The 70,652-nt window shown below is 52.1% G+C and overlaps 2 protein-coding genes and 1 pseudogene across 2 annotated transcripts; 2 read left to right on the forward strand and 1 right to left on the reverse strand.

Annotated features, from left to right (window-relative positions):
* Window positions 1–21,597: 21,597 nt before the first annotated feature.
* On the forward strand, window positions 21,598–32,794 carry CAV3 (caveolin 3). The gene is made up of 2 exons (XM_012646686.1): window positions 21,598–21,779; window positions 32,286–32,794. The coding sequence occupies exons 1-2, from the start codon at window positions 21,666–21,668 to the stop codon at window positions 32,625–32,627; spliced, it is 456 nt and encodes a 151-aa protein (XP_012502140.1). The 5' UTR covers window positions 21,598–21,665; the 3' UTR covers window positions 32,628–32,794.
* Window positions 32,795–39,443: 6,649 nt separating this feature from the next.
* On the reverse strand, window positions 39,444–56,529 carry OXTR (oxytocin receptor). Its single transcript, XM_012646708.1, has 2 exons — window positions 55,479–56,529; window positions 39,444–39,812 (listed from the first exon to the last, which is right to left on the reverse strand). Exons 1-2 carry the CDS (start codon window positions 56,395–56,397, stop codon window positions 39,565–39,567), a joined length of 1,167 nt encoding a protein of 388 aa, XP_012502162.1. The 5' UTR covers window positions 56,398–56,529; the 3' UTR covers window positions 39,444–39,564.
* Window positions 56,530–59,717: 3,188 nt separating this feature from the next.
* Window positions 59,718–60,316, forward strand: LOC105812263 (annotated as a pseudogene).
* Window positions 60,317–70,652: the final 10,336 nt, after the last annotated feature.

Genomic DNA, 70,652 nt, shown 5'->3' on the forward strand with positions numbered 1-70,652 from the left:
GTCCCAATCCCCTGAGGTTAGCGTCATTCATTTTTTTCTTTAATTATAGAAATTCCATGTATTAATTGTATAAAACCGGAAAATTATTAAAGCTATAATAAAGAATAATTAAATTTTCCAGGAAGCACACTCCTCAGAGACACAGCTGTCAACGCTTTAGTGTATTTTAAAGGTGGTAGATTGGTGGACCAAAGGCCAAAGCTAAATCACGAAAATTTTTATTTGGCCAATATGGTGCTTTGAAAAGTATTAATTAGTTACCAACATGTAGGAGATTTCACATAAATACCACAATTTCCAACTCCCATTAAAAAAATCTGAAGAGCTAGCAATATACGGCAGTTATCGGCTAGGAGCCCCCTTTCCAGAAGGCATGTTCTCTCCAATTTGCCTCAGTCCCCACCACCCCCTATTGCCTCACAGCTGGTCTGAGTCACTAATCACTGGCTCCTGTAGTCATCAGTCATAGTTACTGGCTGTATATTTCCTGTTCTTTGTCTACGAAAATGGTTTCTCACATTTGAGATCATCCTATATTAACAATTTTTCAGTTGCATTTCTCACTTGATTTTATATCATTGGCAGTTTCCCACAATGTTAGAAATCCTTTTTAAATATTATAATTGTTTTATAGCATTCCATTTCAGATACACGTGTACCTCAATTTCTGACTTTTTGCCATTATAAATAACTGTGATGATCTTTTCTAGATTTTTAGATTTGGATTTTTTTAATGTGTGTGAGCCCTGAATGATTAGAACTCGCTTTCAAAGTCCCCAGTCCTAAGATTAATCACACTGATCCCCTTTCAATTCCATCCGTGACCTGTGCCCTTGGCTACAGTGGCTATTGCTTAATAGCCCACCACTAAGTGACCAAGTGCCAGCTGTCCAAGTCCAGGGCCTGAAGCGGTATCCATGGAGTCAGGGCATTTACCTGTGTGTGGATGTGAAAGGAGGCACCACCCGGGCCTGGTGCTGCGTGAAAGGGGGTCGGGATGGGCCTTCAGGCTGCCCTTCTCCCCCCAGCACACTGCCCCTGGCACAGGGCAGCCTGCCAGGCCCCATGCCATCTGCCATTTCTTCCACCCTCGGAGCTACACGTCTACACTTACCCACCACAGCCAAATTCACTTAATCTGGGAATTTCATCCTTCAGAACATGACCCGGAATGCAGAAAAAAGCCAAAAGAGCCGACAAAGTTACTCTCATCACCACGTACAAGCACCAAAGCCTTCGTTCACAGCCATGACTCAAATTGGAGACGGAACTTAGCAAGATTATTTATCTGATATTCTAGATCATAGCAATTAGAAATAATGAATTGGGAGGGGGTAGAAATTTGGGAGGTGGCTGATAGTAACAAGATATGTGTGACAGCTGACAGCGAGAGAAGAAAAGGGGATGCTATATACAGCAGCTAAAAGACACAGAAGATACAGCAACCCGGGGCCAATTCTAACAGAGACATCATCTGGAAAAAGAAAGAGCAGGAAAAAACGCCATAAAAGGTGAGGGCCGTGAGTGATTCGGGACACAACTTCATCATCGTGCCAGACCTCGACTGCCCACGGCTCTGAGGAGTACGATGACCTGCTGGAGGACACACAGCAAAGTAGCACAGGGGCAGGATGAGGAGGTCATCTCTAAGTTCCCAGCCACTTTCCTCACTTCTCTGCTTCCTGAGTTCAGAGGTGCAAATGGCCTGGGGCAGCCCAGAGGGAGCACATGTGAGCTGGAGCTAACTGATCAAATGCCCCCATGGCCCCGGGGCTTTGGGAGCTCTGCAGGGGCAGGATGTCACCAGGCAATGGTGAGCCAGCCAGGACCTCTGGCTCCTCAGCCCGGCTTGGGCTCCACCTGCAGCCTGATTTGGATGAGTTTCTTCACCCCTAAACCCCAGCCTACTCAGCTATCAAGTGAGGACTATAGACCCTGTCCTCTCTGGCCGTGGGCAATCTCAATGATTACATTTTTCCGGGTGAGAGATCTTCAGAAATTGCCGTGTGGGCAGCGAGCACGACAGAGGGGAAAGACTGGACCGGCTGGCTCACGAAGACGAGATCCAGCTCCACACGGCACTTCGTCATGCAGCCCGCCCACGGGATTAGCCGCCAAGTTGGCTCACTGACAGATCGATGCTTTGTTCTACAGCAGAGCAAAAGGAAAACTTGGCTGCAAAATAGATGCTAGCAGGTTACTCCATCAAAATCGGAAGCCTGGAGTTATGTTTTTTGCCAGGCAATTTTTGCAATATGATATAGTATTTTTATACTTTTGGATTTTTTTCCCCAAGAGTTTAGTCCTCATAAACACCGGGTGTGATTTTCACTTAGTTTATGTTAAATTCAACGTGACCTGTTGGGATGACTCTTGCTGTGATCCCGATGGAGGTCACTCAGGAACGCCACCCCCTCTCTGCTACAAAGGGGCAACTGAAAACCAACTGGGTGAGAAAACTGAGATCCCAAAGGGAAGCGGGACTGGCCACCCGAGGCAAGTGAGTGGCAAAGATGAACTTCAGACGGAACCCTCTTCACTTCAAAGGCTTGGTAAGCACGACGGGGGCTCCAGGGAAGAAAAGGCGGCTCTGAGCAGGCAGGCGGGACCGGAGAGACTCGGGCGTTTTGATTGACGTTGTTCACCCAGAGTGGGGTGAACATTTCATCCTCATAGTGAGGAGCCTTTCTTTATTTGATGAGTCGCTGGGGAGTGAGGACATACAGCAAAGGAAGGGGACACGGAAACTGCCATTCACTGGAGTTGTCCGAGAATGCGGGGACGAAGGGAGGAAGGAAAGAGAGAATGGAGACGAGATGGCCCAGAACGGGGGCTCTTGAAGAGCTACGTAAAATCCCTGGAGTGGGGGGGCGGGTCACACAGAGACGTCCCCTGCCCGACTCACAGTCGTCATGTGGCGATCCAACCTTTTCTCTCGCTCCTTCCAGATCTCCACAAGGGAGCACCTACCACATTCTGCCGCACGCACAAAGGATTTTGACCACGAGAGGAATTCAGGTTTTACGTCTGGATGGATCAAGTGAAAGCTAGAGAAACCAGGATGACCTGTAAGTTAAAGAAGCAGGAGCTCAGAGTCAGAAGGCGCCGTGAGAAAGGAATCCCTCCTAGGAACTCACTGAGATTTGGGGGAGGGGTTTAGATTTCCTAGGGAATGGAGACAGGGCTCCAAGCTAATATCATCTCCATGACAAGGGACAGGGGACTCCACCTCACACCTGGGCACAAGGCATTCTGCAAAGAATATGATAGTCAAATCCCTACACGATCTGAACATGCAGTGGAGGAAGCAAACATGTGAACGACCGAGTCAGAAGATCTTTCTAAGCCTCCGAAACTCACACCAGCCTCCCCAGTAAACCCGGCCCTCCTCAGCAGCGCACACATCGTCCAGCGGGGAGTTCCCCACCCTTGATCCTACCATGGAACTTGACATGGATAGATGTGTATGTCAGGAGCCTAATTTAAAGCTAATTCTATATAAATGTCACATCTGCAGGAAAGACAGAGATTTGAGGGGTAGCTCTGAAAGTCGAGCATTACCTGCTGGGTCTTTTGGGGAGTGACAGGACGGATGGTCTCTCCAAGGAGGCTAGATAGGAGCAGGGCTTCTGAAGCAGAGAGGAGACAGTGACTTAGGAGAATCCGCGTGCCTTGCAGAAGGGCATCCGGCCAGGTAGCAGCCACCTGGGCTCCGGTTCCACGTCTGCCTCACCCTTGCTGAGCGACCCAGGGGAAATCACTTTGAACCTCAGTTTTCTCTTCTTTGAAATAGGTGCAATGACATCTGTCTTCCCTTCCCTATTTCAAAGTAAATTCAAAAGTGAAGTCAGGATGTAGAATGGTGGCATTTTAAGTAGTATCAAGCAGGCAGACTTGAAAAGTGTGCCCGGCCTGCTTACCTGGGCAGCTAGAACAGAGGAAAGAGTTGGAGAAAGTTCTGGGCCTTTGTTCTAAGCATGCCCCATGGTGCATGATGTGCAACAGCAGGACACAAGGCTAATAGTGGGGCCTTTAAAGGAATAATGGTGATGGTGGTGGGGATGGTGGTGATAACAGCAAGTGAATATGTACATGTGCCACTCACTCTTAAAAGCATGTCGCATGTATTATCTCATGTGAGCCTCCCAATGATCCTAAGAGGTTGGCATTATAATTATTATTCCCATTTTGCAGATGAGGAAACTGAGGAACTTACTCAAGGTCATGCAGCTAGTAGGTATCAGACTAGAACCCAAGACCAGAACCCAGAAGTTTGGTTCCAAAGTTCATGTTTTTTTAGTTATTATGCTATAATTATTATTATTACAAGTAATAATATTGCTATCAGGGTTAAATAAAATTATATGATCATGGTAAAACAATAAGGATTATTATCACCCATTGCATTTGATTCTTTCCACAGCCCATTAAGGAAGGCATTGTATCCCTGTCTATTGACGGGAAAACTGAGGCTCAAGGAATCACTCTGAGTCTAAGGGGAAAAGTCAAGACGTGGCCTCCTAAACAGACACACTTCAGGAGGCGTGGCCAGAAGACACAAGCTCATGGAAGATTTAAAAATAATAATAAAAGTTATTTATCAAGCTTGAGATACCACACAGCTCCGGGTGGCCCACCCTCAGCTGAGACATGTCATGCAGACTTGAAATCCAAACATGGAAAGGCAGGTTTCTCCTATTTTTCGTGGCACGACATTTCCTAGTGACAGGAAGCACAAAATAGGATTCCCTGGCCCTCCGGGCCCCCGCGTTTCTCCGGCTCCCAGTGGAGATGAAAGGGTTGAGATGAAGTTTACAAAGCACGAGTGACTGGTGAGAATAAAGAGGTTTTAGTCCAGTGGGAAAAAGTTAATAAGATTTGAATGGTGAGAAGGGAAGAATAAAGAAGATCTTCAGTTGTAAACACTGTTTTTAGTTTGCTTTAAAATAAAAAGATGCTAGCCAATTGTTTTCTGCAGGTACCCACAGAGGTGAACAAACGGAAAAGATTTCGGCTGGGAGACAGGAAGAAATTCCTGTACGTGAGTTGATAAACTAGTGCAGAAGCAACCGACACTAGACAGATTTAAGCAGAGAAGTGATAGGGGAAAGGTTATTTGGAAGCTCACGGAATCTCTAGGAGGGCCATCAGGTCTGCCCAGCCAGGACCAGTGTTTATAATCATGTCACAGCTAACGAAGGTGCCGCTGGGCACGGGCACTCCTGCTGCACCCCAAATTTCCCACACAGGATGGGGGACGCTACCCCAGGAATCACTGCCACTGGAAACTGCATGCGGCCACCACGGCTGTCCGCCCCTCTCCTCCAAGCAGCAGCCTCTGAATCAAAGGTGTGGCTGTGCCTGATTGGAGGATCCCAGGTCACGTGCCCACCCTTAGCTAGAGGGCATGCTGGGAAATAAGTAGCTGACATTTTTAGCATGGGGTGACCAACTTGTCCTGATGTGCCTGGGATAATCTCAGTTTTAAAACCGTATGTCCCATGTCCTGGAAACTCCCTCAGTCCCAGCCATGCTGGGACAATTGGTCACCTTATGGGTGGGAGATGGAGGTAGGGGATGATGCCCTAAACACAGGAAGCAAGTTCAGATTCTGAGTGGCCGAGAAAGAATTACAAATGCCCATTATATTCACCAAAAGAGGCCAGAAAGATGCCAGTCCTAACAAATTTCCAGGAGAAAAGAGAAAACCGCACAAAGGCAAGGAACTGGGCTAAGTGAGCACTTGAGCGTTCTCTCAGCTGTAGAGTTTTAGAATCCAGAGCACCAGGAGTTTTTAATGCTGAAAGGCCATTGGGATTCTTTCTAATGATCTATCAATTTTTGCAAGCATTCGAAGTATCATACAGAATTTTTATTAATATAAATGAATTCCCTCACTGCTAGGGGGTGAGCCAAAATAAATGTAATAAAAACAAAAAATCCAACACTATTTTTCAGTTCATTGGGATAAATGGGATGAATCACAAGGATAAAAAGCCCCTCCCCCAAAGTAAGCCTCACCCAGCAAAAGTCCTCCTGGAATCTACCATTGCCACTCCAAGATGGCATTGGCACATGCACAAGGAGTGCACTGTGGGTATGTTACTTGGTCTCCCCAACACGCTTCCCTCTTGTTCTACTAAGGGAGTCCTACCCCATGCTTGGCCCCCATGGTAAGGTACTCAAGCACGTGAGCCTAATCTGGCCAATCACAGACCCCACTGCCAAGACCCAACTCTGGTGACCAAAGCCAGACCAATCAGGCCTTCCCTTGGGATTCTGCCCAGTTTGGAGCTGGGACAGAAGGAGCCTCCCCTTGGTGCCAGAAGAACTTGAAGCTAAGGCCTGAGTTGTCATCTTCTCTGCTCGACGGACAAAGCCTAGGGCAGAAGGAGGAAATGGAGCCCTTTGGAGGTTAGCAGAGACCTGGGCAAGATGGGCAGTGAGACAAAGGGAGCATCCTGGTGCAGCAAACCCAGGGCCTGCTCCAGGCCCTGGCTCCTGCAAGTACTCCGTGTCCCTTCTTGGCCATGTGAGCCCACAAAGCCCCCTTGCTTCTGATTAAAGTCCTTGACTAACATGTAAACTAAAGTATAGGAGTTATAAGGTTGCCAGTAATCAATGGCTGGAACGGTTGTGCTCTAGGAATTGCTCTGGGAGTATTGACGAAAATGTTCAGCCAGTTTGCACTAACACTCCTGTTCAGATTGCTTTTCTTAACCTTGCTGAAACTGAGTCACCTCACTGTAAATGGGGATAATAATTAGAACCAGTTTTTGAGTGTTTTTATGTGACTTCAGTCGGGTGGTGCGTGGGAAGTCCTTCCAGCTCAAACATCTCTTCAGGGAGGTGGCTGAGGGCCAGAGAAGTCAGTGGTCCTCTGAGCTTACACAGCTAGAAAGGACAGGTAGAACTTGCACCTAGGCCAATGGACTCGAAGTCCAGTGCTCCCTCTACTCTAGCACAATCTCAAAGAAGGAAAAAGGTGCCCAGGTGATCTTTGGCACCACTGGAAGAGGAAATAGATGAACTGACAAAAGGTGAAAATTAGTGAATGGTTATTTTGAAAGCCACATGCTAAGAGTAGTGGTTCCTTGGCCAAACAGGCAGCGGTGAGTAGACAGAGACTGACTTACCTGCGGCCCAGGGAACCCTGAAGAATATTCTGGGGACGTATGGGGGGGGCGGTGTCCCACAGGTTGTGAAGGGAATCAGATCTCAAAGGTCGTTTCTTTTGCGGTGACTAATGGTGGCCACAGAGCTTGCTGCTTACTTGAAAAAATGCCTGTTTGGTTCATCTTCAGCTAAAGGAATTAGAAGAGTGGAGAAGAGAAGGGGAAATGAGAGCGAAGGAGGGGAGAATGGCAAACTTCACGGCTGGCACTGAACTGGAGACATCTCGCACTCAGAAATCCATCCCTGCCTAGACTGCAGACTGACTCTTAAGCCAGTTCATTTCATTGCAAATGAAACTTCCAATATTTCAAGTGTTCAGCCTCTGGCAATGCCATGAATTTATCAAGCATCATAAGTTAGAAGTACACAAAATGATGTGATTACAGCTCTCAGTTTACAAACCAGGTTCATCTGGGGGAATAATATTACCGTAAGTAAGCAACAAACCTATCAGAGTAATATCCATATAAAGAGTTTATACAAATAATCATAACGTTAGGACAATGTACAAAAGACAAGAGGAGAAAATTCCTCCAGGAGGGAATAAAAATAATAGAACAGAAAAAATGTTTGGCATCAGCAAGTACCAAAGAAATGCACGTAGAGACTACAATGTGCCACAGGATAGCTACTAAATTGGCAAAAATAGTAACAACAATTCCTAATGCTCACGAAGTTTCAGGGAAACTGGTAAGTTCAAATATTGCTCGTGGCAGAGTGTTTCGGAAAGTAATTTGGAAAGTAAGTTTCTTGAGCCAGAAAGTGGTTGATACGCTAATGACCCAACAATGATCACGCACTCCGCAGTATTTTTTCTAAAGGAATCCAAAAGCCAAATCTCCAAAGATGTTGGCACTGCCACACAATTTAATGGCACCTCAAAAAAGTTTAGAAACAATTTCAATGTCCACAGTATGGAAACAGTTCAACAAATTGTACTACGTACACTTAATGAAACATTTAGGAGCCATTTAATATGATTATTTTGAAGATTATGTAATAACTTAGAAAATTTTTAATAAGTGTAGTACAAAAAAGAAAAATGTATAGAGGTTGGGATTAAAATTATGGAAAATTTATATTTGCAGAAGTGCAACAAGATAAGGAGCCCAGGATAATGAAAAGTGCTGTAACTTGGTAGCATAGCAGAGAATGGGTGGTTCCAGCCTCAGCTTCCTCACCAAGGAATCATCTGGAACAGTGTGGTCTCTCTCTCCCCCCACCCAACGCTGCCCCCACCGTCCTGCTCTCGTGCGCGTGCTGTCTCTTTCTCTCTCTGTGTAATTGGAGGGTATGGATGAGATGATATCTGGGCAGAGTCCTGCACGGTGTCGGCTCAGCCCATGTTCTTCTCTTCTCCCTTCGGCTCAGGGTTCTAAGAGGGTGTGACCTGCAGGGCAGGCAGCTGCCTGCGGAGTCTGAGTTGGGGGTGACAAATGTCTCATCCCAGGTCAGATGTGGAGGGTGCCCTCTGCCCAGCCCTGCCCGTGCCCAGCCTACTCCTGCCTTCAAACCCAGTGTCCCAGCAGGCTGCGTCCCCATGCACCTGCCCCCGTTCTAGTCATCAGGAGACCCAGCTTTCAGCACCCAGAGATTTTAGAGACCCCAGGAGCCCCCACCTGGGAGAATGCCCGAGAGTCATGAGGTAAGCCCACACTCCCCCGTTCACAGTTCGTAAAGGGCCCCCATGTCTTTGATCTCTTCTGAGACTCACAAGAATCCTGGGAGATGGCAGAATGGAGAAAACCATTTGAGGAAGAAACTGCGGCTCAGAGAGGTAAATACCCTCCCCAGGGTTGCACAGCCTGTACAGGGAAGAGGCGAGACCAGAACCCAAGCCTGCTCACTCCAGAATTTACGTTCTGTTGACTAAACAGGAAGAAGCTGTGCTGCCTGCCCCAAAGCCCAACTCCCCTGAAATCTTCATAACAGAGAGAAGACGTTGTGATTTGCCAGAAATCTCCCGAGGGAAAGAGCACTGGCCATCTAGACCAGAGCTTCTCAACTTGGGGTGCGTCGGACTCACCTGGGGGGCGTTAAAACAGATGCCAGGCCCACGCCAGAGCCCCCGTCAGCGCGTCTGAGGGGAGGCCCAAGAGTCTGCACGTGTGACCGGCCGCCAGGGGACGCTCGTGCTACTGGCCTGGGGACCCCGCTTCCAGGCGCTCTGGTCGGGAAGTCTGCTAAGGGCTTGAAGTTAAAGATGTACTTGGGGCGAAGGGAAGAGAGAGATGGCTATGCATGAAAACCGAGGAGAAAGATGCGCCTTTTGCTCCCCAGAGGGGAGGGGAATGAGGAAAGAGGATGGGGCGGGTGGAGCAAGGCGGCGGGCGGGGAGAAGGAACCCCTCTTGCAACTCCACCCGCGACTCCGTGAAAGCGATTCGCAGGTTAGTGCTCGGTGTTCGCAGACCGGAGGGTGTGACAGTTGGGGGAGTGAGGGATTGAGTGTCACGTGGGAACAGAGGGGACGCACGGCCAACGATGGCAGCCGGGCCATCTGGATTTCAGCCACCCGGAAGTTAGCGGACGGGCTTGGGATGCGTGGCCTGTGGTACCAGGGAACTGAGGATGCAGGCGGGGCAGGCGGCCTGTGCCCGAGGAAGCAGGTGCTTCCGCAGAAGCTGTCGGGGCCCAGCACGGTGCTCTGTGCTTTGGCTCATTACCCCATCCAAGGGCTGCCTCACCCCGCAAGGTGGGAGAGGTGCCTGGGGCGGACGGGGCACCGCATGGGGTCAATTCCTCCAGGGAAGGCTGTAGCATCTTCCAGAATCCTCTGTTCAAATGTCTGTGGGAAGTTCATTTGCCCACTGCCTCCACAGATATTTACAGAGCATCTGCCAGGGGCGATGTAACCCCTTTAGACAGTCAGGAGCTGCTGCTGTAGTGGGTTGAAACTGGCAATCAGCCCGTTTCATTTTCATTTAAAATGATCAACAGAGCAGAGAAGCCAGGGGCTGAATTACCAATCTGGTGAACTGGGATTCTGACTCCAGTTGTTAGCAGCTGGTGTTATTACCAGTGGGGTGCTTGTCACAGAGGACAGCGTGGTGCAGAGTTGTCCAAGGGGTCCCTGTGCCAAGGGCCAAGTCTGAGGACAGAAGGGCATGGGTACCGGGGCTGGGGGTGTGGGCAGGCAGTAGGGGCACAGGAGGGACGGGGACTCAGGTGGCCTGGGTGCTCCAGGCTTCTGAACACGCCCACTCTGTTGAGAGCTCCAGAGTAGCGTATGTAGGACGAATCCCTGCTTGTCCTTGTTCTAGGACACCGAGGGGGTGGAGAGCTGGGGGCCGGCTCCTCTGGAAGCCTGCCCAAGGAATTCATTTCCAGATACCCGAGACCTCCATCCTGAGGAGAGCAAGTTTACAGTCCGTTTGAGAGTATTCTGTTCTCCAACTGTGCTTAAATGTTTCAAAAGTCCCAAGGGCGGGGGACATAGGTGAGGACGAGCCCTTTAACAGCAGCCCACGCCGCGACCCTGGGGAGAGCGCCAGACTTGGTGTCCTGAGCCCCAAGCTAGACCCGGGCTCTGCCACTCAGGGGCTATGTGAACTCAGCAATATCACCCCCCTCGAGCCTCATTTTCCTCCCGCATGACAGAGGCGCCAACGCCTGCAGCCCCGCCCGTGAGAGGCTGTGGAAGGCAGTAGCTCAGCCACATACAAGCTGTGTCACTTCCAGCAAGCTACCTAACTTCTCTGAGCCCTGGTTTCCTCATCTGTAAAACGCTAACAATCATGGCTCTCTGACAGTACTGTGAGAATCACATACATACATGTAAAGCATCCAGAACAACTGCTGGCATTCAGCAAGTGCTGGTAACATATGTGTTTCACATATGGTCAAATAGGATATTGAACTGTCAGACTCATCACCCAGCACTACCTATGTAAGGGAAGGCTGGAACATTTGGGGAGGGGGGTTTGCTGCAGGAGCAGGTACTAAAGCATTTCCCTATGGGTGAGAGAAGAGGGGTGCTTCCTCTGCCTCCCAGGCCAAGTGAGGGGAACCCGGAGAGCCGTTGGGAGGCTGGGGAGGGCTTGCAGGATGAGGATATAGGCATCCTCTCCCTGCCTGGGTTTCTACTGAGCTGCAGAACCTCAAAGCCCACCTGAGTGTTAATGGAGTTCGTGGAGTTCTTGGCAGTACCTAGCAGGAGTGCCCAGGACTGTGGGGGCTGCAAGGCATGCCGGAGGCTGGTGGTTGGCAGGGGCTGCCAGCAACGGTGGGGCAAGGAGAGCAGCCGGCTAGTGCGGTGGGCCTAGGGGCGTGGACTGAAGTGTGTCCCTCCTAAATTCTTACGCTGAAGCCCTAACTCCCAATGTGACTGGATGTGGACTAAGGAAATCACTAAGGTTACCTGAGGCCACGAAAGTGGGAACCTGATCCAATAGAACTAGTGTCCTTATAAGAGGCTCACTCACTCTCTCTGCCGTGTGAGGACACAGTGAGAAGGGGGCCATTTGCAAGCCAGGCAGAGAGCCCTCCCCTGACAACAGCACCCTGATCTCGGACTTCTCGCCTCCAGAACAATGCAGAATAGATTCCTGCTGTTTAAGCTGCCCTGTCTGGGGCATTTTGTTACTGCAGCCCAAGCAAAATAAGACGCCCAGGTGCCTGCGTGTCCCCAGACCCCAAGGCTCTGTGGAGGACTACCAGGCTCTGGGGGTGCCAGGGGTGTGCACCCCAGGGCAGGACCCCAGATCAGGCTGAGAGTGTGTCCGGGGAGCTGGACAGAGGGCCCTGTGGAACTAGGGTTGATGCGTCAGCCATTCGTCCTCCCAGAAAGGACAGCCCCAGACAGCACTGGCTCCATGAAAAGGCCTTTGAGCGTTTCTCTGACAGCCCACATCCCTTTCCAGGATGGTGGTGGCAGGTCAGAGCAGAGCTGCAGCCTGGACGACCAGAAGCACCACGGCCCTCCTCACTCTGGGCCCCAGCCCTGAGGACAGGGGAGAAGCTTGGCGCTGAAAATGAAATTGAAGCTGTAATAGGCTGGGCTTTCTTTCCTTTTTTTTGAAAAAATGAAGTGTGATACTTTGTCATCCAAAGTGTGGCAGAGGAAGAGGAAAGGAAAGAGGAAGAGGCAGAGGAAAGTGTCATCCAAAGTGTGGTCCCCAGATGGAGCATCCGCGTCCCTGGGAGCTTGTCAGAGATGCAGAGTCTCGGGCCCGCCTCCGGACCCGCTGAGGCAGAGTCTGCATTTTAACAAGAACCTGGGTGAGCCACGTGCCCACAGAAGCCTGAGAAGCGCTGGTACGATGGACACTCACGCAGCTCGAGGCACATTCACGTCGGGACACGCCCAGGTAGCTGCCACCGGGCCCTTGGGGACCCTTCCTCGGGGATACCCTGGAGTGGGCTTTCTTAATTAGGCCTGAAGGTGGATCTGTTCTAATTCCACGAAGAGAACGGAAGGCTGGAGCCTCTGCCCAGGATGTCAGCAGGGGCGGAGAGGGATGCGAAGGCAGCGGTGGGAGAGAAAATAAAGCCAGCCCGAGTGCCCACAGGGAGCCCAGCTCCGCGGAAAACATTACCCTCCCCTGTGGCTCCGCAGGCTCTGACCGCGCCCGTGCCCAGGTCACTCGAACTCCAGATTCATAAAAATGCAAATGGTGGGGGCCCCTGCTGGGGCCACGCCTGTCACAGCTGCACAGCTCCGTCGCCAGCTCCCGCATTTCCGTGACAGATGGGAACATGCTGCTTCCTTTGCGGAACTTGTAATCTCCCGAGTTGGCCACTCACACCCGTGCAATCAGGCAGCCGAGACTTATCTGGCTCTGAGGCTGCTTCTCTGAGGTTCCTTCCAGCTCATTCATTGACACCTCAAAGGTGCTGGTACGTTCTCAACAACAAACGGGTCTCCTCTGTCCCCAGCTGCCTTGCCAGGTGCCATCGGTGAGTCTCTAGGGCTGCTTCTGCTCTTGACGGTCTGCCCTGGGGCTTGGGACTCCGCCAGCCAGCCAAGAATCCTGCCGGGGTGACGGCCTCCCACTGTCTAGAACAGTCCAGAACAGTCTCTGAACTTCAGCAGCACCAGCTGTGTGGCTGGCGAGCGCTTTGCTGTGGGGCTGCCCGTGTGCAGGAGGATGCTCAGCAGCACCCGGCCGCTGTCTACCAGATGTCAAGAGCACGCCCACCACAATCGAGTGTCTCCAGACTTTGCCAAATGTCCCCAAATTGCTCCTGGTGAAGAGCCACTCCTCTAGATGAACAGTTGGTGCCCTGCGTGCTGGGCTGCCCGAGGGAACTGGAGCGGCCCGGTGGCAAGGCTGTCCAGGAAGAAATAATCCACGCCCCCAAGCCCACAGTGAGGGAATGCTCCAACACACCCACTGTCCCAAAGAAGGACAAAAGTGCCAACGGGGCATTTAAAGGTGGATGGGTGGCCAGATGCTGGAATAGAAAGGTTCTCAGTTTGGGTGCCCCAGGAGAAGACTCCGAGACAAGGATTCCAGAACAAGTAGCTTACGTGGTGCAAGGAAGACTGACGGGGATAGGAAATTGGCCTAGGAAAAGGCAGTGCCGATAAAGGCTGACCGGCGTGTGATCCTACTGGGGGCCTCTAGGAGGCAGTGTCAATACACCTCAGAGACCCCCCGGGCTGCCAGGGGTGTGGGAGCTGGGGTATTTATACACCAACTCCTGCCAGTCAGGGGCTGCTGCTGCCACGGGGCCCAGGGAAAGCCCTCCGCAGGGAAACACGAGTACCAGCAGCGAGGAGTCAGGCTGCTGGGGCACCCCAACATGGTCAGGGCGAGGGGAGGTGGGCAGGGCACCCACGGTGTCCGCTATGTCCACTCACCATGCCTGTCGGATTCAGCCACTAGGGACCTTGTGCACCTCTAGGTCTCGCCTCCCAGGGACAGTGTGTTTTGCCACCTTGGTCTTTAAACTGTTTGAAGTTGGAACTCTTTCTTCAAACACTCTTAAAAGAAAGCGCAGTGTCTGATGCAGCATAGAGGAAGGCCACTGTGGTTGACTGCAGGGCAGGAGGTGGGCAAGCAGCAGGGGCGAAGGGCCAGAGAACCCCAGGATGCTCCCTTCCCTCAGCCCAGCCTCCACCCCAGGCAGTCTCGGCACTTCCCAGGCTCCCCAGAGGGGCTCTCCCAACAGAGAGGCCAGGCCTCCGAGAGGGAGCCACGTCCACTCCCACTCTCAGGGAGGCAGGGAGGGTGGCAGGTGCAGACTCCCCCATCCAGAGTCCAGTTCCCTGCCCCTGCTGAAGCCCAGGGTGCCTTGCTGAAGAGGCAATCAGACCACACCAGGGTACAGCATTTCAATCCTACATCTGTTTACCCCCACTCCCTACCCTGCTGGGATCCACACATTAGTCTGAGCCTGCGATCCTGCTGAATGGATTAACGACCAAGTCGAAAGATGGAAAGAACACGGGGCTTGAGTTGAATGAAACAAGTTCTTCCACTTTCTACCAGATCAACCTTGGGCAGGGTGCTTTAATTCTCAGGGCCTTTATTTCCTGATCTGTGAAATGGGATAATAATACCTACCATGTTTCTCTGGCATTGCCTAGTTTTGCTGGATGTCAGCCCTCCCTCCACCCTGACCTCCATCCCACATTTCCAGGACTCCCCACAAGGGATCTCACCTAGGTTCAAAAAATATATATTACCATCAATCAACACTTGGGGTCTGCAGGGTTTGGTTGTTGTGATTGTTTAAAATTTGACTCCAGACACTGGTGGCCACCGCTACAGCTTCCACCACCATACCCTTCTCCTGGCCCGAGTCTCATGCACTGGAGCTTCTATGCAATGGGCTGATGCACACATAGCTCAGACACAGCTCCCAGCCTCCCACGCTCCTGCCCACCTGGCCCTCTCCCTAGCACCTTCCCTCCTGGCTGCAGCCTGAAGGTTCCCCCCACCCCCACCAAGAGGGACTGATGTATCAAAGTGACAGTCTGGAGACTGCTGCCATGATTAGACCAAGGATCCGAAATCTCACACTCCAAGGGAGGCCCCTGCAACCCAGATCCCCTGAGTAGCATCTCTGCACGGGCTCATTCCCACTCCCTACCCAAAGACCGCCTTCAGTTGCAAACCATAGGTTATCCCCATACCTTTCAGAACCACCCTGAGGCCCAGGGGAAAGATCTGGCATCTCTGAGATGGAACCCCAGCACCGTTGAGCAGCTGTGTTGTCTCATAGCGCCCGCCTCCTTCCGAGAGTCATGGTGGAGCTCCAGTGGGAGTGGACACACTGCGCGTAGCACAACGCCTTGCATCTAGTTCTCAGAGCCCACCCATTCAACGAGCGTACAACTAACAAATGTTACCTCTCCCTCTGTTTAAAAATGAAATTACTACCACTGATTAACCACAACAGCAACGACTAACATGGAGCTCTCGCCATGTGCCAGGCGCTGTTGTAAGTGCTCTACGTACACTGACTCACATGTTCACTCACGCAACCCTATGAGGTAGCAAACATAGTCGCCCCATTTTACAGAAGAGGAACCTGAGACATGGTGACATTAAGAAACTTGCCTAAAGTCACACCGAGTACTTAGCAGAGCCAGGATAAACCCGAATTTATACAACCCAACTTATATCCAGTCTTTTCAAAAGCACAAATGTCAAGATTTTCTGCATTAAATTTAAAGAAAATGACCTTGACCATCAATTCAAAAGTACTCAGAGTCCAGCTGAAAGCTGCTGGCGTTTCTTGACTCAGCTGTGACATGTTACAGTGCAGAGAAACAGGCAGCCCCGACGGCTTCCGAAGAGCCAAGGGCTGGCACACGCAGAGCCCTGAGTGGCGGTCAGTGCCCCCTCCTCGCGGAGCGGATGTCCAACTTGATTGCAGCGGGACCCGCACTCGCAATCTTCGCATTCCCTCCGCGAGAAACCAGCGCAGAGATGCCAGGGCCCCAAACCTGAATCGCTCAAATGAACACATACAACAAGACACGATTTATTTCCAACATCCTTCATTCACAGAATTTTCTGGGTGGACATTTCTGCTCTGATTTCTCAGCTATGACTCGATGTGATGTTATCTCTGCTTATTCCCTCAACAAGTATCCGCAGAGTCCCCACTGGGTGCCAGGCACTGTTCTCCCAGAAGCTGAACTCCCAGCAAAAACTTATTCCCAGTTCTTCGTTTCCCACGAGTCAGTTTCTTCCAGAAGTTCCTTTTGATCTCTGAAGGGGCCGGTACAGTTAAGTCCTCAAAACATATGGTCAGAAATCTTGAAAATCCCATGTGCTCAGTTATTCCCAGTTAACCTAACTTTATTAAAGGAAAGAGTGTCCCCTCCCAACCCTTCTGCTAAATCTGAGCACTGCACCAAGCCTGCCCTGGGAGCAGCTAATGCGGCCGGCCCTGTTCCCCTCCCCCTCCAGGCTTCTCCCAGGGGCTGGGCTCCACCCTCTCCGCTGGCAAGCTTGCCTCACACCCACTGGCCTTCCCGCCCCAACACAAAGCCACCGTCTCCTCCACCTCTCCCCAGTGAGATGCCTAAACCCTGCTCCTCTCCCCAATCCCGCCACCTCCTTCCCCACCCTCCTTGGCTCCAGGGAGCCAACCAGCTGGACCACTCTTTGCCTGGTCCACTAAATAAGGATAAAATGACATCACATTGCCCCTCATCAAATAAATGCCTCCTACACTAGCACTCGCAAATCAGTAGTGGAGGTAAACGTGCGTGTTGGCAAAATTTAAAACTTCTCCCGACAGCCCCACGCCAGCTCTACAGCAGATTGAAATGAAATATTACAGGCGTGTTCTCTGGACAAAACAAAATAAAGACCATTAGCAAACCACCACAGATCTATTCGAATAAGAGGGATTTTTATTTATCTGGCAGAGGTGCCAAGCTCATCAGATAAACGCAACCTAATGAACAATTCTCCTTCACCGCCTCGGTTTAATGATCCTATTCAACAGCTCAGTGTTTTTTCTCGTGGTGATCAAGGTTACATTTGTTTAAATATTCTGCTGAACTTCCGACAGTCACCTCATACACATCCTATGATCTTTGTCTCCTTTGAGGCAAGGTTAAATTTTAAGCTAGAGTTTACCAAGCTCGCGGAGGGTTGGGTCACGCTATTTCCTCTTGAGTCCTGGGCAGCAGACCCTGACATCTAATCCTAACATCGGCTGGTTACTCTGTAACTCCCAAAGACTCCGTCTTCCTGATTTCCCATCCATCAGGATTTCTTCCGAGCATAAATATAGACTTTGTAAATTTTCCTGCCTGAGTTCGGGTAAGTGTCGCGCTGTTCACCATTAAAGACCAACCACAGCTACGCAATGTCACAAGGTTACCGGACCTTTCCTGCCGCTCTTCTTATTCAGGTAGCTGTTCCGACGCCCTGTCACTTGATGCTCAACTCGGCCCCTCCCCCATCCAATGACAACAGGCACATTGGACTTGTGAAGCTTCAGGAAGAGGGGAGGGGTCACGAGAGGGGTCGCACTGCAGCGCAGAGGGCGCTCCACCCCCAATCCCCAAGACCAACGCCTTCTCTCCCTTCCTTAGCCTCTCCCTGGCCCCACCACTAGGGGGCGCCAGGCCCTGACCACCTCCTCCCCGCTGCCAGACGCTGGTTTTAAATCCAGGAAGCTTTAAAGACCCCCAATGCCTGGGTTCTAACTCGGAGATTGTGCTGTAACTGGTCCGGGGTGTGGTCTGGGGACTGGGATTCTTCACATCACAGGAGGCCACAGCCCAGGCTATGTGTCCTCTCCCAGGCCAGGCCATTCAGCTCCAGCCCCGAGCTTGCACACTCCTCTCCTCTCTGAGTCATCCGGGCACCGGATCTCTAATTTTCCGCACTCCCCACCTCGCCTTGCTGCCTTGCTCCCTTGCCGCACTGGGGCTGAGCACCCCTTGCTCTCACCATTATGGTTGTCCTGTCAGTTTCCCTACAGCTGAAGGAAAGGGGAGTGTTTCTTGCCCCCCGGGCCCACGGAAGCCGTGTTTCTTCCACCTGGCCGGCTTCACTCCCTCACCTGGAGGGCATTTCAGCTTTTGACGCTGGCATGGTCCTCACTTCATCTTGTTATTATCATTCCTATTTTACAGGTCAGGGAACTGAGGCTCAAGGTCATGCACCTTGTGCCGAGTGTATTCTCTCACATCAGTTGACTCAGAAGCCCAAGCTCTTAAGTTCTTCCACAGACTGGATGGCTTAAAACTGCAGTCCCCAACCCGGGGGCAGCAGACCAGTACGGGGCTGCACAGCAGGAGGTGAGTGGCAGGGTCATCAAGCGAAGCTTCGTCTGTATTTACAGCCGCTCCCCATCACTCACATCACTGCATAAGCTCCGCCTCCTGTCAGATCAGCGGTGGCATTAGATTCTCATAGGAGCAAGAACCCTTCTGTAAACTGCGCGTGCGAGGGATCTAGGCTGTGCTCCTTATGAGAATCTAATGCCTGATGATCTGAGGTGGAGCTGAGGCGGTGATGCTAGCGCTGGGGAGCAGCTGCAAATACAGATCATCATTAGCAGAGAGGTCTGACTGCACAATAAATGTGATACGCTTGAATCATCCTGAAACCATCGCCCCCATGCTGGTCCGTGGAAAAATTGCCTTCCATGAAACTGGCCCCTGGTACCAAAAGGCTTGGGGACTGCTGTCTTAAAAGCCAGAACTCCCACAGTTCTGGAGGCCGGGTGTCTGAGATCAACGTGCGGGCAGAGTCACACTCTCTGAAGGCCCTGGGGAAGCTTCTGGTAGTGCCTTGGGTTGGGGAAGCATAACTTCAGTCTTCAGTGTTCTCCTTCTGTGCATGTCTGTGTCCAAATTTCCCCTTTTTATAAAATCATATTGGATTCAGGCCCATCTTAATGACTTCTTAACTTGATCATATGCTGAACCCTGTTTCTAAATAAGGTCACATTCACAGGTCCTGGGGCTTAAGACTTCCACATACGTTGAGGGAACACAGTTCAACCCCTAACACACCATTACTACTCAGAGTCACTCTCCTTTGCAAATCCCAGGGAGGGAGGACAATAATTCCTTCCCTGCAAGCAAGTGCTCCTCCGACGTCCTCTCTGCTCTCTCCTGGCTCACTGCAATGGGCCCAAGAAGCCAATGCCCGCTGCTCGGGGACAGTGTCCACCCAGCTGCTCAAGGGAACTTCAGCACTGTCTGCAGGGATCTGCAGGAGCCTGAGTGCCTCTGTCACTCCCCACAGGACGGGGAAGTCCTTCCAGCGTTGGCCGCCCGCCCACACATGCAGGCTTGCAAGGCCCCCGTTTGCCACTGGTTTTTCTTGTCTGCCTCCCCAGCAGAACTGTGCGACCCGCCAGGTTGGGGTCCAAGTCTTTGTCACTGTTTTATCCTCAGCACCTGCTACACGCCACGTGCCCAGTGTTTGCTGAAATAATGCATTATTCATCTTGGTTTCCCACCCGCCCAGCCCAGCAAAACACCAGCAGGAAGTCAATGTGTGTTGAATGAAAATATGGCCCCAGGAAGGCTGCCCCTTGACACAGAAGAGTTGAGCTCAGCCTGCTTTATGACAAGGCAGTGTGCGGATGAGGTGGGGCGTGCACCGTGTCGCCGGGACTCCATGCACAGCTCACGTCTGCAGCTCAGGCTGAATGGGACCGGAGCCGGTTCTTTTAGCAGCAGACAGAGGTCTGATGGGGGACTAGGTAGACAGAGACAAGGAGGAGCGGTGACTTCTCTCCCATCCTTGCCCCCGTGAATTCGGCAGAATGGGGTCTCAGACAGAAGCAGGAGCTCATCTTCAGGGCACCCAGTCTCTGCAGCATCAGCTGGGTCTGAGTTGGCCGCCATGCCGCCCGAGGAGAGATGCAGAAATCCCAGCCTGCGGAGCACCCCCACCCCGCCCCAGACGTCAGGTCTCTGTGAATTCATTAAGAGGTTCCGAATGCCAAAGCGCCTGCTGCTCTCAGAGACCAAGGCCTGCCCTGGGCCTTGCTAAAAGAACGGGCCAACGCTATTCCCACCACATGCGTGCACACCCCTTCCCCGGAGCCTGCTCCAGCGTGATGTCTGAGCAGGGTGTTCTCACTGTGGCTCCTGGAGGCTGGAAAAGCCTCCATCTCTTTTCTCTCACCTGGGAGGCAAAGTGGGTCCCACCTGACTGGCAAGGGCCAGTCCCCCCTGTCCTGCCATCTGCGCTCGGAGGGGATGCGGTGGCTTGGGGCTCCTGTGCCCATGCTCATTCTCTGACGGAAAGACGAGGCAAAGACTGAAGGAAGCCAGTGAGGTGCGGTGCTCAAGGCAGAGCTATTGTCGCCAGGAGATCGAACCTGCGCTGGCTCAAACGCGACCTGAGGCTGGCCAGACGTGGCTCAGGGCAGCGCCCTCCGGAGGTGGCTCTGCTGACCAGGACTCTACACAGGGTCCGCACACTACAGCCCATAGGCCAAAATCTTATTTTGGTGTTCTGGCGGCCACTTATTTTTGTAAATAAAGTTTTATTGGAACACAACCATGCCCCCTTGTTTGTTTACGTATTGCCTGTGGCTGCTTTTGTGCTCAGAACTGAGTGGTCATGACAGAGGTGACATGGCCCTCAGAGCCTGAAACCAGGGCCAGCTTCAGGAACATGCAACCCATGGGGCCTGGGGCCTGGTTCCAACATCTCAAAATTTTTAATCACTTTTTAACAAGGGCCCTGCATTTTGTTTCACTCTGGACCCCTCAACTTACATAACCAGGGCTGCCTAAAATATTCACTATATTTTTACATGTGTTTACTATACATGGCCCTACTGTTTGCCCATCCCTCTGCTTTGCCAGTCCTTGGCTCCCTCTCACTCCTCTGGCCCCAGAGCCCACCCACACCCCCGCCCACACCGCAAGCCCCAGAAGGGGGAGACCTCAGACCTGCTCCAGGCCACCAAACAGCAGGGCCAGGTACCCACAGTCCAGCCAGAACCCGGCCAGACAGCATTTGCAGCTCCCGAGGCTGTTCCCGCACACCAGCCTGTCTCCTCCTCTCCACAAAGGTAGGAGCCCCAACAGTTATCACGTCCCCATTTTTATAGATGGAGACATAGTGGCCCAGAGAGGCAAAGTGTGCCCAAGGTCACACAGCCGGCCAGAAGCAGAGCTGGAGCCAACCGCACCGCTCTCCTCGGACAGCTGCTCCACAGCGGAGCCCAAGCGCTGACAGCGGTGGGGCAAATCGCAGGGGCCCCACAGGACAGCCTGGCCACCTTGGTGACACGCAGGGACCGCCAGGCCCTCTGCTCCCTCTCCTGAGGCCCGGCACCCGCGGCAGCCCCCTTTAAGGCGTGCTCAGCCTTCCAGAAGAGCTCCAGTCTTAATTTTAGCTTGGAGGCCTGCCACGGGAGGCTTTAGCCAGAGGCAGGCTGAAGTTATGTGGGACAGCTGTCAGCCGGCATGCTGGGTGGGGCCTATTTAGCTGCAGGGACACAAGTCTGGGGACACTGAACTGGTCTCTCTGCCCCAAGCACTCTCAGCCCCGGCCGGCCACACCGCTCGATCTCCTCCCACGGGTCCCCAGCTCCGCGATGATGGCCGAAGAGCACACGGACCTGGAGGCCCAGATCGTCAAGGACATTCACTTCAAGGAGATCGATCTGGTGAACCGAGACCCCAAGAACATTAACGAGGACATAGTCAAGGTAGGCTCTGCGGGCCTGCCTCGCAGCCCGAGGAGGTCAGGTTTGGGCGCTGGGCAGGGGAGGGTTTCCGCGCAGACACAGGCGGTTTCCCTGAAAAGAGACCTGTTGCTGTCTTCTCCAAATCTCCCATAACCAAGAGCAAAAACTTAGCCACGTATACACGGCTCGAGCGTTGATCGGGACAGGGAAGGCAAGTCACAAAGAAAATTCCTCCTTACTACTCTGGGGCCCTTGCCATCCACGCCTGGCCCTCGTCCTGGGAGGAATAGGAACAGGTGGCCAAGCTGGGCTCGTTTCTGTGCCAGGGGGCCTTTCTGCCATCTCCTCGGTGAGTGTGGGGCCAACCCCCAGAGGCTGGCAGCCCCTGGAGGTGCACCCACTCCCCCAGACCACTGCCCAACATCTGTCCCCCGAGGCTGGGGCTGTGTTGGGCCCTTCCCTCAGGTCCCCTCTCACCCCATGTCCTGCGGCCAGGCCGGGGCAGAGGCCACTCGGAGGGCACCCGGGGCCCTGGAAGGGAATGCTGAGAGTCGTCCAGCCTTCGGGGAGTCTCCCCATGGCCACTGCCTGAAGTTGGGCCTCTTTCTGTATCTTCCACGTCGGCAGCCCGGCTGCCCCGAGGCCCGCACTTCAATGCGACCTCCACCTGGTACCCAGAGGGATCTTTTTAAAGCAGAACTCCTCAGAGCAGGTCCCAGTCACGGACGTCAGAGTCGCTGGAGGGGCTGCTAAGGGGCAGGCGCTGGGGCCTCCCGGGCCCTGCTGGACACGCCAGAATCTCAGCCCAGTGCCGTCCAACAGGGATACAGTTACCCCACGGAATTTTAAATTTTCTAGTAGCTGCATTTAAAAAAGTAAACAACAAACAGGTGAAATTAATTTTCATGATTTTTTTATTTAACCATACATATCTAAAATAGTATCATTTCAACATATTGATATAGATCAATTATCGATGAACTATTGCACAGTTTTTCTTCATCTTCAAAACCCAATGTGTATCTTCAGCGTGCAGTACATCCCCATTTGGATGCCAAATTTTCATCAGAAATACTCGTTCTGTGCTGTATTTAGAATTCACACAGTTTACGGTTGAAAATCGATTCACATGCCCAAATTGTTCCAAACATTCTTAAAAGTTTTCCAATAATGGAATCGAGTACAAGTTTTTTATATTTTAATTAAAATTAAACAAACTTTAGAATTCTTCAGTTGCATTGGCCACATTTCAAATGCTCAACGCTCAGAGCCACGGGAGTAGCCTGTGTGGCTGAGGACTGTTCTGTCCTGTCCTGTCCCTGCAGGGGACACCTCCCCAGCCGGATAAGCCTAACCTCTCCTCGTGACTTTCCAAACCTAACACAGCTCGGTCCCAACCTGTTGCTTCTGCCTGTCTGCTCCCACCTGCCGGCACACCCACCAAAACACACCTCTGTGCTTGTGCCAGGTGTGCCCACCTCCTGTTCAGCCTTCAGGGCCCAACTCAAATGGTACCTCCTCCAGGAAGCCTTCCCCGACTCCTCCAGGCAATCAGTTGCTCCCTCCTCTGGGCCCCCTCAGAGGGGGGGCATTCCTTGGGCACTCCTCTGTAACAGCTCATGTTATGCTATATGTGCTATTTCTAGAAATCATTAGTGACTGAGACAGGGTATGTATCACGGCACAGTGTGAAAGCTGCAATGGGGAAATTAGGGAGCAAATCTCGCAAGCTGTAAAGCACTATATAAATATGAGATGTAATTAGTCAAGGTTTCTACACTGTGATCTAGCAGGAATAGTTGATTTCAAATCCAGGCTCTTTTGCCTAAAAATAATAACACTACACAAGATACCTAGGTTTTCTGAGCCTCAGTTTCCCCCTGTAAAATGGGGATAAGATCATTTACCTCCACCGGGAAACTGAATCTCAGAGCAAAGATACGCAACAGAAACATGATGTAAGGATTAAATGAGACGAGGGGTTTGCAAGTGCCTCACACAGTCCCCAGCGAGAGTGTGGCAAATGTGAGCTGAAGAGGGGCTTGCAGTCTGGGGGACAAGAGAACTAAGCCAGGAGCAGGTGTTAGGCCCAGGTGACCCTCTGGCGGGCCCTGGCGGGCTGCAGGGGGATGGAGAAGGGGACCCCACACCAGGTGAGGAGTGCAGAGGGGGTCTCGGGAGGCTCAGATCATGACGCAGGGGGACAGGCGGGACGGTGGTGGCTCTATGCAGCCGCCCCTGGGGCTGCGAGCTGTGCTCTCCTGGAGGCCTGAGCCCCAGAAAAACAGCACTCAAAGGCCAAAGAGGACACAAATAATTCTGACCAGGGGAGACCGTTATTTGGTATATTTTGGACATTCTCTGGTTTGGGGAGTTGACTTTTTCTTTCTTTTGTTTTCAACGAGTGAGAGATGAACAAGTTTAGAACTACAGGACGAGGATCATAAAACAGTCAGATAAGTACCACATACAGGTTCAAGTAGACGTCAGGTCCATGTCGCGGTCTGTTAAAGAATGAAGAAGGGGAGGAAAGAGAGGTGACCGTGGCTGGGAGGGACGGGGTGGCCTGTCTGAACAGGGCAGCCCCTGCATCCCCTGGATTTTGTCCTCAACTGGGGAAAAGACCAGCAAGAGGGACAGGAAGGCAGAGGGAGTGAGGGAGGCCCAGAGGAAGACTCAGAAGGCCCTGGCAGTGCCCTGCGTGGCACCTGTTGGGTGGCCTCACGGGTGGCAGAGCTCCTTATGGGTGAGGAGCAATGATGTGGAAAGAATGCTGGGGTAGGACCCTGCCACAGAGACCCCAGTCCTGGTCCCAGCCTCGACACTAGCTTGCTGTGTAACTCTGGAAAAATCCCTCTCCCTCTCTGGGCCTGAGTCCCGGGTATAGATAAAGGTTGAGTGGAGAAAAGGGAGACCCTGTCCCCTTCACCACCAGCCGCTCAGGCTTCACACACAGAAAGCTGAGGACGAACAGCAGGAGACAGCCCCGCTGCGTCTATGGGTTTGACCCCAGCAGAGCGGAGGCACTCGCTTTCGGTGCTGCCCTTAAACCTCGGCTAGAAAGTGAGAGCCAAAGGCAGAGGGAGAACCCTGTACGCTCCACCCAACCCGCTGCGGTCTCCAAGGTTCGGGGTGCACCCAGGGCCGTGTGGAAGGTCACGGAGGTCAGAGCTGAGGGAGTGGGCAGGGCACACCCCACTCCCTTTGCCACCCGCCGTCCTTGCCGACGTCGATTCCACAAACCATGTCCGAGTACCTGCCATGTGCCAGGCACCGTGCTGTCCCAGAGGACACAGTGACGACAGGACAGACCCGCTGTGTGCAAGTCCCGCCAGGCTGGGGCGATGGGAATGTCTGCCGAGGGTCCCCGGGGCTCCCATGAGCCAGCGGGTGCACCTGAGGACACTGCTCCCTTCACTCCCAAGCTGGGAAGGCTCGAGCCCCGCCCCATGGGTGCCTCAGGACCCAGCCCCACCCCAGAGTCCTCCCCAGTTATTTCTGAGAGTGCTCAGGGCTGACTCATCGACAGCCCTCTCTCCCCTCAACTCGCACTGAGGCACCTGGGCCCTGACACACTGACGGTTGAGCCGGAGCGTCACACAGGTCCTCTGGCTTTTGGATTCAACGCCTGTCACCTCAGGTGCTCCACGTCGGCCCTTCTGACAGGCGGGCAGACACACAGCATCCCAGCTTCTCCAGCACACCTCCGATGCACTGGTTCCACCTGCACCCGCGTCTGCACTTTCAGAAAAACAAACACCCTCCTGCTTCAGCTCAGGCTAGTACAGAGGGGTCAGCAGCCCCCAGTTCTGCCAACTCCTGCTCCCAGTTTGGGCCCATCTGGGACACCCAGTTGCACAAAGACGAAACTGATATGGTACCTCCCCCCCGAAAAAGAATCCAACCTAACGGGGAAGACTAGAATAATGAAAATACACAGAATACAGTGCTAAATGCCATAAGTTAATGCCAGATGAGGTGTCATGGGAAGTTAGGGGAGGAAGAAATTACTTTCATCTGGGAAAATCAGGATCCAGCGTTATGAGGAGGTGCAAGATGCATAATAAAAATGAGAAAAATTAAAAATGTGAGATGGAGGAACAAGGCTTTCCAAGAAGAAGAAACAGAATGAGCAAAGGTGTGGAAGCTTTTCACAACACTGGGAAGGATGTGGGACAGAGTCGCAAATGCGGGGAGTGGATACTGCCACAGCCCCTGCCTGTGTTCACAGCAGACATTACTAATGGATCATGGCACTGTCCGAGGAAGCCATGCCCCATCAGTTAGTCAAACCTGGCACGGCAGATGAAACCTCTTTTCCACTCTGTCTGTAGATGAATGAACTGTCGGGTGGGATTAGGACAGAGCATCTGAAAGGGGATTTGTGGGAGAGAAGGCAGGAAAGACAGGTTAAGGCTGGATCATGGAGGGCCGTCCAACCCACCAGTCATTCCACATTGTCAATTCCTTCCTTTTGGAAATGTTTTGCCTTCTGTCAGTGACCTCTAAGAAGGGCCATATCAGATTAATACACAGGACAGTATTATGACTTGGTGTCATGGGGACTTCTGAGTATCAAGTGGTCTAGAGGCTCTCAAAACATGGTCCGCTTTCTTGGGGAGCTTGTTAAAATGCGGATTCCTGGTCTCTGCCACCGTTAAGTTCTTATCTGGCTGAGCTGCTGAATATTTTGCACTTCCATGTTTGAGCACGAACGTCCCACATTCAAACACGTCAGATTGCCTGCAGACAAGTCCCTCTCATCCTATAGAAGACAGAGCTGGAGTCCAGAGTTATCACTTATTTTCCCTAAAGACACACTGTGTCAGTTATAAATTGCTGTGTAACAAATCATCCCAAAACTCGATGACTTAAAGCAACAACCATTTTATGATCTCTCATAGTTCTGTGGGTTGACAGGGCTCAGCTGGGCAATTCTACTGGTATCACTAGGGGCCTCCCATGCACCTGCAGTCAGATGGCAGCTGGGGCTGCAATCACCTGGGGGCTCTACTGAGCTGGGACACCCAGGATGGCTCACTCACATGCCTGGGGTATTGGCAGAGGTAGCTGGAAGGCAGGGCTCAGCTGGGATGACGATCTGCGTGTAGTTTCAGGCCTCCCCATTCACATGGCCTCTCCACCAGTCTCTAGAGCACGTACAGCAGTGGACTTCTAACTTCACTGGTCTCTAGAGCAGGGTATAAAAGTGGACTTCTCACATGGGGTCTCAGGGCCCCCAAAAGCAGAAGCTGCCAGGTCTTTTTAAGTTTAGTTCTGGAACTGGCACAGCATCCTTTCTGCCACATTCTGATGGTGAAAGTGAGTCACAGGGTAAGCCCAGACTCAAAATGGGATGAGCCTACCCAAGGACATAGACGCTGAGACTAATCAAGGGTCATCTTTGGAGACTAGCTAACCACCCACTGGAAGCTGGTGCACAGCCAAGCCTAGCCTTCACCAAGGGTATTTCTACCACGCCCATTCCGAACTGCACCAGCCTTCCTGAGGGCAGAGTCTGAGCGGGCAGGAGAGAAGGTGGGGAGGGTCAGGCAGGAGGGCAAGGGGAGCTCACAGATGCTGAGGGGCTCTTCTGGCAGGTCCTCTCTCTTCCCTTGCAGCCCTCTGTTACCTCGGTCTCTTCCCAGCTCCTTCACGTGAACCTAAGTCCTTTTGTGTTCCAGCCCAGGTGCCCTAGGTCCCCTCTTTAGGATGCTCTCGACCCCAGGCTCCAGATAACGCCCGGCCAGCTCCTCCCCCCATCAGAACTGGCCCATGCTGTGCTCTGCACCTCAGCCCCTGCTGGGGTGCATGACCCCCGATGACCCTGCGTAAGGAGATTGCAGAGGGGATTCAGACAGGCGTTTGACATCAGGCTGACTTACTTGCCACATGAAATAACAGATATAAGATACATGGCCCGGAACTGACACCCACAAGGGCCAAATGCATTGTGGGTATTACTATGGCAATCCTCAATTGTATAGAATTCTATTATGGTTATTACCAATTATTAAAAAAGAAGCAAAACTTTGCCATTTTTAAGCTGTTTTTGCAGCTATCACCTCATTTTACCTTCCTATTTTATAGGCCAATGCATCTCAAACTACCTGGGTAAAGGCCCAGTTTTATTATTATTATGCCAGGCTGTTGTACACCAATGCTGTTACAAAATACAATAAAAATTAATTACTAGAGAAATAAATTGAAAAATAGGCATGCAGAGCTAAGCTCCAATTTTTATTATTGGATTCAACAGACATAAAATCACTGCATCAAATTTCTACGAATGTTTCTAAGAATGTTTCTCAACTTCTGTAATTACTTTGTTGGGGTGGGGATGGGGGCCGCTGACTGTGGACCACCCATATGTAGCAAAGCAGCAGGCAAGGAAACTGGGACCCAGCAAAGCTAAGCCACTTGCTTGGGTCTTCCAACTCCAAAGCTAAGTCCGTGTCACTAGGGATCTTAGCCCAATCCTCTCCATGTAGAGTTGGGCAGGGGGGAAAAAAAAGCCAACTGGAAGCCCAGAGACGGACAGCACCAAGCCCCAAATCACACAGTAATGCAGTGGCCAAGTGGAGACTGGAACCATATGCCTAGCCCCTGCCAGAGCTATTTCCCGCCCACAGACATCCTATCTCGATCGGCCAGGGCCCTGGAGGCCCACGGACTGAGTCATGCAGGACTCTGGGAGGTATTTCTGACAGGCAGTGGCCACTGGCCCCCACGCATCCTCAGGCACTGCCCAGCCCTGCCGTCCGGCACCATCCCCGCCCTCTCAGACACTGCGGGGGCTGTGCTGGCTGGTTCCAGTTAATCAACTGGCTCTCTTACTGTTCCAAAAATAAATATGCCAGAGAAGGGGACGCCAGTGAATGAGCAGCCATCGTCTCCCCCTCCCCACCCTCCAGCCCCTTTCTCCAGCTGCACACGGCGCCCTGGGGCTCAGCCAATGGGAACAGCCCCCAGCCCACCACCCTGCAAGGAAAAGCCACGTCCCCTCCACTTCTGGAAAGGAATGAAGAAATGAAATCACTGTGTGTTTCTGATACACTGGCACAGCTAACCAGAGCTGCCTGAGCCGGGTCTTATAAATATCTCCCTCAAGCAGCACACAGTGGCCAAAGCTCTCTCGATGCTCAAATCCGAGTTAGGGGAACAGCTGCCTCCCCGGCCCTGCCCAGCCCTCTGATAGCACGTTTCCTGACTCAGAGAACAGAGCAGTGGCCCCACGCACAGTGCCCGAAGGCAATCCCTGGAAATAATTCAAATATTCAAATATCAGCACCAATGGCTTCCTCAAAAAAAATAATCATAATAATAATTAAAAGACACAACAGAGAGATGGTTGGGGCTGGGATTATTACGGTAAGCAGAAAGCGGGGGGAAGGAGGACTCCATCCATCTTATCAGCGTAGACTGAGACCTGCACTCGCACATTTATAACTAGGTAGGCTGGAGAATGACCTGGTGTCAACAGGATTTCTGAGACCGATTTTCATAGGAACTTCAGAGCATGTGAACAAGTGACTGCCATCGCTGAGCACCTACCACGTGCCACGCATTGTGCTAAGCATTGCCCAAGAGCTGGTGTGCCCAGCACAGAGTGAGCGCTCGATGAGTATTTGTTTGGATGGGTGGATGGGTGATGGATGGACGGGAGGACGGATGGGTCAGTGGACTGATGGATAGATGGCAGGGCATGGATGGATGGATGAATAAATGGAAGAAAAATTAACCCTATTCCTCAAAGCAACCCCATTTCACAGATGAGTAAATGAAGCTCAAAGAGGTTGAGTGATCTGCAAAGTCACTCACCCGGTCAGCAACTGCACTGGCCCATGCAGACCCAGCTTCCTGTTGAAAGAAAGCACTCTGTAGAAGCTACCAGCAGCAGCTGGCAGGTATTAGCCAGGCACTCTGAGCCAGACAGTGTTCTGAATATTTCCATCTTAATTTACTTAATCCTCTGACAACCTGGGAGGATGAAATAAATTAAGGAGACAAAGCCAGGAAAATGAGGCACAGAAAAGCTAAGTTACTTGCTCAAGTTCAGCCCTGATAAGGAGCCACACTGGACTCGAACCTCAGTCGTGTGACTTCGGAGCCAGGGCTGTCCTCTACTCTGCTGCCTCTGAGAGGACAGCCACAAATAATTAAAGAATGGAGGAATATTCTAGGATAAAGGGACAAAGCAGTGGGGCTGCCACGGGGCTGGAGAAATAGCTGGCTCTTGGAACTGGCTGGGTGGCCCTGCCCTGGGGCAGGTCTCCGGCTGACAAGGGCCAGACCTGGGAGGGGACAGCCACAGCACAGCCGGCATCTACCGTGGGGTCTGACCCCAGCTGGGGCAGCAGGAAGAGCACTGGATTAAAGACAGGATGCCTAGATTCAGTCTGGACCCCGTGAGGGCCCCGGCCAGGTTCTCCGCCCACCTGCAAGGTGAGCAGGCAGGACTGGGTGATCTGTGCGTGGGGAGGCCCCACCCTAAAGAACGGCTGCAAGAAAGAGGAGCCGCCAGGCCCTGAGCAGGAGAGGAAGAAGGGAGAGGGTCTGCTGGGACAAAGGCAGGGAGGCCACCCTCTGTCCAAACGCCTCCCCGTGCCAGCAACAGTTCCTGAGGCCACACGGTGTCTCCAGGAGCCAGGCTGTGAGGCGGCAGGGACAGGCTGGGCATTGGCCTGACAGGGGTGGGCAGGCCAGACAGGTCAGGACACCTCGACCTGCAGGCCCCAGGCCCCGAGGTTGACTGAAAGCTCCAGAGGGAAAGAAACGCACCCACGCGGTATCCTGAGTATTAGGGAAATACAATCTGGAGACCTTTCTGTTTTCTTTTTTCTATTAATTTTCTGTGATGTGGCTATGTTTTCTATAATGAAAAGTAATTTTAATAATAACTATGCACACAGAGGAGCGGACGCCATCCCCACAACCGAAGTGGGAAAGGGACCCCCGGGAGACTGATGTTTGGGCTCCGGCCCCTGTGGCCCCCGCGCCGGCCCCTCCCGTGGGTCTGATTCGTCCCTGCCGTCATCCAACCACCTTTATTTAAATGGCCTAGGAGCTCGGCTAGAAGGGAGACATCTCGGAACGGTTCAGGCATTTCTACATTTGCCGAGCACAGCAAAGAGCTCGGCGCCCTCCTGCGCCACAGGCCCCGCTGGGGATGACCCTGGGGAGCCCAGTCACTGCGCCCCGGCGTTTGTTCGGTGCTTTTCAATTGTCCAGTTGATTTCCAAGCCTTCCGTCCTTTCATCCTCGCAACCCCGCTGGAAGGTGTCACTGCGTCCATTTCACAGATGAGACCGCTCAGGCTGAGCGACGCCAAGTGGCGCTGCCTGTGAGCGGGCAGCCATGGCGACGCTTGCTGCACAGCAGGGACTCCAGGAAGGTTCCATATGTGACGTGGCCAAAAGTAGCCTCTTTTTAAAAGTCCACTGATGATTTTTTCCCACTTTCCGAATGGGGCTTCGGTGCCTTCATCCGTGGGATGTGTGAACTCGAGTGTGAACTGGGCGCCCAAAGGAGGGACAGGCTGGGTGGGGTCGGTTGGGAGGGGAGAGGAAGGTCACCATGGGACTCCGGTGAAACAAATTCGGCCTCGTCCACCGGGTCCTCCGGGCCGGCTCAGCCACACTCGGACACCAGATACCCTTATTGGCCAGGGAGGCTCACCCCGGGGACTGCATGGCCCTCTTTGCCAAGTGCCAGAATAGCTCATGCACCTCTCCCCATCCCGCCACCACCACCCTGGACCAGGCGCCACCCACAACGGCTCCCAGCTGGTCCCCCACACCCGTCCTCACTCCCAGCCCTGCCACGACCCCAACTGCAACAGCCGGAACGAGTTGCTCAAAACCCAGATTTAACTGAGCCGCCACCCATGCAAAAGCTTCCAAGGGCCCATCGCACTGAGGCCGGCCAGCCTCCCCTCTCCAGCCTCAGCCTGGCCACTCTGGGCTAGCACTCGGCCTTCCGGAAGCACCTGCATGTCCCTGAGCCCACGCTGTGTCTCCCCTCAGCTCTTGGCAGTCACTGCTTCTGCCCTGATCCCTTTCCCGGCCCACAACTCGCACCACCTGGCCGCCTTCAGGTACCCGTAAACTGTGGGGGTAGGGACTGTGCTGACCACTGGCCTACCCACGGGTGCTCAGCAAGTCTTCGCAGGACAGGTGTGACCGTCCGACACCCTTAGGATCAGAAAGAGAATTTGAAAGCGGTGGCTCTGGCACCGCCTCTAACTTACTGCTGGCTTTAAGCAAGTCGCTCGACTTCTGGGGCCTGTGTGTCCATCCGTAAGGTGAGGGGTTGGACGGGTCTCTGTTGTGCTGACCAGCATGGCCCAGGGACCAGTGGCATCACTGGGGAACGCATCAGAAATGCAGGGCCTCGGGCCCCACTCCAGACCCGCAGGGCCAGAGTCCCGGGGATGGGGTCCAGCTGCCAGGATGTAACAAGCCGTCCAGCAGGTTCTGGGAAGTGGGTAGACGCGTGAGTTGAGGATTCCCCATCCCGCCCCTGCAGGTGGATTTCGAAGACGTGATCGCGGAGCCCGTGGGCACCTACAGCTTCGACGGCGTGTGGAAGGTGAGCTACACCACCTTCACCGTGTCCAAGTACTGGTGCTACCGCCTGTTGTCCACGCTGCTGGGTGTCCCGCTGGCCCTGCTCTGGGGCTTCCTGTTCGCCTGCATCTCCTTCTGCCACATCTGGGCGGTGGTGCCCTGCATCAAGAGCTACCTGATCGAGATCCAGTGCATCAGCCACATCTACTCGCTCTGCATCCGCACCTTCTGCAACCCGCTCTTTGCCGCCCTGGGCCAGATGTGCAGCAGCATCAAGGTCATGCTGCGGAAGGAGGTCTAAGGCCAGGGGACGATGAGGGTGATGGGGCAGGGACGTCAGGCCAGGCTAGCCCCCGCTACTGCTCCACAGGGCCAGCGAAGAGCTCAATCTCTTTAGGGACTGCTCAATTTTCCCCCACGATGGGAGCACACGGCGTAGGAAAGCCAGAAAGAACACACAGCCCAGCCAGAGGCCCGGCCCCACCGCGGTGCCCCACGAGCGGCGTGAGGGCGGGCCGTTTGCTAAGAGGCAGCTATTGCAAGTCTTTGCGCTCACTTGTACTGTGACAGCATCAGCCAGCACTCAGTCCCCGCCCCAGGGTCGACCCGTCCACGTCCACCCAGGAAGTGGCCAGTGACTGTTGTCATTAGGTGGGTGGCTGCAATAAAGGGTTTCGGCTGCATTTGGGGAACGCTGTGTTTTGTTTGTGTCTGGAAGGTTGGTGTGTGTCCTCACCAGCTCCGAAAATGTCTCACTGTCCTGAGAAACAGAAACCTGGAAAGCTGGTTGCCTCTTCACTTGGTCAAATCCAAGGACCAGGACACAGATGGTTTTTCCTTGAGACTCAACTTGTTTTGGGAATCTGCCCGCCACGTTCCTTGGGAGATTACGTCCCAACGACTTCTGTTGCCTCCGAGCCCACTAATGGGCCCCAAGGGAGGAAAACGGCCCTTGTGCTGGCAGAGGCGGTGACCCTCCCCGGGTACCACAGAGGGCAGGGCCTGGGTTCAAACCTCCCTGAACCTCCCCTTTGGCTCACCAGACACTGAGCCCCTGCCATGCCCAGCACTGCCACTTGGCACGTGTATACTTTCAGCCCTAAGGTCTGATGTGTGCACGTGTGGACTGGCTGTGGGAATAAAAAGCACTAGAAAGCGGCATGTGCCACCTCCTCCCTCCTCCGACAAATACACACACACACACACACACACACACACACACACACACACACACACACACAACAACCCAGCAAGCACTCTTACATTGGGAAAGGGCTGCCTTTCCCAAGTGTGTTATCCAGAATTTAGTCCTCAATAAAAAGGGGGGCAGGTTAGCATCTGTGGTCAAATTCATTTAGAAATACTGTATATTTCTCTCAGAGATTTTCAATATACATTGGCATATTAAAGGCTCTGACAAGTCCTGCAGCAGAGAAACCTGTTTAGACCAGTACTCCCAATCCTATCTAACCTTTTCTTGTTTTCTTTTCATGCAACACCCGTTTAAGTCCCTTATAATTAAGGGTCCACAGCACTTTTCAGGTTTTCAGAAGCACCATCTCAATCAAGGCCACAGCCCAGTGGTCTTGAGGGGCAGTGCGGTGGACAGACCACACATGCATTGCGAGCAGGACACAGGCAGCTTTGGTCCTAGTCCTGCTTCTGCCCCTTCTCTGCCACAATTTATGCTCATCCATAAAATGACCTCTAATGTCTATTTCAGCTGTAAAATTTTACCTGTTCGGGTTTTTTCTAACGTCTTATGTAAATTTCAAACAGAGAAAAGTTGAATAGGTTTTCAGTGAACAACTATATTTACATCTGGGCTCTACAGTTAACATTTTGCTACTCTTGCCTTCTCGCATCTTCATCACTCTATCCATCCCTCTGTCCTCCAATCTCATCTTTCTTTATTCATTTTAAATTACATTGCAGGCATCAGTACGTTTTACCCCTAAACGCTTCATCGCTCATCCCTTGTTTCTGCAGATGAGAAAGTTACAGCCCAGAGAGGTCAGCAGACTGGACAAAGGGCACCCAGCAGGCCAGCACTAGCCCTGTGGCCTGAGCCCACTGCCTGTGATCTCCCCAGGCTCTTCCACGTTCTCGAGTGGGCTCGCGGGGCACAGGCTCCTCCTGCTGACAAGGGTCAAAGCTGGCGTTACTCACATCCCCCTCGAAGGGGCTGCCTTTTCAAACATCTCTTGAAATCATGAGGCCATCGTTCCAGACTTGGAATCTTGGGCTATACAGAGATGTTCGCCCTCTCGGCATCTGCTACAAGCGGATTTGACTACCGCTCCCATTTTCCAAGCTCGCTCTCTCTCCCTAAGGGCAGACCACGGCAGGTGCTCAGGTACCCGTGAAGTTCACAGAACTGGAGACAGGACACACATTTGAGATGCCCGGACGTCCGAGGACTTCTGCTCCCTCCAGGAGTCCCCTGACAAGCACATTGGGGGTGTAACAAGCACGGGCCCAGGGCAGGAGGGTGGAACCCACTTGCTCTCACACACCCCACACGGATCACCAGGGACTCCCGGTTAAAAGGAGGTTCTGGGGCTCCAGCTCCCAAGGCCGCCTCAATAGTAGAGCCCAGGAATCTGCATTTTAACACAAGCTCATTTGTGATTCTGCAGGTGGCCCCCAAGTGCCCCTTCACGGTAACAGTCTAGAATCCTGTTATCCACAGAGTTGGACCACGGCACACAGAGGGTTCCAGGATATCACACAAAAAGGTTGTTGCTGGGCCTTAGAGCATCTTCCCACAGAACTCTGACAAATGAGCGCACCTGTGACTACAGAGCAGGGGACCAGGTCGCCCTCTTGCCCCCGCCATAGTTCATGTGCCTCTGTCATAACCAAGCAGACAGCTCTGAAGCCCCGCAGGGCAACGGGAGGACTCTACGAGCCACCAGATACAGTCGCTGTTGTTGGGAGGGAGAACAAGGGCAAAGCGACGTGTGGAAAACATGGTTCTTAGGTGCACCTTGTATCAGGCAGCTAACGAAGCGACACCTCACGATGCCACATCAGTCACCAACGGGCACAGTGCACAGGGGCGCCACAGTCGCCACCGTAGAGCAAAATCAAGGCGTTCACATTTTGTGTTGGGCAGTGTTTCATTGCAACTGAATACAAAAAAGGTGAAGCACTTTCAAACCCCGATCTTCATAAAAGGCAGCCTGCATTGCCTCTTGTGTTTCCTGCAGTGGCAACACACAGACTCATTCCGAAAGGAGACCAAGTACGTGACAGACCTTTTTCCCAGGCCCTAAAGAAACAAGGCTCAGAGGCTACAGTCACTTTTGATGATCAGAACAATGAGACATTCCAGAAGAACATCTGCATGTTCCAATATGGGCACCTCCAGCCACGTGCATGGCTTGTAAACAGGTCTGGAACTGTAGGGAAGGTCGGCTGGCGTGGGGTCCGGGGGAGGAGGCCAGGAGCCACTGAGCTCTAGGTAGCGTTGTGGACCCTGCACTCATTCATTCTACTAGGCTGTGGTTGGGCAGAGTCTAGGGGACAGTGAAAATATTCTCAAGGAGCAGCTGGAGAGGTGAGGGGCATATATCCATGGTGCTGTTGAAGTCAAATGCCACGTATTTGCCATAAAACACAGACTCCTGTGCCATAATGGGACCCAAAGTACCAGCCAGAGCTTTCACGTGAAGAGAATGACAAAAGTGTCCCAGTCAGTTCTGATGGCCCAAGAACCTCACAACCCCAGGGTTCCCAGGAAGGCTGTGTCCCAGTCAGAAAACCTAATGTGAGTTGCTGTCCCCTTCATCCCTAGTGGCCTCCGTCGGCTGCTAGGAGAGCAACTTCCCTGAGAGCAGCAGCGACCCGGGCATCTCTGGCTGGTAAGCGGCTTAGCACAGATGCCTACAGACCCCAGCGTTTCCACCCACAGGGCCCTGGCGGTCCAGTACTTGGGCATAGAGGCCGCAAAGCAGCATCCTGTTAGCTTCCCAGACAGCAAAGACTGGCTGGTGCTGATGCTCTAGTGCATGTCCCAGCAGCACCGTGCAAAGCCTCCAAGTCCAGAAATGATACCGTCTTCAGTCTCCAGTTAACGCTGAAGACCTTCACTAAATTCAGTGCACATCTCTCTTCTCCCAGAACATCGAGACCACGCTAGCTCATTCTAGTGTGTGTGTGTCTGCTGTAGCATGGAGGAAGAAGGAGGCGTACTCTAAAGAGAGAAAGTGGACCCATGGCTTTTGACAAGTGCTCCTGCTGTATCTCAGGAAGTCCAAAAATGTGTCTGGAAATTTAAAAGGTGCCCCAGAGTGTACTAAGCTGGCCAGTCCCTGACAGAAAACCTCTGATCAATAGTGCCCTGTATTTAATGACTAAAGATATTTCTTAGACACGGTTGTGTCCTACCCTCAAGGCTGAGAGGACGTTTGGGAGCAGGTTTACCAGGTAAGAAAAAGCTCCAAGCCCCTTGCTGAATGCTACTCTAAACAAAAGGTAACAGTCTGCCGCTCCAGGGGAGCACTGTGCCTTTGCTGAAGCAAGACGGGGGCAGCATCACTGCTGTTACTTTTGCCCAAAATGGAAACACCACCTCTTGCAGAAAAACTGAGTAAGAAAACCACAGGACCCCTCTGAAGTGGTGAATCGGAGAGAAACTAAAGCTCCGAGAGGTAAGAGATTCCAAGGAATTCATCCACCAAACCAATATTCTCTGAATGCACCTGTTAAACATTTTTTATTTTTCATTTTTTAAGTGTACAATTCAGTGTTTCTTAGTATTCTCAAAATTGTGTGCCATCACCACTGATTCCAGAACATTTTCATCACCCAAAAAAGAAACCCCATACCCTTAGCAGTCATTCCCATTTCCAACAGCCCCCAGCCCCTGGCAAACACTAATCTATATTCTGTCTCTAAAGATTTGTCTGTACTGGACATTTCATATAAATGGGATCAGACAGTATGTGGCCTTTTGCAACTGGCTTCCTTCGCTTAGCATGTTTTCAAGGTTCATCCATGTAGTAGCTTCATTTCTTCTTACAGCTGAATAATGTTCCACTGCCTGGTCATAACACATTTTGTTTCCCACTCATCAGCTGATCGACATTTGGGCTGTTTCCACTCTGGGGCCATTATAACTCACGGTGCTATGGACATCAGCACACGTTTTTGTGTATATGTATGTTTTCATTTATCTTGAGTAAATACCCAGCAGTGGCATTTCTGGGTCACATGGTAATTCCATATTTAATGTTTTGAGGAACTGTCGAACTGTTTTCCGAAAGGCCGTACCATTTACCTTCCCACCAGCAGTTTGTGAGGGCCTCCAGTTTCTCTGCCTCCTCACCGCACTTGCTATTCCCATCTGTTTGATTTCAGCCATCCTAGTGGGTGTGCAGTGGACTCTCATCGTGATTTCAATTTGCATTTCCTAGAGAATTATAATACCGAGCATCTCTTCTGTGCTTCTTGGCCATTTGTATATCTTCTTTGGAAAAATGTCTACTTAAATCTTTTGCCCATTTTTAATTGGTTTATTTTTCTTTTTATCATTGTGTTGTAAGAGTTATTTACATATTCTAGAGACAAGTCTCTTATTAGGTATAAGATTTGCAAACATCTTTTCCCATTCTGTCGGTTGGCGTTTCATTTTCCTGATAGCATCCTTTGAATCACAAAAGCTTTATATTTTGATTACGTCCAGCTGATCTATTTTTCCTTCGGTTGTTTGTGTCTGTGGTGTCATATCTAAGAAGCCACTGCCTAACCTAAGGTTACAAAGATTTATGCCTATGTTTCCTTCTCAGAATTTTAGTTTTAGCTCTTACATGTAGGTCTTTGATGCACTTTGAGTTAGTTTTTGTATATGGTGTGAGGGAAGTGAAGTTTAACGCCACTCTCTGGCATGTGCATATCCAGTTGTCCCAGCACCGTTTGTGGAAAAGACTGTTCTTTCCCCAGTGACTCATCTTGGTGCCCACGTCAAAAATCAACTGATCATAAATGTAGGTGTTCATATCTGACTTTATTCTATTCCATTGCTCTAGATGTCTATCCTTGACATCATGTTTTGATTATCGTAGCCTTATAGTAAGTTCTGAAATCAGGAAGTATGAATCCACCAACCTTGTTCTTCTTTTTCAAGGTTTATTGACTATTCTGGATCCCTCGCATTTCCTCACAAATTTTAGGACCAGCTTATCCATTTCTGCAAAGAAGCTGGCTAGGATTCTAACAAGGATTGCACTGACTGTGTATCAGGACAGTATTGACCTCTGAACAATATTAAGTCTCTGATCCATGAACACAGGATGTCTTCCTATTTATTTAAGTCTTCTTTAATTTCTTTCAATAATATGTTGTAGTTCTCAGGGTACAAGTCTTGTACTTCTTTTGTTATATTTTTTTCTTATCTATCCTTTCTGATGCTATTATGAATGGAATTATTCCTTAATTTCATTCTCATATTGTTCGTTACTAGTGTAAAGAAATACAATTGATTTTTGTATATTGATCTTGCATCCTGCAACCTTGCTGATCTTGTTTATTAGTTCTAATGAGGGTGTGTGTGTGTGTGTGTGTGTGTGTGTGTGTGAATTCCTAGGATTTTCCATATACAAAACGACATTGTCATCACAAATAGTTTTACTTCTTCCTTTCCAATCTGGATGTTTTTCATTTCTTTTTCTTTGCTTCTTAAACAATAGCTTCTTAACTGGTTCCCTGTGCCAGATGGTCTTATAGGATAATCTGCAGCTCCTAGGGCTACCCTCCGACAAGCTGGTCCCCAAGGGCACTAGGATTTGCCCACTCAAAGGCAAAGGCACCATCCTCCCCAGCGGAGATCCCATTCCCGCTCCTTACCCCAAGCCCAGAATACTGGGATTCCTGACCCAATTGGTCACCGATCTTATTTTACCACCTTTCACAAGATCCTAGAATAAAGGAGTAAAAAGATAGTGGAGTGACATTACAGGTCCAAGGGGAAAAAATAACCCACCCATTGCCCAGGGTAGCAGTGGGGTCACAGGCAGAAATATGTGGGAGCCCAGGGGACCCCGGGGGACTGTGTGCTGGCTGAGTCTTCTACATCTTCCACCATGGAGACCACTTCCCGCTCTACTTAAGCCACCCCCAGGTGTGGAGGGATACAAACCGACAGGTACCTTGCACACCTACACCGCCACCAAGGGGCGGACCATCCAAGTCAGCACAACCTGCGCCTCGGGGGGCTGCCCTGGCCCAGGCCGCTGTCACGCCATGGTTGGCTGGGAGCAGCTCCTCTGGCTGGAGCTGCGACGGCTCAGGACAAAGGAGGACGAGTTGCTCTTTTTGCTGAAGCTGGTCTCCCCCGGCCGGCTGCCCTTCAGGTAGCTGGAGGAGCAGCAGAGGAAACGCTGCACGAGTTCATGGAAGAGGTGGCCCGTGAAGAGCATGTAGATCCAGGGGTTGCAGCAGCTGTTGAGGCTGGCCAGGAGCATGGCGATGATGAAGGCCGAAGCTGAGGGGGCGGGGAGGGGCGGGAGAGACAGGCAATAGGGCATCAATACCAGACCAGCTCCCAGACCTGTCTGACCCAGCCCCGGTGTCCTGAGCAACAGCTTTATCCAAGTACCACATCCCCGTCACAAGACGAGGTACTAAGCAGGCAGAGCGTGCCTTCCTTCCCCACCCTGGGGTGCCCTCAGCCTGCCCCCAAGCCCTTCCAGGCTCAGCCCAGCCCTGCAACTGCCCCTGCCTTTGTCTCGTCAGAAGCCTACCTGCGGCTGCCCCCCTCAGCCGGAGCCGTGCACATCACGGCCACCTGCTCACGCATCACTCGCCCAGCAAGCGTTGGGCGCCTACGACTTCAAGTGTCTAGCAGCCCGGCACCTGGAAGCCGCCACACCTAGCTTGCATTCTAGCCCCACCAGCAGCTACTACTTTAAGTCCCAAGAAGCTTGGGTTTCCTAATCCTTAAATGGGGATAATGAGAGTGCTCAGACGTCCCGGAATGCCACAAGGACTAAACAGCGCCTGGTACATAGTAATTGCCCAATAAATGGTGGCTGTGAGAGGTGCCGGGCTAGACACTGAGAACACAAAAATAAACACAGCGAGAAACACCGCGATGCAGGGGTTGGGTGGGAACACACGGAGGTACCACCCTGAGAGAGAATCACGGCCAGCCCCACAGAAAGGGGCTCAGAGCTGGTTCCTGAGGCTGCTGGTGATTTCCTAGGCAGGGAAGGAAGAAGGATGCTCCAGGCAGAAGGGATGGCCCAGGCAAAGGCTCGATGGAACGAAAGTGGATAGTGTCTTCACAGCTGAGCAAACTGAAAGCGCTTCTGTGAAGATGCTCCTAAGAGCACTGCTTCAGTGTGGCAGTAAGACTTATACAGAAAAAAAAGTGACACTGAAATTAGCTGAGGCACTGAGTAAAAGCTACTGAGGACTCATGGAGTTTCAGGCAAAATTAATGGTCGGAAATCAACTTCAAGATACTGCTTGTCACAAATTTAAGCTTCAAGGGGGGAATAAAAAAGTCTGAATCTTAGGTATCTCCAAGCAGAGGGGAAACAGTCTGGGTTTCTTTCGGTGGCCTTGAATCTGCACAACCAGACATCTCCTGCCCACAGGTAAGGCCAGGCCACCTCCCCAGAAACCCACAAGGAAAACAACATAACCGAGAATTCTGTTCAGCCGCATCCTTACAAGTGAAGGCTGGGCAAACCCGCCAGTCTTCTGTCTTTCCTGCAGAATTTTTCAAAAAAAGAATTCCAGAATTCAAGAGGTAAATCCAGGGAGGGACTCTTCACCAGGCATGCTAGAGAGTTATAAGACCCAGAAGCAGCCATCGATGAAGAGAACAAAGATGTTTGTCCGCAAAGTCTCCAAGCACCAGGTGCAAAAGGGCAGTTGTTGGTAAGTCTAAGGGAGCGGGTCTCAAGGTGGGGCCCCCAGAGCAGCAGTATCACTTGGAATTTGCAAATGCAAATTCTCAGGCCCCACCCAGAACTGCTGAATCAGACCCTCTGAAGGTGGGGTCAGCAATCTGCTGAAATCCTGACGCACTCTCAAGTTCAAGAACCACGGGTCTAATTAACTGGTGCACCTGTTGGAACAAAAGCAAGTTACAGCCGACAAAAAACAAAATTCTTGCGAAAGAAAATTTTTAGAAAGCAAAGGAAAGGAATCTAATCTTAGAACTAAAATAATAAAGAAGGGAAAAGAGGAAAAGCAAAAAAAAAAAAAAGCCAATACTACTGAATCCCTTGCTTTGATTTTAATGGATAAGAAGATGAACTTAAGTTTAGAAATTCTGTTGAAATATTTCACCAACAAAATTAAAAATCACCCACAAGACTAAAATAGAATGTCTTCAAAATCATAAGAGGCAAAATGAACATATAAAAGTCAAAATTTAAAAAGGCATCAAGCAGTGAACAATCAGCCACAAAGGGGAGTTAGCGGGTATGCAGATCTACGAAATGGGACAGGAAGAAATGCCAGCAATGACGTTCACACTTGGACAGAAAGGCGCCCCATTTGCTCTCATGTGGACAGTTATATGGTAAAATCTTTCTCTGTTCATTTAAGCTGTGTGTCTCACATTTGGATCTTTTAACGTTTTTATCCTACCTTAAATAAAATTTTTTTTAAAAACCTACGGAAATGTCAACAACAAATAAAGAAATAGCTAATGAATTCTTAAGTAACCACACAAGGCTTTCTGCCTCCAGGAGGCCAGTCGGGTGGGAGGGGTCTGGCCAGCGCCTCTGCTCCCACCTGGCGGCCACAGACATGAATGACCAGCCTGGCCCGGCTCCTGGGGGAGCTACCAGCACTAAGGGCACATTTAGCTTTTTTTGATTTGGCGACACCCTGGTCATCCAAAGACTAGGGATTTCAAGGCTTTCCCATCAGCAGGGAGGAGAAATATTTGGGCATAAAGAGCAGGGACTATGGAGGATGTTTCAAAGGGCAGAAGCAGCAGGAATAAGGCCCATGGTGGAGAATATCTAAGATCATTCGGGGACTGCCAGGAGCACAAAAGGTGGGAAGGAGATTTTCATGAGAGAAGAGACTGGAAAGACGGTGTAGAACCAGGCTGGGGAGAATCTGGAATCCAGGCCGAGTCTGCACTTTATGGGCGATGGGGAGCCATTGATGGTTTCTGAGCAGGTGAGTGACTGATTCCACTTCAACCTTTCTGCACTGACTGTATCTCTTTTAGGCCACAACATTGCCCCTTTTGGTGACTAGAAAGGCCTCACAGGATTACAGAGGAGCCAGAACAGAACAAAGCCTGGGAAACATTGTTCTTGCATTTCACAATGCCATTTCTAAGGGAGCGTGTGATGATGCCAACAATGTTGACCATTGTTATCACCATGCAAGCCTGCACAGAACAGTTTTCAAAGCAGCCTTATCTTCATTTTATAGATGAGGAAAGTGAAGCTCAGAGAAGGAGAGCGACTTCCTGAGGGGCACACAGCAAGTCAGCCCGTGTTCCTATCTAAAAGCAATGAGCCTGATTCCTGTTAAAAATAAGTTAGCATTCTCACATCAGGTTGGTTCCAATTAGTGAATCCTCTTAGCCCTAAAGCAAAAACACAGGCTAGCTGGGCAATCGCCCTCATGGTATGATTTGAGAAACAGAGAGCAACTCTGTGTTCCCAAAGCAAATGTAGTCCCCCACTGAGAGTAGGCACTGCCCACTCCCTGGTGGTGGTCTTCTGCAATCCAAGCATACCTGGGAGGGGAAACACAGCACCTCCTATGAGATTACCATCCTTCCTGGCACAAGTGTCTCCTGGTCTAGACCAGGGATGAGCAAACGACAGCCCACCAGCCAAACATTGCCAGCTGCCTGTTTTTGTTAATAAAGTTTTATTGGGACACAGCCCTGACCGCTCATTCACATATTGTCTATGGCTGCTTTTGCACTACAAGGGCAGAGTTGAGAAGTTGTGACAGAGACCTTATACTCCACAAGCCTAAAATATTACTGCCAGGCCCTTTACAGAATAAGTTAGCCAATCCTTGATCTAGACGGCTATAGGATGCACAGACATTAAAAAGCAAGTGGTCTTCCCTCTGAAGTAGGCTGGGGTAAATAAGAAAATAAAGAAACTTGTTTTAATGATATAAATAATAATAATTTTAAAAGCAAGTGGGAAAGGGCCCAGAAAGGGGAGGGCAGATCCCAGGGCAAGCTCAGATCGGTTCGCCCCCTACCACAGTCAGCAGAGTTGTGTGGTGCCCTTGCTTTCGAGTCACGCAGACCCAGACACAAACCCTGACTCTGCCACTTTGCAGCTGTGTTCTTGCACAAGTCACCTAACCTCTCCTACCTTGTTTCTCCACCTGTGAAATGGGAATAATACAAGAGCTTCTTCGCAGAATTGTCGCAAAGCTTACTTACCTTGATAGGACACCAAGTGCTGCCCACGACTCCAGGCACTCGATAACAGTGAACACTTAACACAGTTTGGCTACTGTCATTACCACAATGACGTGTAAATGTGGAATATTATTTTTCTAATCAGTAAGAGAGTTGGTAGCACATGTGTGAAGCAAAGGGGAGATGCCGCTCCCTGGGCTGGGGTGCATCTTAGAGTCTGAAGCAGCCCAGGGTGCGGCACAAAACACAGGTCCTGCTGGTCGCACTTCCGGGAGCTTCGCTGCCATGTGGCGGCGTCTGTCCAGCACGGCTCCTAGGCCAGACTGCAGAGCCGAGAAGGCCAATTTATTTGTAGCTTCTTGTGCTGGCTCAAAAGGCCCCACTACCAGGGCAGCCTTCAGAGCAATCTGCCCTTCTCAGCCAGCTTATAATTTTCTGATGGGTTTAAACAGACTGAAAGTCGGGCCATCTTTGGGGAGGGCAGGATGAGGGTGTCTGGGCTCCACAAAGTCAATGGGGACCTGAGACAATGGACTAGCCTTAGAGAAGAACGCCCCTGTCTCATTCTCTCTTGCTTGGGGTCCTGGATACATCCGCCCTTACCCTGGAGATTTTAGGTGCTGGGCCAGTGGCCAAGCGCTAGGGTCTGTGGCAGGTCCCACACCAGCCTGGACCCCCGGCTGGGTGCCGCCGCTGGCTCCCAGCACCCGTGAAGTCATCCTGTCTCCTTCCTGCTCACCCACGTTCCAGCTTGGAGGTCTAGAGCCTGGCCACGTTCCTGGTGTTCCTCCACACTGAAAGCCTGACCGTGTTGCTGTCTTCTTTCGAAACATACTTGCCTACCGGGCAGGCAGTCCTCGAGGGGCACAGAGTGAAAAGGGCAATTAGACACGGTCGCTGCCTTCCAGTTGGTCCAGCAGGTTCACAGTGGGCGCTGTGGTGCCCCCAGCCCCGCAGGACCGGGCACTCCTTTGCCAGCTGCCAGAGGGCTGGCCGCGGAGTGCTGCAGCAGTTCCTCTCGGGGCATTGCCCCGGCCAGAGGGAGCTGCCACACCCAGCGGCCACTCAGCGGAAACGCACAAAGCCCAGGCCCCCGCCTTCATTCAGGCTCCTCTGAAGGGCCATGGCAGCTCCCAAGCTCCCTGGAAGACTGGCCTCCCATCGGCTTCTCCAGGAAGTGGAGCCACGATGAAGTCGGTGCAAAGGAGAGGAAGACCCCAAAGCCAGCACGGACCCGGCCTAGAAAGGCTGAGTCTGCAGCCAGCACCTTCTCTGGGGTCAGGAGGACAGGACGCTGTTCGCAGAGGGAGCCCTGGCCGTGAGAATCGCTGGCTCCAGAGTGGGAAGGAGGGGCAGGAACTCGGGACCCGGCCACGGACTTCCGGGGCCCAGATCCCTCAGTCACTCTCTGAACCACATCTACTGGCTGAGCCTGTTTCCTGCTATGTAAAATGGAGGTGACACTTACGAGGACATTGAGAAAATGGAGATTATGTAAAAAGCTAGTGTAAAAGGGACTTGTGAAAGGCAAAGTGTCTATTCAAGTGATTATCATTAGTATTAATAAATATGAGATATGATCAACTACAGTAATTTTCTGAAGTCCAAGGATGGGGACACCTGATCTCAGGTCAATTAAAGAAATTTTCCTTCGTCCTTTTCTCCAACATTTCTCAAAAAGTAAAAAAAAAAAAAAAAAAAAAATCAGGGCCAGGTACGGTAGCTCATAGCTATAATCCCTGCATTTTGGGAGGCCGAGGTGGGAGGATTGTTTGAGGCCAGGAGTTCGAGACCGGCCTGGGTGATGTTGCAAGACCCCGTGTCTACAAAAAATGTTAAAAATTAGCTGGGTGTAGTGGCGTGTGCCTGTAGTCCCAGCTACTCAGAAGGAGGCTGAGGCAGGAGGATCGCTTAAGCCCAGGAGTGTGAGGTTGCAGTGAGCTGTGATGACACCACTGCACTCCAGCCTGCACAACAGAGCAGGACCTTGTCTTTTATGTTTTTACAATAAAATAAAATAAAATAAAAATCCAGAGGCCTGAGGTTGCATTACATAACAAGAAAGGAATCCATCCAAAAGAAAGATAGTACATTTTAGGAAAACCTATTCTGCCAGTGACTTAAGAAATCCAAACCAGAAGGTTGCTTCCACCGTGGGCAAGAGGAGGATTTTAGGGTCCTCCCTGGAAGAGCCAGTTCTAATCAGTCTCTTCCACTTACCTGCCTTAACAATCACACACACCTCCCTGTGACTGAGCCTCGAGTGTGTGCCCGGGCTGCAAACCTGCTCCCTCCCTCCAATCCTGGGAGGGAGGGAGAAAGGGAGCAGCTGGTCCGCCCTGGGGCTGCCAGCCTCACACTTAGGGCACTCCTTGGAGGAGCACGAGCCAGACCTTCCTCCATCCTTTCCCTGCGACTCCATCAAGTAGGTGCTGGGGACCTCCGTGGACCAATCGAGTCCCTGCCCGTGAGGGATTTCCAAACTCGCAGTGAGAAAGCGAGACGAACGATCGGGGCAATATTGACCGGGTGCAGCATTTGGGGAGGGGCTGGTGGGCACGGGCTGGGGACTGGAGGTGATCTTCAGGAGGGGGCTCCTATGTACCGAGCAGCGGACACAAGCGGAAATGGCCACACACCAAAAGCAAACTCCTGCTGGTGGTTCTGCCCCCGGGAGGCAGAGTGAACTCTGTATCTCCCCTGGGCACCACGATTCACGAGGCGGGTGGCCAAGGGCCGCAGGCACCAAGCGCTCCACCCTTCCCAGCCTGGCCTTCCTCTGGCCCCCCCGACTCCCCCCGTGCGGGCTCCCGGCACTGCCCCGCCCGCGCCGAAGGCCTAGATCAGCCCCGCACAGCTGGTGGCCGGGCGGTGGGCCGCGGCCTCTCATGTCTGCGTTGATCGAAGCAACTGACACGTTTCACGTACGACTCAAAGATGTGTGGCTGGTCTCATCCGGGTCAAATCAAGCCTATGAACTTGGCAAGAGGCCCTCACTCAAAAAATCAATCTCTTGGTCCAAGGCTTCCCCCTGGAGTACCAGGAACCCAGGGGTGACTCCCTTATTCCTCCAGGACTGAGTGGGCATTTGGCAGCCAGGTATGGAAAGCCTTTTTTTTAAAAAAAAAAAAAAAAGAAAGAAAGAAAAGGAATGACTTTTGAATGCACGCTTATAGAAAGACTGAGTCCCAACGTATACTGCAGGTGCCTTCTTTGAGGTGTGGTCACCCCACGCATCGTGAGGTCTGGACGGAGAGGACATTTGTGGCCACAGAACCGAAAAGGGGCTTCTGCCGTGGCACTGCTCCGACCTGGTGGGCGTGCTGGACGCCCCGGGCCGGGCCTGAGGAACAGACACGCTCTGCAAGAACACAGGCCAGGCTTCCTGCGAATGCCCAGCCCTTCCCCTCCCTTCAAGGAACAACAGAGCCCTTCAGCCAATGTGGGCCACGTGTAAAGGAGAAACAGCGGGGCTCGGTAAGAGAGGTCACATGCTGAAGCCTTACTGCCCAAAGTGCAGGTAACGGGCAGGCCGCACGGGCACCGCGAGAGCATCTCCTGCACGTGTGTCAACGCACACTGCGTACGCCCCACTCCAGACCTGCTAGATCAGAATCTGCATTTTAACAAGGTCCCCAGGCGATTCATGTGCACACCGAAGTTTAAGAAGCATCTTTGCAACAGGCTCAAATCGTACAGATGGAGAATAAGGGGAAGATAATAAAGTAACTGGCAATGATCTCAACATGGAATGTGCATCTGCTTCTTTGCACAGCGAGCTCCTACTCATCCTTCAAAACCCTTTTCAAAGATTACTTCCTCTCTGAAAGCCTTCTGGGTTTTTCCCAGAGTGACAGAATCAACCAATGCCTCCTCACGGCACTCACAGCACTTGTAAATAAATACCTCTGTGATAGCATTACTGCGTCATATTATCATTATTGTTTCTATACTCCTTGGCTGGGGACTGTCTCTCATTTGTAGCTCTGTCCCTGGCTGCCAGCAGAGAGACTAGAAAATAGGAAGAGTTCAATAAGGGTCTGAGTTGAACCGAAGCATGAAATTAGCAGGCGGGAAGTCCTGATAAATCGGCCACCATCACCGACACGCTGGAAAGGCAGAAAGGCAATTTCCCCGCTTGGCAACAGGATACGGCCTCCGAACAAGGTGACTGGACTCAGATGCGATTCCCTCTAGGAAAATTAAGTTCACACTCAGATATCGAGGTCAGGTGGAGAGAAAGGGAGAGAAACAGGATGAGCAAGAGTGACCATGAAGGCCTGCGCGTGGGCAAGGAGGGCAGAGGCTCCCGGCCCCGAGGCAGCTGGCGAAAAGGCAGGAAGCGCCCGCTCCGGCCGAGCACAAAAGGAGGCGCTGGCAGAGGCTGCCCCTCAGTGGCCAGGAACCAGGAGCACAGGAATAAGGCATCAGGACATTGAAGACCACCTAGCCACACCTCCTCCACCCCTCTCAAGCAAGGGCCCAATGCGGGGCACCTCCAAACCAGAGCTAGAACCTCCCCCCTCGCCTCCCACTGCCTCCTCCCGTTTGTTTCTCTTCTCCTCTTAACACTCCTGTCCCCAGCATTCCTGGCCTGGCACCGCCCCCCGCTACACCTGCAGCCCCTTTGCTACACGCTAGTCCTGTGCTCACAGCAACTCCTGCCCACCCCCAACTGCACTGCCTCGCCCCAGGACCCTGATACGCGCTGAAATTTCTCTCTTTTTTTAAAAGCAAACATCTCATTGGGCTCTCGCTATGTGCCGGCACCGCACCAGTGGCACGTTCCACGCTCCACCCTACCTAATCCCTGTTCTGAACCCCAAAAACTGAGCTGCAGGCAGGGTCAGCCGCCTGCCCAGAGTCAGTGCTGCTGCTCCACCTGGACACACCTGCAACATAAGGCCCTGACACTGGCCCAGCAGTAACTAGGGGTGTCTCTCCCAGATGTCTGCGGGTGTACCCAGAACTCTGTGACCAAGCTTGGCTGGCCCATCCCGTGTTGATGCATGCCAGCGGCTGGCCACAGGAGGATGAGGGACTGGGGAGGGCTCCCTGCCAACTCTCCTCACTGGAGGATTGACAGAGCAAAGCAGAGGTTGTGTGGACAGGACCCCCTAGAGGCGCTCAATAGCTGTGTGTAGAATGAATGCATTCAGAGGAGGACGGAGACCCCCAAACTGGGGAAACAGGGAGGGCTTCATGAAAGAGGCACTGGATGAGGCTGCCATGTCCAGGTGTTTGTGCTGTGCACTGCACAGCTCCTAGGAGCACCATTCTCACAGACCATGAGGTAAAAGGCATCCCCTGGAGTTGTGTCACAAAGCAGCCCACGCACTGAACTTGGGCTCCAAAGGAAGACTCTGCACAGAAGAGACGGCGGGGGCGGGGGGCGCATTCCTGAGGCAGGAACAGTATTAGCATGGGTGCAAAGGCAGCAAAGCTACAGGAACTTGTGGGAAGTGGCAAGTCATCAGACCTGGCTGGGGGTACACCAGGCAGGTGGGCCAGAGCCCAGGGCAGAGGTAACAAGGGTTCACTCATATTTGGGGTATTAAACCAGTGGCTCTCAACCAGGGGTGACTTTGCCCCTGGGGGGACATTTGGCAATGTCTGGGGACATTTTTGGTGGCCGTAACTGGCAAGGAGGTGCTAGTGGCATGCAGTAAGTAGAAGCCAGGGATGCTGCTAAACATCCCCAGAACAAGCCCCAGCCCTGACGCGTGTGCACACACACGACACAGATTATCTAGCCAAAAATGTCAATAGTGCCAAAGTTGAAAAATCGTGCTCTAAACAAAGGTGACAATGGAAAGAGAAAGCAAAGTGCCAACACGAGGCATGCACTGCAGCTAAGATAATGGAATCCAGGGTGGACATGGAGAGGAGTCCAAGGGACGTGGCACTAAACCCAGAGTGGAGAGGGTGGTGCCATCAGCAGACGTGTACCTGGGCGTAGGTGTTACGGGAAGAGCCCAAGGTGTCCTCGGGACACTGGGGCCAGAGAGAGAGGGGAGGGCTCTGATTCAGTGGGTCTGGGACGGGGCCCAGGAATCAGCTTTCCAGCAAGAGCCCCAGGAGGCCCAGACGCCAAGGGTGTGGACCACTCTTGGCAAATCGCTGGGCTGGGGAGGGAAGCATAATGCTCTATGTCAGTCTTGCAAATGGGATGGCCTGGGTTCAAATCCCAGCTCTGCTACTGACTCAGTGTGGTTCTGAGCAGGTCATGCCATGCTGAGCCTCAGTTTCCTCATCTGTAGCAAAGGTCTGATGGCCCCTCACCTTGCTGCCTTTGGGCGAGGATCAGAGGTGGCCTGGGCACAGGTCTGCTCACAGTGGGCATCCATCCAAGTGCAGCCATTGCTAGGAACGAGCCCAGTTCCTCTGACGCCCAGAGGGGGTGTCGAGCTCCATCACAAGGTGCAGCCCCATTGCTCAGACAGCACTGACCAAGGCCCAGAGACCAGCAAGAGACATGCCAAATCACACAGACGGCGACAAGACCAAGACTCTGAGGGGGACTCTTGCTACTTCCCAGTGCTGTCTCCGAGTGTGAGGCTCTGGCAGAATATAGGTGAGCCCCCACCCCACCCCAGCCCCTGGAAGTGAGCCTTGTGGGGCTCCCTTTGCTTCTAGCAGGTACCAGGACAAGGTGGTGGGGTCACCAGGTGGACCAGCCCCTTGGGCCACGCAAGACATGCCCAACCCTGGCCACAGGCCCGACCCAGACTGCAGAGAGTGTGCTGCAGCAGGGCCACCAGCCCACCCAATCTGAGGCTTCCACCCCTTCTTCCCCTCCTCGCCCCTCCCCCACCCCACCCAGACAGCCATCAAACTGCAAAAATACGTAGCAAAACCTCACCAAACAGATTTTCTTTTTTTGCTGTCATTTATCAAACCTTTGGGGTGGAGGGGAAGTGAAGTCACCTTGGGGTAGAAACCCAAATGAAAAACATTAGCATTAGCCAAGAACATAAAAGAACTCACAATTGCTTAATCAGACAAGAGCCTGGCCATTAACTGTCTGTCTAATTACAATTTATACCCAGAAGGGCCACCCTGGAGGGCTCTTCATGGCCCGGAGTGAATAACCTGTCCAAGTTCCTCCTGTCCACCCTCCCCGATGCTCTCCTCGTCACTGGGTCACCCGAAGACCAAGCCCTCCAAGGCGCCTGGCCCCCCATACCTTGGGCACAGCATCCATGGTCCTCCACATGCTGGAGGGTCCTCAGTTCCCCGGAAATAGGGAGGGGCTGGGAAGTTCGTTCTACAGATGGGGAACCACTTAAAACCAGGCCTTCTGTGCATTTCAACCCTCCTCCTGTTCCAGTCCCCTGACAGGTGTTTGGTTGCCTCCAGTAATGGGGCGCTCACTTCCTCGCCAGGCTGCCAGTTCCATTGTTGGAGGACTACTTAGAAAGTGCCTGTTCCTCCTGAGTCCAGCTCTTCACGCTTATCCCTGGCCCGTCTTGTGCACCTGCCTACTCCCATCTCCCTCGAATTTGACAAGCATCAGCTGAGCTATGGACAGGTGCCCAGCCCTGTGCCAGACACTGAACACACACCAGTGAACCGGACAGGCAGCGGCCCTGCTGTGACAGGGCTCACAGTCCACCTCTCAAGCCTCAACAAGCTTCTCCCCCAGATCCCAACCTCCCTGGTCGCACCACCTGCTGTCCACTAGGCTCTGCTTCCACCCAGGCTCAAGAGAAAAACAAACATCTCCCCCATCAGGAATAACTGCTGAGATTCTCGGAGACAATCCCAAGAGTTCAAGCTAACTTTTAAAAAGTAGAGCGGGGCGGGGAGAAAAGTGCTATTGATCACGTAGCCCCTGGGTGCCCCGGGTCACACCACGAGGTAGGCTGTGCCACCCTCACCGTACAGAGGAGGCAGCTGCGGCTCAGAGAGGTGAAAACGACTGCTCAAGGACACACAGGAGAAAGTGGCAGAGCAGGCTCCAAACGCAGGCCAGTGCCGTGACTCTGACACCTCTGCATCTCCCCTGCACGTGTGCGCTGGGATTCTACAGCATCCTAGCCAGCCAGCTAGACCCCATGGTCCTCTAGCAGTCCCAGCAGCAGAGATCCCACCCTGTTCTCTGTGGGCATTTTCTCATTCCAGTGAAACTGGAAAGTCTGAAAGAAAAGAACCCTGAAAGGCGAATACAGCTCAGCTATGAAGTGTGAGTTTGTTCGTTTTTTTCATCCAAACGCTTCTCCTCTAGTTCCTGGGTGTCGGAGAATGGGGAAGACACAGGAGCCAGTTCCCCTCTCGTGTACACAGGCAGCGGGCCCCAGCCCTGGGCCAGCCTGTCCCCTCTCCTGTTCCGCCTCACCCTCTGGACTGGGCATTTCACCAGAGCGATGCTGGAAGGGAAGACGAGGAACGCAGACTCCAAATCACGCGCCTTCTCCCAGCCTGCACCAGCCAAGCCTGGAAGTGCAAGCGCCGCCTCCCCACAAACTCCTCCCTCGAAGGTCCGCGTCCCTGGGACCAGCTGCGGAGCAGACTCCACGGGGTTCCCGGGAAAGCCTGGTGCCACGTCTCTGGCCGGAAGACGCGCGGGGTTTGTCAAACCGCGTGGGGTGTCTGGTCTCACCAGCCTCACCACGTCAGGGCCCAGCAGCACCCAGATGCTCATTACATTACGCAAACATTCCTCTTGGTTTTTTCTTCTGAACGATGGAAATACTAGAATTGAAAACTTTCCTCTTTGCCTTGGTTCCTATGAAAAGGAACCACGTGTGCAGCTCATCTGTACACAAGGAGACTTTATTATTGATAATAGTACTATCATGGTCACTATTGTCCCAGCACGTCTGTCCCCACCCACTCTGTCGGCCTCGGCCGGTGCCCGTGGGCTAAGCTTCCATCCTCCCTGAGATTTCCATGCTGAAGCCATTGGCAGGGACAGTCCCCACCTGTCTCAGCTCTCTCCCCCGCCGCCCTCCCCAGCCTGCTCCGCCCACAGGCCTGCCTGGATGGCATCTCGCTGTTAGCCGCCGGCTCCCCGCACTTCCAAGTTTTGGCTCCCGAGGGGTGAGCAGAGTAAGGGGCCCTGATCTAGATTATTTTTGCATCTCTTGTACATTCTGTCCCTCTTGGAGAGGAAAGTGCGGGCTGTGCATTAATTCCACTTTTCTGATCAAAATTTCTCAAGTAGCTCAAGTGTGTTTCTCTTTCATTCCTTCCTTAACACTTGCTGATGGCCTCCAGATTGAGTGCCATCTCCAAAGTGAGTGCAAACACCATCCTCTCTGATTGCTGCCTGCACTTGTCCGAATTAAGGCCAAGTGGGCACAGGGCATGCATTCCAGCTGAGCCCACACCCACTCTGACCCCTGCACCCCTGAGGCCCTGGCACAACTCGGCCAGCCTGGTGGCCAAAGCCCAAGTCCTCAGCTCCGTGCCGGATGAGACTCTCACCTCTGGACTGGGCTTCTGCTCCTGGCCATATTCTTGGGGTGGGCGGGGGTACGGGCCGCAGCAGCGTCAAGAATTCCCACTGGTCTGCATCTGGACTCTTCTCAGCACCCGGGACAGAATGCGGGGAGGAGAGAGAAGCCCTGGCTTTCACGTGACACCCACCCTTCCCTGTGAATCAGTAAAGCAGTGAAGGCACAAAGGGAACGAGGACCTGAGGTTCTTAAAGGTCTCGCCCGCAGGAAAACCCTCAGAGGACCACGCAGCCCCGAAAGGCCTCTGGCCTCCACTTCAGCGGGGATCTCTCTCTCTCTCTCTTTTGTTTTTAAGACAGAAAAATGAATTGTTGATGTGATTTTAGAAAAGACCTACACTGCACTCTGTGATCATGGCATGTGTGTTGACCACACACCCTCGTTCTTTAGCAGGAGATAAGTGAGAAAGCCGAGTGCAGGTGAGGGGTCCGTGACAGGAGGGGCGTGGCAGGAGAAGGGGGGAGGAGAGTCACCAAGGACTCAGGAAATGAAGGGGAGGGGCAAGCGGACCCCACAGAGAGAGGAGGGAGAAAGTCTGCTGAGTGACTGAATGCTGAAATGTCCTCTTTCCGAAAGACACTAAGGCTCAGGGGTACAAAGGGGTCCCTCACCCGACGTCCCCCGGCTGCTAAATCCTGGAGGGAGGACTAGAGCCCGCGTCTCCCCAGCGCCTACTCTAACGGGGCGCTGGTCTTGCTTGCTCAACCTCTGGCATTCGAGCTCCTCAAGACCTGGGGCTGGTCTCTTCACATCCTGCCCAAGAAACAGGTGTGGCCCGACGCCTTACTTAAACACTTCCCCTGCTGGCTTTTGCCCAGCCCAGCTTGCTAGTCATCTGCCCTTCACGAGAAGCCTGGCACAGGAGCCCCAGCTCCAGGTGCCGCTCTGCCTACGACTTGCTGAGCGACTCGGTCCAAGTGCCTCCCCTCTGCCAGGAGTGACCAGGGGCTGCAGGATGGAGTCAAACTGGTACTGGTGCCCGTACCACCCGGGGGCTGGCATATCACAGGCGTCCAGTAGATATTAATGACAAGGACCCTGGCCACTAAGGCAAATGTGGAGCTAACTGGGAGGGCTCGGCGAAGCCAGGAGTCTGTGGTTTCTGGAAAGGACCAAAGCAAAGTTAACAAACTCAGCCCTCACACAAGGGACGCACGTGTTTGAGACTGCTGGGAGCAGCAGAGGCTATATCCAGAAACAGGACATTGCAGTGTCTGGAGCGCAGAAGGGTGAAAGCAAATCCCTTGGTCTTTCCTTACGAGCATCTGACGTCCCCAGCATCCCAGCATACGTTACGTGCTTACCTTCAAAAAAAAGGTGGAAGCCGTTCGCCACCAATGATCACCCCTCCTGCTCTTTCCAAATGAGCTACTGGAACTGGGGGAGTGAGGGGAGCTGCCTGGTGCTCCATGCCTGGGGGCAGCTGCCCAGCACCAGCCACTGCCCAGAGCCCCAGGTGCCTCTGTTCCCCAAGCTCCCTCCTCTAAATCACCCCCCTTGGCCCTCCTCCTGGCTTGCTGACACAGGCCTAGAATGGACAACAACCCACCCTCCGCCCTGTCCTCAGCAGTTACACACCCTGGAAGGCGAGTCCCCCGCCTACAGAAATCACCCAGCCTCCAGGTCAAAACCGAATGGCCGAGTCTCATCTCTCTTCCCTTTTCCTCAAAAGGAAACAAAGCCTCGGTCCTGGCACCCTCCGCCCCCTGCAGTACTCACCTCTCCACCTCTAAGCTCATCACCTCCACTGGAGGAGGGGCTCAGGGATTGGTCTCCACCTCCCCCTCGGCACCCAGGCGGGCACCTTCTAGGTGCTTGGCTAGACAAAACCACCCGTCTCCCCAAGGCTGCTCTTACTCAAACCAGACCTCTGAGCTTCAGGGTGAGTCTTGAACTTAAAGTGGAAGTTCAACTTAAACTGAACTTAAAATGGAAGGCACTTGAGCAGGGGTTAGAAACTTACCTCCACCACTCCCTGACCACTTGGGGAAAAGGAGTCACTTGAATCTGCTTCCTGGTGCACCACAACCACCCCACATCAGCCCAGGGACTGTGCTAAAGACTTAACGTGTGTTTTCTCGTTTCATTCCCCTACTGCCTGGTGAGAGTTGGTACTTTTATCATTACTGCCATTTTACAGAAAAGAAAGTCGAGGCTCAGGGAGGTTACTTGCCCAAAGTCGCTTGGCCAAGGGATGATGGAGCAGTGACTCAAACCCAGCTCTGTGGGATTCCAAACCCGCTTACGCCCCCAAGCCCCCAGAACCCTGGACGTGCAGAGGCCGCAGGACGAGCCCTCCCCGCGCTCCCTCCCTCCGTACCTTCCTTGGGTGCGTCAGCATCCCAGACGCTCCACATCTGCACGAAGAAGAAAGGCGTCCAACACACGATGAAGGCCAGCACGATGATGAAGGTCATCTTGACCGTTCGGATCTTGGCCTTGGAGATGAGCTTGACGCTGCTGACACGTGCCAGGACCACCCGGCCCCCGCCAGCCGCCGCGCCCTCGGGAGCCTCAGCCGCCGCCGCCGCCGCCGTCTTGAGGCGCAGGTTCTGCCAAATCTTGAAGCTGATGAGGCCATAGCAGGCGGCGAGCACGATGACAGGCACGATGTAGACGGCTAGCGTGATCCACGTGATGTAGGCCTTGGGTCCCCAGGGCTGGATGAAGACCGCCCAGCAGTCGAAGACGCCGTCGGCCACCTCACGCAGCGAGAAGATGTGCACCTGCGGCGCGCTGGCCACCAGGCAGCCGAGCCACGTGGCGAGCACGGCCAGGCGGTCGGTGCGGCGGCGCGGCGTGCGCAGCGGCTGGCAGATGGCCAGGCAGCGGTCGAGCGACATGAGCAGCAGCAGGTAGGTGGAGGCGAACATGCCCACCACCTGCAGGTACTTGACCAGGCGGCACAGCAGGTCGGGTCCGTAGAAGCGGAAGGTGATGTCCCACAGCAGCTGCGGCAGCACCTGGAACACGGCCACCACCAGGTCGGCGATGCTCAGGTGCTTCATGAAGAAGAAGAGGCGCGAGTGCTTGTGGCGCGTGGTGCGCAGCGCCAGCAGCACGCACGCGTTGCCGCTCAGCGCCAGGAAGAGGATGAGACACAGCACCGCCACCTCCACGCGCGCCAGAGCCTCGTTGCGCCGCGGCGGCCCGGCGGTGCGGTTGCCTTCCGCCCCCGGCGGCGCCGCGCTCGCGTTCACCGTCCCGGCGCTCCAGTTGGCTGCAAGCGCGCCCTCCATGCCCCGCCGCGCGGCGCGCCCCGGCCCGAGTCCTTTAAGCTGCGGCGCGGCGGGGCGGGGCCCGACGCGCGGGCAGGGCGGGCCCGGGGGGCGCCCCGGGCTCAGTCGGGGGACTCCGCGGACGGATCTGCTGGGTCCCAGCCTGGAACAAACCAGCGGGCAATGAGAAAACCGCCGCGTTACTCGAACGACGAGCGTGGGGCGCACTCGTCCCCTTCCTGGGAACCTCGAGTCATCTGGGACTCGGGGCACAACCGCCGACCACGGGTTGCTCAGCCGCCACCCCAGAAATCCCCATTTGAGTTAGCTCCTCCGAGCCGCTGCAAATGAGCGGGAATCGTCTGCACCGGCGCCAGTTCCCTGAGATGTTCAGCAGCTTCCACTGGGGGAGGAGGAGCATCAGAATTAGCCACTTTCCTCCAGGATTGAGGCTCCAAAACCCTCCACTTCCCCTGGGGATTCCCCATATACCTACCTCTCCCAGCACCCTCAGCACGTCCATCTCCCCTGGGACCCCCAAGCCAGCCCCTCTCCCAATAAACCTTAGTCCATGTGCCTGCTCAGGCACCCCCCAAACAGAAACCCCAGCTCAGGACCATCCGCCTCCACCCTCCTGTTTCTAAGACGCTCAGCCCTCACTCCCTGAACTTCCGAACCGGCTGCTTCCACCGAACCGCGTCCGGCAGTCCCTCCCCGAGGACTCCTGCTCCAAAGCCTACACCTAGGACGCCCAACCGCGGTCCCCAGAACCCCTGGTCCAGACACCTCCCGCGGGGATCCTCCCTAACCCAGCAGCCTGGAAAGTTCAGGAACCCGACGCGCGTCTTGGAGCCCAACGGTCAATAGCTCCGCATCTCAGTCCTGTCCCGAGCGGTCACTTTACAACTCTCAGAGCACCCCGCGCGCCCCCAGGAACCAGGAGCGCAAGGCACCCACCACCTCCACTCGGGTCCCCATGGCCCCACTAGCCCTAGTCATGCCGTCCACCCTGCTCAGCACCCAGCTACCTGCACCGAGTCCGCGGGTGAGCCTTAAGTTGGCCCCCTGGGGAAGTTGCACCGCAGCTGCCGGCCCCCAAATTCCCGTGCGCTCCCGGGCCAGGTAGGGATGGCTGCCGGCGGCACCCAGTCGGACACTATGCTGAGGTCTCGGGCGCTGGAGCCTCGGTTGGCATCCCCTCGCCCCGCATCCCTGCTGGACGGACACCCGAGGCGAGCGAGCAGCGCCCGAGGCTGCGCGGAAGGCGTCGGGCTGCGGCGCTGTCTGCCGGTAGCCGGCTGTGCCGCCGCCCGGGCCGCGCTGCGCTGTCACGCTGGTCCGCCAGGGGGCGGGGAGGCCGGCGCGCCGACCCCTGCGGGCGGGTCAGCTCGGCCCGGCGTGGTCCCAGGGCGACAGCAAACGGGTTTATTTTGCAGTGGTTTAAAACGGCGAGAGGAAAGGGGCTCGTAAATAACCCGCCTGGTTTCTTCCTTTCTTGGTTTAGAAGCTCCTGACTCTCGGGCAAACAGGAGGCTTGAAGAGTAATGTTTTCCCTGAGTGGATGGTGATGAAGTTACAAAAGCATTTAACTGATATTTCCCAAACATGAGGTTAATTTCCGCGTTTTCCCGCCCCCCGCAACCCCGCCCCAGCTTGATGCAGTGGATTTAGCGGTGAACTCAAGTCAGTCCTTGCTTCGGAATCCTTTTGTTCCTATTCCCGTTAATGAGGAATTAGGAATGCTTTCTATTCTAAGCAGCGCTGGGAGAGGTCTTCATTCTTTAGGTAGTTTTAGGGGAAAATCTCAAGCAAAAAAATCCTATCTTCAAGTGCTGTCTGTGGCCCACGGCCGGTTCTGCCTGCTTGCTGTGCTTCAGAATTAAATTCCTAAATGATGCCGAAGGAAGAGGAAATGTTAAAGACAGCTTCTCTGCCTCCTTGCCCCTTTTTCTATTCTAAAATCGTTTTTTGAAGTAATTTACAGTGGCTGAGAATTAAAGCAGGAAAAAAAAGGCCAGGATTTAAAATGTATTAAATGCGTGTTTCCTCCTGACATTTCACTTCTCCCTCTTTTAATTATGTGGAGAGAATTGAGTTAGCCAAGGACCCTGTTTCCTAAATCCACAATTACAGCCCTGTGCCAGGATATCCTAGGGGTAGACCCTTGCAGCGGCCCTGATCCCAGGGTTCTATTGGAGTAAGCACTCAGCCCCGGAATTCCAGCAGCATTGCCAAGGGTGGGAGGCAATATTAATTAATATTAATCAGTAGTATATATCTGCCATGCAAGTTATAGATTAAAGCTACAGAACACACAGGTGACAATTAAGTGACCTTTGGCAAGTCACTTCTCTTTGGGCCTCAGTTTCCCTATATGTAAAATGAAAGGGCTGGTCAAGATAGCTAATGTCTGAGTTCCCATCCCTTTGGTTTTCTGAAATTTTATGATCTATGAGATCTGAGAGCTTAATTCTAACAGGTAAAACACCCCTGCCCCAGTTCATGGCTGAGAAAGGAGAATTTTCCCTGAGAATCCCTGATTGGTAAATTTGGAAAGGAAAGCACTGGGCCTGTAGAACCCAACCTGGCCCTCTTTCCCCTGGAAGACAGCTGCCTTCAGGGGGAAGTTTACTGTGCCACTGGGCCACTTCTCCGGGGATGGGCTCTTCTACCCCATACGGGGAGACCTGCTCAGTCCTGTGTGATCCTTGTGTGGCAGGTGAGACTGTCTAATTCTGGATTCACTTAGCAAGGCCATTCAGTTTCATGAGAACTAAATTCTCTAATTTGGCCTTCATCTTTAAAAAAATGATATTGCAATCCCCATTTCCTCTCCTTTGTTTTATTTTTCAGTGTGTGCAGCAACCAGGCAGGAAAGAGAGAGGACCCTTGAAAACTCCTAGCGATGATTAAGACATGCTCCCACTCCCTTGAGCTCTAGCCAGGGAGGAAAGCACTTCCGTATTTGCAGTGCGGTGATGATAAATGCTAGTGCAGGCGAGGAGCAAAGTGCTGGGGGCTGGGACGGTATGTGAGGGACAGTTTCACAAAGAAAGTAGCTGGATTTGAGGGCTCGAGAATGAGTTCTCCAGGAAGCAAGGAAAAAAGATGTGCTTTCTCAGAAAGTGGTACAGGATGCCTGTGGCATTTGTGTGGGTGAAATGTTAAAGACGGCTTCTCTGCTTCTCTGTTGTTTTTAACATTTTTCTATTCTATTCTAAATCATTTTTTGGAGTAATTTACAGTGGCCAAGAAGTAAGGCAGAAAAAAAGGCCAGGCTTCAGAAGTGAGCCGGGCTCTTTAAAATGTATTAAATGCTCTTTCCTTTCGCTAGTGCTGCCGGAGCCATGAGTATGCTCAGGCTTCGGAAGAAGCTTGCCTCTAGTGTCCTCCACTGTGGCAAAAAGAAGGTCTGGTTGGATCCTAATGAGACTAATGAAATCGCCAATGCCAACTCCTGTCAGCAGATCAGGAAGCTGATCAAAGATGCGCTGAGATCCACAAGCCTGTGACTGCCCATTCTCAAGCTCCATGCCGGAAAAACACCTTGGCCCGCCAGAAGGGCAGGCATATGGGCATAGGTAAGCGAAAGGGTACAGCCAATGCTCGAATGCCTGAGAAGGTAACCTGGATGCAGAGGATGAGGATTCTGTGCCAGCTACTGAGAAGATACCGTGAGTCTAAGAAGATTGACCGCCACATGTACCACAGCCTGTACCTGAAGGTGAAGGGGAATGTGTTCAAAAACAAGCGGATTCTCAGGGAGCACATCCACAAGCTGAAGGCAGGCAAGGCCCGCAAGAAGCTCCTGGCTGACCAGGCTGAGGCCTGCAGGTCTAAGACCAAGGAAGCACACAAGCGCCATGAAGAGCGCCTCCAGGCCAAGAAGGAGGAGATCATCAAGACTCTGTCCAAAGAGGAAGAGACCAAGAAGTAAAACTCCCCCCACCCTTGCCTATACATAGTGGCCTGGGTCATAACAGGTGAATCATTTGAATAAAACAAGCCTCTGTCTGAAAAAAAATGTATTAAATGCATAATTCCATGTAGTTGGGATGAATTGTTCGGTGCCTGGCACACGACTAGCATTTGATAAGTACGGTAGGCCCTCCCTATCTGTGGGTTCTGCATCAGTGGGTTCTACCAACGTGGATCAAATATGTTCAGGAAAAAATAATTCCACAAAGTTCCAAAAAGCAAAACTTGAATTTTCCATGTGCCAAGTACTACGTCGAATCCATGCAAATGAAGTGATGTGCGCACATTGTATTAGGTATTATGAGTAACATAGAGATGATTTAAAGTATATGAGAGGATGTGCATAGGTTATATGCAAATACTACTCCATTTTATATAACATAAAGGACTTCGGTACCCACAAGGGCTTTTGGAACCAATTCTCCATGGATACAGAGAGATGAATGTATGTGTTGATGCTGAAGGACCTTGAAGTCCCTGCGAAGGAGAACAGATTTTATCCTATAACTGAACGTTCCCTAAAATGTGGAATGGAATACTTTCCTTTATGGTATTTCAGATGTGGATTTAGTATTGAGTAATTCTGAATAATACAGGGGGGAAATTTAGATCTCCTTCAGTTCTATTTCTCTCCCTTTGATTTCAGCAAGAGGAAAGTCTGGTATAAACAAAAATCACGAAGGTTGTGGTACAAGGATGACTGAGGTTAGGGAGGCATTGCTGGGGAAGGTGGGGCAAGTGGAAGGGCTGTAGGCAGAACAATATCATACCTGTGCTTTAGTGAGAGAGCCCTGGCAGCTCTGGCAGGGAACATGGGAAGGAGATACTGGCACTGGGAGAGCCTCGGAAGTCCAAGCAAGAGATGCTGTAGGCATAGACCACAGGGCGACACCGGAAGGTGTCCTAGCCAGCATCCTCCAGAGAAACAGACCCATCAGGATGTTTATATGTACAGAAAGAGATTTATTTAAGGAACTGGCTTTTGCATTATGGAGGCTGGCAAGTTCAAAATCTGCAGCGTGGGCTGGCAGGCCAGAGACCCAGAGAAGAGCTGATGCTCCAGTTCGAGTCTGAAGCTCGTCTGCTGCAGATTTCTTCTTGCTCAGGGGAGGTTAGTCTTTTGTTCTCCGTAGGCCTTCCACTGACTGGATGAGACCCACCCACATTGTGGAGGGCAATCTACTTTGCTCCAAGTCCACTGATTGAAATGTGAATCCCATCCAAAAACACCCTCACGGAAACATCCAGAATAATGTTTGACCAAATATGTGGGCACTGTGGCCCAGCCAAGTTGACACATAAAATGAACCATCACAGAGGAAGACTCAGCAGTCACTATTTGACAAATTTCCCCATCTGTCTGAGCTGCCAAGCATCTTGATAGTAGGGCCAGTGTTGTCTATACCTATACTTGAAAAGGCCTAGTACATTGTAGAATAGGCACTTTATAGGTATTTATTACTTATAGAAGGATGGAAGGGAGAAGAGAAGGAAGGAGAAAATAAACAAATGTCCCCACGGACAGTTTCGCTTTCTTGAATGCAGGACCAGGCCACCTGGGGAAGGTACCCTGCCCAGCAAATAACCTGTTCCATACCCGCTCCTATCTCTGGGCACTGAGTCCTAAGTTTCAGCATCTTGAGCATTCTCCAGTTCCAGGACACTTATTTAGACATGGATCCAAGCCTGGGTGGCCCCGCTCTATAGTCAGGGTGGAAATGAATCATAAACAGACCCAGAGTACTCCCTCCCTGACATCACCCCCCAGCATTCCCCCAAATGACTTCTCAGTCTCTGCTTGGCCATCTAGCTTCATCCAGGAGTGGCGTCAGTGACACACTCAGGCATAAAAGCTATTGTAGCAATAATCTTGCTGCTGGCAAACAGCCTTCTTACGTTTACTGTTGCTGTGCAGATGCAGAAACATCAGGGCACGCGGGCCGACCTGGAAAGTCCATGAGGCTGGACCAGGGCGTGGAAGCAGGATGCCGACTTAGTATAACTCCCATGTGCCCCTTCTAGCCTGCATTAGTTTGGACTCCTTCTCAGCCTATGTTTTCATTCCTGTGTTCCAGGGAAGGTGGAGAAAGAGAGAAAGACCTGCTTCCATATTGGAGAGAGCTCTGAATTTGCAGCAGTCAGTGCCAATGCCTGGGTTTTATCACCTACTGCCTGTGCGGCCAAGGTACTAAACCTCTCTGAGACTCAGTTTCCCCAGGTGCTGACCTTGCAGGGCTGTGTAAATAAACCAGACTCAATGCACGTGAGGAGTGCTTTGCAAACAGCTAAAAACTGCACAACTGAATCTTTTTTCCGATGCTGACATCTTTTCCCCACCCTAAGACCACCCGATGAAAATATTGTCTCATCCATTTAACCTTGATCTCACTAATCTTCCGGGATTGAGCTCACATGTCTTTTCGATTCAATTAGACAAACTGGATGTGTTTGTGGTGTGTGTGTGTGTGTGTGTGTGTGTGTGTGTGTGTGTGTGTGTGTGTGTGATTGTGCCAGGCAAGGAAAGCAACTCCTTTGAGCCCTAGCTGATATGATGGAAATACTAAAGCTTCTCTTCTGGGAGGCCTTTCCTGATCACCTGTACCCACTACGAATTCACTTTCTGAGCTTCTCCAGCATGGCCGAAGACTGCCCCATACTATAAATGTACTCGGTCTCCCCGATTCAGTTGTAAGTGCTCAAAATTAGTCCCCTATATCACAGTCCTGTCTATATTTACCCATCACCTTTCCTAGCACACATGCCTATCAATAAAAATATGTCGAGCAAATGATTGATGGGTTACCCAAGAACGTCCCTTAGCAAATTGATCACTAGGGTCAGACCCTTGCTTCCTGGAACAATATGCTTGTGGAAATCGAGCTGAAGGAGGGCTCTTTATGAGAAAGTATGTCATTCGTACCAGTGTGCTGTTCTTCCCAAGAGGAAGTGATGACAGAGATAGACAGGCTTCCAATTCCACAAACATGTTGTCAGTTGACAGTGGACGTGACAACACAATCCCTATTAATGAATTGGCTTAAATAATCGCATTCTCCATGCATAGACACTGCTGGGCTAGGTTAAGACACAACATGGCATAACTGGAGAGAAGCTTGCTTTAGTAACAATGGAGCTTGGAATAAAAGCAGGCTGTTCTTTTGCAGAAGGAAAGGTTTGTTAAGAATCAGGATCCTTGGCATTTGTAACTTCTTTGGAGCAGTAGGGTCTAGAAGAGTTGAGAGTAATTTCATAGGGTCTAGAAGAGTTGAGAGTAATTTCAAAGTGGCTGTTATCCTCATAACAAGCAGAATGATTGGGGTCACGATGGTGTCTCTGTTACAGATGAGGAAACCGAGGATCGGAGAGGGGAAGACACTTGCCCAGGTCCAGCCCTGGTAGAAGTGGAAGGGACTCCGCTCTCTCTGCTAAGAGGACTGGGAGCTTTGGGGAGTTTTAAGTGAAGGAGGGATAATTGATAATGTGTTGGCATCAGCAGGGGCACGAATTGGAAGGGGGTAAGCGGCAACAGGAAAATCAATTAAAAGGCCGTTGTGGGCATCCAGGCAAGAGTGAGTGAGTCTGAATAGGGCAGTGCCGGGGTCGGCACAGCAAGGACAGGAGACCGGCCTGAAGTCCCACCGCCATCAGAAGCAAAGCCAGACCGAAACTCCATCTTTCCACTGACCCAGCCACCTCCTGTGACATGAAAGGCCTGAGCAGCACGGAAAGTGTTCTCGAGAGAAGAGCTGGAAAGACATTTTGGTGAAGTAGAGAGAAAGAGGGAGTGAACCGGGCAAAGAGAATAGTATCGATGACTCGAGACAGTCCTGCGGAATATTCGAGAGGTCAGTCTTCATGCAGGAACTCGCTAAGAAAACAAAGCTCTCTTCTGTCGTCAGCCCTGCCCTGGGTCGATCGGCCCATCTCTGGTAGAGGAAAGCACCGGAGGGAAATTCCAGCGCTATGACAGCTCCAAACACATCGTCTCCAGCCTCAGGCAGCCCATCTCTCCTCTGCCACCAATTCCAACAGCCCACTCATTTTTCACTTCAGACAAAAAAGGCATTTCTTCCCGGAAGGGCACTCCACAGAAATCTGCCTTTCTTCTTGGGATATTGAGCACACTTTGACAGAATGTACTATTTCTTCTGATCTGCTACACTCCAGCATTCATCCAGTAAACATGCTCTGAAGCACCGACTGTGTGACTGGCGGGCTGCCCCTGACTCACAGCACAGACAGGCTGTGCCATTAGTTCAGAGTTGAACTTGACCAACCAGTGCTCGTAAGCTGGGTGAGGAAATCAAAGCAAGCAGAGAGCCCAGAATCCCTGCCTCCAGCGTGGCACTTCCGTGAACGTGCTGCCCTGTGCGACCGTGGGAAAGTCCCCGGGCCCTCGGTTTTCCCTCCTTAAAATGAGGATATTAGACACGCTCTAAGATCCTTTACAGCTCTAAGTTTCTGTAATTCTCTAAGTTTGGGGAGCAAAACACATACAGCAAAGCCGCGAGCACAAGACGGGCTGACGAAGCACCCCCCTGCACCACCAGCGCCAGCCGTGGCACAGCACTTGCTGTGTACTCGATCGATCCTGGTAGAAAGAACGAGCACAGGCCGGGCAGGAAGGTGGAAGCGCTCTGCGGAGAGAATGAGTTTTAAACAACTGAGATGTCATTTCCCACCTAGCAGACTGGAGAAAATGAAAAAAGAAAAGACCTGGGGGGAAGCTGGCACTCTCAAACATTGCTGATGGAAATGCATTTTGGAATAGCTTCCTTTGAAGGAGGAAATTCAACAATATATATCAAAAGCCTTAAAAACATGCATATCTTTTGACACAGCAATTAACTTTTCTAACGGTGTAACGCAAGGAAATAACTGGGCAAAAATGCAAAGATATATGTATACGGATGCTCATCAGCCGTTGTTGCTAGCCGTGGAAAAGGGTTAGCAGGACAAGAGTGTTTATTATGTACATCCGGTGAAAAGCCAGACAGAGGTTGAAAATGACAGGGTGGATCTGTGCTCATCTTCATGGAGAAACAACATGTGTCTGTGTGCGCGTGCGCATGTGCGTGTGGGGGAGGGGAGAAGGAGAAAGCAGCTACAGAACAGGATATATAGAATGATACTGTTCTTGTAAGTGTGCACAGAGAACCGTCTTAAAAGGATATTACAAACAAATTAACAGCAATTATCTCTAGATGGTAGGATTGTGGCTGATTTAAATATTTTTATGATCTGCACTTTCTGATGTTTCATAGTGAATATGGACTGCAATGTGAACAGAGAGACTCTATTCCTAAAATGCCTCGTCACTCACTGGCACGGGCACTCCAGCCTCCACGTCCTGATCTGCCCCGCTCTGTGTGACGAAGGGGGCGCGTTCCCTTCGAGTGTTCCCAGGCGTCCTCAGCCAGCTGGCTGGAGTCTTTACAAACAGCAGCTTTGGTCACTGAGACGGGCAGCCCCCGTGCCAGCCAGGAAGTGGCTCCCACACAGCTCTTCAGGGGTCCTGGTGCGAGCAGGACACCCCCTCCAAAGGCTTTCCTACCCCCAGCTCTTCCCACAGTGGCCACACACACAGTGCTTTCTCTCCATGTTTAAGGTGCTCGTGATACCTCATCAGCAGTTTCTTAAAGGTGCCCAGTTCCAGCAACATGTCCATGCAAGAGAGACGCACCAAACAAAGCCAGAACAGCCAAGGGCTCCCCGCATCCTGTGTGCTTGGGGCAGTTAAAAGTGCAGGAGCAGGCTGGGTGCGGTGGATCATGCCTGCAACCCTAGCATTGCCCAGGCAGGAGTATCGCTTGAGGCTAGGGGTTCAAGACCTGCCTGAGCAACATAGTGAGACCCCCATCTCTACAAAAAATAGGGGGAAAAAAGCGTAGGAGTGCTTCTCTGAGTGCACGACATCCAAAAGCTGGCACAGGATTCCTAAGGGAGCAAGGCATGCCTTGCCACACGGCCTGAAGGGCAGGGATCCCAGGATGCTGGGACGCTAGAAGCACGGGGAGCACAGACACACGTCTGCATTCATCTCACGCATGACGAATCCGAGGCGAGTGCGGCCTCAGAGTGCTGATTAAGGCCCGAGCTGCCGTTCCAATACCATACAAACCCAACTCCCTGTCCTTAGCAGATTCTTCTTAATTCCGCCGCACAGCCCCTTCGGTGTCCTCGCCCCACCCCCAGACCTGCCTCCTTTCCGCCCATGCCGCTCTCCTGCGCCAAGCTGGTCTCCACAGACAGGACCTCCAACACTCCTGTGCTCTCCATCTCCACGCCCACACTCAGCTCATTCTCCCCACCGGGAGTGACCCCCCAGCTCATCCCTCAAACTGTCAAATCTCATACCTTGCCCACTCCAGATAGAGAAACTGAGGCTTACAATTTGCCTAAGTTGTCTGGCTAGTTGGTATCAGAATTAATCTCTGATTCCCCTCCTAGCCTGTTGCCCTTTCTCTGAGAACCATCCTTTCTGGAATTTTGGAATAGGGTGCTACGGCGTGGGCAGCCTCTGTGCTCCCTCCAAAACAGTCGATTCCTGAAATCCTGGCTCTTCTTAGGGCCTCCTATTCCTGGAGGACAGCAGTTCAAGGACAGCGGAGGAGGATTCAGCGAATTGGCTCTTGCAGGCTCTCCTGGTATAGATGTGCAGCCCCTGGAGCCGACGTCATACAGAGGAGTCCTGCAGGCCTGGATTTAAATCCTGATGCTGCCACATGCTAACAGTATTATCTTGAACGATAGCACAGTCTCACTGTGCCTCAGTTAAGCCAACTAACAATGGGGATGATAATATTACCCGTGTGTTTCAGTTACTATGGCTACGTAACAAATTGCCCCAAAGTGCAGTGTTTTCAAACATTGATTATATTTTGCTCATGAAAGTATGATTTGGGTTGGGGCTTGGCAGGGACAGCTCATTTCTGCTCCATTCAACATCAGCTGGAGCAACACAAAGGCTGGGGGATTTGGAATCATCGTATGGCTTGAGGGACTGATCTCCCGTGCAGATGGCAGTCCATTCTGGCTGCAGGCGGGCACCTGAGCTGGGGCTGAGGGTCAGAACCCCTGTATATGGGCTCCTAGGCTGCCTCAGAAGATGGTGGCTGGATTCCAAAGGCAAGCATCGAGAGAGAGACAGAGACAGACAGGGATGGAGATAAAGAGAGTCAGAGACAAAGAGACAGAAACAGAAATAATCAGAGACAGACACAGAGAGATGGAGACAGAAAGACAGATAAAGAGACAGAAACAGAGACAGACAGTGAGACACAGAGACAGAGACAGAGAGATAGAGAGACAGAGAGAGAAAGAGAGAGAGAGGCAGGAAGAAGCCACATTGCCTTTTGTGACTCAGCCTCAGAAGTCATACTGCATCCCTTCTGCCACGTTCTGTTCAACAAGGTGGTCACAAAGTCCCACCAGCTTCAGGTGAAGGAGAACACAGGCCCTGCCTCTTGAGCGGAGGGGTAAGATGCTGGAGGCATGTGAGACCAAAAGTATCACTGTGCCATTTTCAAAAATACATTCAGTGACATGATACCATGTCACTGAATTGTTTGAGCTGATTCAATGAAATAAGAGCTAGAACGGTGCCTGGTACGTAGCGGGTGCCCCCTAAACAGTTCCTATTATGTGGTCGCTGCCTACAAGAGTGCCCAGGAATCTGGAAGCCACAGGTTAGGAACCAGTGGCCAGGCCCAGTAGATCAAGCTGGAGTTCGTTCTCTATATCCCAAGCAAAAAAGCTCAAGGTCCATCTGTAGTCACCCCAATTTGAGTGAACCAGGGGGCCTATAATAAGAAAGCTAAAAATCCATAGTAATGGGAGTTTTCCCCACGTGCCCCCACACCCCACACACCCATCGCACCCAAACAGATTGCCCAGTGTCCCAGATTAGGAGCCAAGGACGTTGGTCCTAAAGAAACCACATGGTGCTAAACAAGACTTGAAGTACTGAGCAAACAGAAATGAGAACAGAAACTTCTGCAAACTGCAGGGCCAGTGGAAACACAATGCAGCTTCCAGAAAGAGAGGGTCAGATGTCATTTAGGTCAGCAAAAACAGTCCCTGGAAGTGCATGGTGCTTCTGGCCCACCCCGGGGACCTGGGCTGCCCAGCCCTGGCCCAGAAGATGATGGGGCGTCTGTGCTCCCTTAGTAAGTCTCCTCCCCGCATCTCCCATGAGAGATCATGCCACTAATAAAAGAACCACAAATATCACTTCTCTCAGATGTATTTATATTTTGACCAGGGCAAAATATAAATACTTCACAGTGGGACCTCAGTGTATTTCTCACAGAGACCTCACAGTGTATTTCTCTTTAATAGTGGAAAATCAGGCATTATGACCGAGAAGACAGGCAAGCCCTTCCCAGGACACTCCGAGCCAGTATCTAAGACATTCCAGCAGTCCTAAGTGTCTAACACAGCACAGGATAGGCTGTAGAGAACTGGAACGAAGATAGCAAGAGAATCATAAAGATGTTAAATGTTGGGGCTACAAAGGACGACAGAAATCATAGATTACAATCTCTTGTTTCTCAGAAAATAAAAATGAGGTTCAGAAAGGGATCACAACTGGCCCTGGTTTCCCCTGACTCCTTGGAGGATCTGACTCCTGTGGTTGAAGTGCAAGTCCCTGGTTGATTGTTCGGGACAATGAGCCCTCTGGTTCCTGGGCCTGGGCTGCCTGCTCCAGAGGAGTTGGTTGAAAGACAGCCTGAAACTAAGGTGAGGGCTGAGATCCCTGGTTCCAGCCCCAAGGGCTGGGGTGGCTAGACAATTTGCAGGGCCTGGTGCAAAATGAAAATACGGAGCCCCTTGTTCAAACATTATTAAGGATTTCAAGACAATGACAGAAAAGCAGTAAACTGAATTTTTTTTTGAAGCAAGATGGAGGAACAGTTCACCCACTTATATCTCCCCACAACAACAATACTTTGGCAGCCATTCATGGGCAAAAGTGCCTTTGTGGAAGCTTTGGGATCCAGGTAGGAAGGTTTTGAAACCACAGTGGAACCCAAGACCAAGAAAGGTCCTATTGAAAAGGCAGGTCCACACCCAAGTGGCCAGCTCACGAGCTGTGATCCTGGCCCCTGACCTGGAAATAGCCCCATCACCCTGTGGACTCAGCTACAGCCCTAGTTGGCCTTGGTCCTGCTGCTAGAATCATCCACCAAGGGACCTGGGAGGAGCCACACACACCTGTGCCTCAAGGAACAGGCCCACTGACCTCAAGCACAGCTGTGGGCCCTGAAGTAACCCTGGGCTGGTTCCAGCCCCTCTCAACTGTATCCAAGGCCAGTCTTGCCAGACCACGGGCCCACCCAGGGACACAGCAGGAGCCAAACCTGTCCATCACTTGTAAAAGGCCCATATATGGGAATTTAACTGCAAACCCCAGAGTAAGACTCTTGCCCTGAAGCCAGCTCTAGGTCCTGGAGGCAGTCCCACTCACCCAGGGACCAGGCTGAATCCCCACCCACCCAAGCCCCTGGTAACAGACCCACCAACTACAGACGTCACTGCAGACCTAGTAGCAGCCATGTGACCCGGCTCCAACCCTGCTCAACTGTGATCCTAGAGGCAATCCTTTTAACCCAGGGACCTGACAAGAGAAGGTCATTGCTGGCTGAAACCAGACAGTAAAGACTGGAAGAAATATTTGCCCCTTCAAATGCACAGACACAATATGAAACCATATGAGAGTATAAACCTCATTGATAAAGATAAATAGTCAAATTCAGAATACGGTCATGCGCCACATAGGGATATTTCAATCAACAATAGACCACATATTCAGCGATGGTCCCATAAGATTATAATGGAGCTTTTATATCATATTTTTACTGCATCATTTTTATGTGTAGATATGTTTGGATACACAAATATTTATTATTATAGGACAATTGCCTACAGTATTCGGTACAGTAACATGCTATACAGGTTTGTAGCCTAGGAGCAATAGGCTATACCATATAATCTAGGTGCATAGTAGGCTATACCATCTAGGTTTGTGGAAGTACACTCTATGATTTTGTACAATGACAAAATTGCGTAACAGTGCATTTCTCAGAGCATATTTCCAATGTTAAGAAACACATGACTGTAATACTGCAATGTTGGTGCGTAAATCACTTTTAAGTCTGGTATAAAAGTCAAAAGACAAAAGTATTAAAATAACTATAGCTACAATAATCTGTTAATGGATACACAATATGAAAAGATGTAAAGGTGACATTAATAGCATGAAATGAGGGGGGAGAAGTAAAAGTGTAGTTTTTGTA

This window comes from Propithecus coquereli, unplaced genomic scaffold (genome assembly GCF_000956105.1).
Source record: "Propithecus coquereli isolate 6110/MARCELLA unplaced genomic scaffold, Pcoq_1.0 Scaffold107, whole genome shotgun sequence".
Lineage (NCBI taxonomy): Eukaryota > Metazoa > Chordata > Mammalia > Primates > Indriidae > Propithecus > Propithecus coquereli.

Coding starts and splice junctions, on each gene's coding strand:
- CAV3 (XM_012646686.1), top strand. CDS start 21,666: ATGATGGCCGAAGAGCACACGGACCTGGAGGCCCAGATCGTCAAGGAC. Junction 21,780..32,285: donor TTAACGAGGACATAGTCAAG/GTAGGCTCTGCG, acceptor CCGCCCCTGCAG/GTGGATTTCGAAGACGTGAT.
- OXTR (XM_012646708.1), bottom strand. CDS start 56,397: ATGGAGGGCGCGCTTGCAGCCAACTGGAGCGCCGGGACGGTGAACGCG. Junction 39,813..55,478: donor TGCTGACGCACCCAAGGAAG/GTACGGAGGGAG, acceptor CCGCCCCCTCAG/CTTCGGCCTTCATCATCGCC.